Source organism: Puma concolor, chromosome B2 (assembly GCF_028749965.1).
Source record: "Puma concolor isolate L17-30 chromosome B2, mPumCon1.1.hap2, whole genome shotgun sequence".
In the NCBI taxonomy this organism is placed as follows: Eukaryota; Metazoa; Chordata; class Mammalia; order Carnivora; family Felidae; genus Puma; species Puma concolor.
This window is the reverse complement of record NC_141671.1, coordinates 89,623,096-89,695,184: the sequence shown is the minus strand read 5'-3', so window position 1 is coordinate 89,695,184 and position 72,089 is coordinate 89,623,096. Positions and strand designations below refer to the sequence as shown.

General features: G+C 34.9%; 1 non-coding gene and 2 pseudogenes across 1 annotated transcript; 1 reads left to right on the top strand and 2 right to left on the bottom strand.

Annotated features, from left to right (window-relative positions):
- The first annotated feature begins 30,956 nt into the window (after window positions 1-30,956).
- On the top strand, window positions 30,957-31,881 carry LOC112862434 (small ribosomal subunit protein uS5 pseudogene; annotated as a pseudogene).
- Window positions 31,882-40,875: 8,994 nt separating this feature from the next.
- LOC112863015 (small nucleolar RNA SNORA76) lies at window positions 40,876-41,002 on the bottom strand. The gene has a single exon (XR_003223855.1). It is a non-coding gene; the product is annotated as a small nucleolar RNA SNORA76 (small nucleolar RNA).
- A 22,561-nt stretch (window positions 41,003-63,563) lies between these two features.
- Window positions 63,564-64,386, bottom strand: LOC112862706 (small ribosomal subunit protein uS9 pseudogene; annotated as a pseudogene).
- Window positions 64,387-72,089: the final 7,703 nt, after the last annotated feature.

The following is a 72,089-nucleotide window of genomic DNA, read 5'->3' as shown; positions in this document are numbered from 1 at the left end:
GAAGGTAGGTTTTCCTTACTAAGGACAAATGTCATTTTTACTTTGGGAAAATTTCAGAAGGGCTTTCCCATCCAGTGACAGATCTAATTCTTATAGTTCAACTATCTACTAGAGCAAACCTACTTTCACTACATTTTTGTGCAGCTCTAATCTCTGTGGAGCATTTTTCCAATGTTATTTCTATAGTAATTCAGAATCTTAATGCATTTTATCATTCAAAAGGAAATTAAAATTAACAAATCTTTCAAAACCTATAACAGAACTTCAAATTCTATGGATGTGTGTAAATCTATGAAACTTAATGTACCTTCTATTTTTATAGAATATAAAGTCCAGAAGTGTTGTTCTACCTTTGTGATTCTCTAACCCATTTTCAGAAAGGGAGTGAATTACAATTTACGTTCTTGGTACTGTGAGAAAAACTTGGGTTACTTTACATTATAATACTTTGTTTGTGATGTCTCTTATAGACATCATATTCACCCGTATTTACAGTATCTGAAACTCTGAAATGTCCCAGGTGTAGGAAGGTAAGTTCTGAGGGCTTTTATATGCTTCATGTTGCTAAGGTAACCACATCCTTGATATCCATGTGTTTGACATGTCACCCTCATTTTGTGTCTGGCTCTCAGAGAGCCAGCACTGTGCATGGCATAAAAAAAAGAAAAAAAATAAATAAAAACAATACAAAAGACATAGGACACTGTTTCTTCTGGAAGGTTTCTTTCTTTTTTTTTTTAATTACATAATTTCTCAAGGTAATGCTGAAATTCTTATATTCCTAAATTGAATTCATGTAGAAATTTAATGAGATACTGAATTTTAATATGAGACTTCTATAGGTAAGATTATTAAACATTATCAGAAAATACAAAATAAAACCAAGTTTATGCATGATCAACTGGAGAATAACATTCATACATGTACCAAAAGAAAGGAATATTGAAAGTGTGTGAACTATTCAATAAACTCAATGAACTGTTATAAAAGGTTCTTTTAACTTTAAATATACCCACCATAAATGCTTAAATATCGAAGTCAGTTGAACCATAAACTTTGATCAACATAAAACATGTTTAAGAGAAAGGCAATTTATTTTTATGTGTTACATATGAACTGATCTATTTTACTTGATCACTATTTTTTTTTTACATTTATTTATTTTTGAGAGACAAAGCATAAGTGGGGAGGGGCAGAGAGAAATGAGACACAGAATCTGAAGCAGGCTCCAGGCTCCGAGCCGTCAGCACTGAGCCAGATGCAGGGCGCTCACTCACAAACTGCGAGATCATAACCTGGGCCGAAGTCGGATGCTTAACTGACTGGGCCACCCAGGCTTTGATCACTATTCAAAGCAAAAATTTTTCCACATTCTGGTTCCTTTAGAAATGAATTCTATTTAGGTTTAAGTCAATAAAAACAGCATATTTCAGCAATTTTAAAATCATCATTTATATATACTATGAAAAATTTAGAGATATTTTCATAAGCTTCCAATTAAAATCAAACAAATGAACACTCTTATATAAATCTGACGGCATAGCATACATTGCAAGAGATAAATCAGAAACTTGATTAGGCAACACTATTGGGTTTTTTCTTGAATGTTAGTCTAAGCCTGCCTATTATTCTTAATTTCAGCTTTCAGGTTTTAATAATAAAAAATAATTCTAAGGTTTGTATCTGTCCCTATGCAGAGGTCAAAAATACAGTAACTTCCTTTGATTTAGTATAATCTTCAGTACCCAGCATAAATACTGGCCAAGTTTCCATCCTTTCCTTCTTTTTTAAGTCTCTGTCTCCCCAACAACCCATCACCACCTGATAATTCCTTCTAGTCACTGCCTACACAGATTGAGCCAAAGCTTAAATTGCTGAATATGAAGTATAGCAAGGGCTTCAGTGTCACCCAGCAATGTTAATATATGGACAAATGGTCAAAAAGTGACTTGCATTACACAGGACACTTTCAATACAATATAAATATTGTATCATCATTTTAGCATCTTGACCAGCTACTGTTGAGTTTAACACTACAATTTTTTTTCTTAAAAAAATGATTATTGAAAAACTCATGATAGCAAAGTTCTAATTAACAGGTTTAGCATTACAAAAAAGTTATAAAAAAAAAGACCTAATTCTGATCAGTAGCTATTGAGCATAATACACAACAGAGAGAAGACTGTACATTATCTCAGACTGAGTAGAAAATACTGATATGATTTGGTTTTCATTATGCATAGACATCATCTATTTTTGTAGTCAGAGAACACTAACAGTTATTATTTGGGAACATGAAAATGAAGTTGATGAGTTGAGTTTTGATGAAAATTAAAGACATATGAGACTGATATTCATTACAGTTGTTCAGACTTACTATGTTAGATCGACTCAGTATAAGATTACTTTAAGCCAAAATAATATACTTTATTTATAAGCTTAAAAAAATAATAATATACTTGTATAGATAAGTGGTAGAGGAAAAAAAAAGAGAAATTGGAGGTCGATTAATTGCTTTTACGATTTTATGTTTTTTACCAGGTGGTCCAATTTCATACTAGGTAAATAAAAGCTTCAACAAAAATCAATGAGGACACATCTATGTTTGGCCAAAATTGAAGAAAATGGACTGGATTTACCCTCTTGACTGAAACAACCAAAATACTGAACAAAACATAAAGGTTTTGAAGACATTGGCCATTCAGACAATGAAGGACAGTGATCCCTAAAGGACAGAAAACAAATAAGGTGGGTGCTATGGTTACCTCAGTTTAAAGCCTTGAGAGGATTTCTAGGCAAGCAGGATAGTAAGGAAGAGCCCAGATGGAACCTGAAAGAATCTCTGATGTCAATCTCAAAGTTGAAATTCTGTAGAGAACAAGACTGAATATTCCAGAAATTATACAGAAGATGGGAGAGAGACATGCAGAGAAAATACAGATCTGTAGAGGGTGTTCCTGGAGGACTTAGCTGACTACTGATGATAACGAGTGTGAGGAAAATACCCAGGGGTGCAGAAAGAATCATGCTAAATGATTAGAAGAAAGAGTTCTTGTGCCCATTTAGGACCCATAATGTGCCCACTAGTCAGATTAGAAAAACTTTGTAATATATGAGCCATTTGGGCAGAGGACATATGAGGGTTTTTCTCAGCTAATTAATAACTGCTCTGTTCCCATCTAACCAAACTTAAAAGAAGGACCCAAAAGGATCAGAGTTTTTAGTATTTAACTAAATTCCATAACAAAGCACAGAAATGTTTATAGAAATGCAAAAATATTCAGCATCCAACAAGGCTAATCTCATGATTTATAATCAGGAAAACATGACACATAATGATGAAAACAATCAACCAATTGAAATTGATGAAAAACCATTGTTAGAAATAAAGTAATTAAAATTACTTTAAAATAATTATTAATTAAAATAATTACTATAACTTTCCTCTGTATGTTTAAAAGTTTGCGTACAGATTTAGATGACATATAAAAAACCCAAATCAAACTTCTAGATATAAAAGTACAATGTCTGAAACGAAAAAAAATCTCTGGATGAGAGTATTTCCAGTTTATATATTGCAAAAGAGAAAAGAAGAAAATATTAGTGGCCTTCAAAACACTGCAAAAGGAACTACGCAAAATGAAGCACATGGAAAAATAATTTTTTAAAAAGTGTATTTTTTTAGTAGCAAAGCTCAATGTTGTTAGTATATTTACAGAGATGCATACTAAAACATTGAATTGTATACTTTATTGAATTTTTTGGCATGTGAATTATATTTCAAAGAGCAATTTAAAAAATGTAAGCTGTGAGCAACTTCAAGGGACCTAATATATATAGAAAGAGAGTCCCAAAAGAGAGAAAGGAAAGGAAAACAGAAAAATTTGTAGAAATAAATGACTAAAAATTTTCCAAATTTTATGAAAAGTATAAACCCAGAGATCCAAAAAGCTCCACAATTTGCAAGTACAAGAAAAAAATGAAATTAAGACATATTATAAATCAAATTGCTCAAAATGAGAGATAAAGTGAAAACCTTAGAAGCAGTCCAAATTAAAAAGACATGTTAAGCAGAGATGCAGGAAAAAAAAAAAAAGAATGACAGCAGATATCTCATGAAAAATAATGTAATCAAGAAGGCAGTGGAGAAACACTTCTAAAGTATTGAAAAAAAATTTGTCTTAAAATCAAGTAGAATTAGCTCTTCAATTTTATTCCTCTGTTTCCAGTTGTTGTGGTTTATCTAAGATATTTGCATTTTCAGATGAATTTTAGAATTAGCTAATCAATTTCTAAAACAAAGCCTGTCAGGACTTTTATTTGGATTCTATAGAATCTATAGACTAGTTAGTAGAAATTGACACCTTACCAGTATTAAAAGTCCATGGATACTATATATCTCTATATTTACTTACATCTTCTATGAACCTTTTGTTGGTAATCATATGTCAATGTGGTTCATTGATTTTAACTGACGTACCACATTTGGTTGTTGGTGGTAGAAGCTATGGGGGGGGGGGTAGGGGAAGTGGAGGGATATGAGATAAACTCTGTATTTTTCATCTAGTTCTGGATGGAAACCAAAAATTTTACTAAAAAAAATAAAATGTACTAATACTTTCTAAAAAGAATTATCATCTCAGGTCATCTGGCTCAGTAAATCATCTGACTCATGGTTTTGGCTTTGGTCCTAATCTCACAGTTATGAGATCAAGACTTATATCAGATTCTGCACTCACAGCATGAAGCCTGCTTGAGATTCTCTCTCTCCCTCTCTCTCTGCCCCTCCTGTGTCTGCTCTCTCTCTCTCTCAAATAATAAATGTTTAAAAATTAAAAAAAAAACAATGATCCAAATCAATAACATAACTTTCCATATTAAGAAACTAGAAAAAAAAAATTCAGCCCAATGTATGCAGAAGGAAATAAATAAAAAACTGGGGTAAAAATATATTTAAAAAATATAAGCTAAACCAAAAGTTGGTTCTTTGAAAACACCTATAAAATTGGAAAACGTTTAGCTAGATTGCAAAAAAAAAAAAAAGGGGGGGGTGGCACCTGGGCGGCTCAGTCAGTTGGGCGTCCGACTTCGGCTCAGGTCATGATCTCACAGTTCATGAGTCTGAGCTCCACTCTGAGCTGTCAGCACAGAGCCTGGAGCCTGCTTCAGATTCTGTGTCTCCCTCTCTCTCTGCCCCTTCCCCGCTCAGACTCTGTCTCTCTCTATCTCTCAAAAATGAATAAACATTAAAAAAAATTAAAAAAAAAAAGTTGAGAGAGAGAAAGAATACTCAAATTATTAAATCAAAAACTAAAGAGAGGGTACCTGACTGGTTCAGTCAGTAGAGCATGCAATTCTTGATCCTGAGGTCATGAATTCAAACCCCACATTGGGCACAGATCTTACTTAAAAAAAAAAAAAAGAAGAAGAAGAAGAAGAAGAAGAAGAAGAAGAAGAAGAAAGAACATCACTACCAATCTTAGGAAATACAAAAGTTTGTAAGAGAATACTATAAACAACTATATGCCAGCAAATGAATATAACTTATGAAAGGGTAGGAAAAGAATCACTCCCCAACTTATTGAAAGACACTAAATTACTGAAACTCAGGAAAAATAGAAACATTGAATAGGCCTCTACGAAGCTAAGACTGAATTAGTGATTTAAAAACTTATCATAGGTTTTGGTTCAAGATAGCAATATAGGAAGATCCTGAACTCACTCTTTCCACAAACACACTAAATCTACAACTATATACAAAACAATTTCCTCTGAAAGAAACCTAAAAACTGGCAGAGTGACCTATTCACATTAGGCAAATCAAAGGAAAACCACATTGAAACAGGTAGGAAAGACTGAGACAATCTTGCCATAAACCCCACCCTTTGCATGGCAACTCACAATTGGGAGAGAACTCAAAACCTGGAGACCCTCCCTGAGGAGTGAAGGGTTCATTACCCAACTTTTAAGATCAGCACCTGAGAAATAAGCACCCAGAACATCTGGCTTTAAAATCAACAAATCTCACACCATTAAGGCCCATGTGGGTGTGGCCAACTGAGGAACAACTTAAAGGGCTCCTGTGTAGGCTCACCCATGGGACCCATATCATGTGCTTTCCCTTACATATTCCAGAGAACTTCTATCTCCTGGAGGGGAGGTTCTACACTTGTGTGGTGCCCCCATATTTATGTCTGGTGACCCAATTTTTGCCACCACCCAGGGGATGCCTGTTAGTCACCTGGCTCAGGAAGCCTGGGGTTTTCATTTTTTGGTACCATTGGATTGTAACAATTGGAGAGAAAATTCTTAGCAGACTACCACTCTCAAGACACTGCATAGTTAGAAGACTGAAACATACTCAGTCTTTCAGAGAAAGAAGTCTATTTGCTTGTCCAGGAGCTTTGGCTTAGGGAAGGCTTTTGATCTGGTACACTATAGGGTCCTACAAGGGGCTCTCAAGGAACAGAGGCTGGTGAAGGCAGTATTTGCACACTTCCTCTGCCTCACTCCAGATAACTGATATCTTATAAGAAAAAACACCCTTCACTGATGCCCAAATTTTTGTAGGAGCTGCCATGGCAACTTTTACATCACCTCACTGTAGTAGCCAGTACAGCTTATGACACAAGTTCTACAGTACTGTAACCAATGGAGAAAGAATTCTTAAATAGCTACCACCCTCAGGGCACAGCAAGAAGCAACATTCCCAGGAGCTCAATCTTTATGTAAAGAGGCCTATTAGCTTATCATCATAGCTGCAGCCCGAGGGGCAGGACTCTAATTAAACACAGATCTAAGAGTTGGCTGTAAACCTTCCCTAACACTTCAAAGAAATGGGCACTATATTTGGGCTCTCCTTCTGCTGTGCTTCAGAGTGCCAGTATTCTCTATGAGGGGAGTTCTTATATATGCCTGGTACCCCAATTTTTATATCTGGTGTCCTTACTTTTGTGGCTGCTGCCAAGGGGAAACTCTAGTGGCAACAGGGTTTGTGTTACTTGGTTCCCCAGGAATGTGACAATTACAGAGACAACTCTTGCCTGGCTACCACATCCAGGACACTGCACAGATAGCAGACTGACACACACCCCTAACGTTTCCATGAGAGATGCTTACTTGCCAGTCCTGGAGCTTTAGCCTTAGGGGAAGGTTTTAGGATTAGCCACATCTAGAGGCTATGGAGGTGCTCTCAGGGAATGTAGGCTGAAGGAGAGCATCTTTGCATTCTCTCTCTGCCTGGCTACAGCTTACTGGTATCTCTCAGAAAGCAACCCATGCACTTATCTGGAGTCCCAATTTTTGTGACTTCTTCCCAGTGGACAATTCCAGATTTCCTGGCTCTGAGGGGGTCACTGGGGCTTATACTTATGGTTGCAAAAGACTGCATATATTTGAAATCTTTAAAAGTTATCATTTGAGGGTCTAAACTTAATCAGCCTTGGGGCGCCTGGGTGGCGCAGTCGGTTAAGCGTCCGACTTCAGCCAGGTCACGATCTCGCGGTCCGTGAGTTCGAGCCCCGCGTCAGGCTCTGGGCTGATGGCTCGGAGCCTGGAGCCTGTTTCCGATTCTGTGTCTCCCTCTCTCTCTGCCCCTCCCCCGTTCATGCTCTGTCTCTCTCTGTCCCAAAAAAAATAAAAACGTTGAAAAAAAAATTTTTTTAAACTTAATCAGCCTGAATCTATATGTTGACTGAAATCCTTTTCTTTGGGATCCTTATTGGTCTTAGCACACTTTCAACTACGGGAAGCTATAAAAATAAAATAGTTTACCTTGGATAATCACAAAAGTTTGGGAGACTCACAACAGCTAGGACAGGGTTGAACAATAAGTTTCATCTCCTTAACAAGGCCAAACCTTCAAGACTGGGAGAAGTGGCTGTTTCTCTAATGCACAGAAATCAACACAAAGAGTTTCACACACACACACACACACACACACACACACACACACACGAAGAAAATCTCGAAAAAAAAAAAAAAACCCTAATGAAATGGAGATAAGTAATTTACTCAACAAAGAGTTCAAAGTATGATCAAAATTGGTCACTAAAGTTGAGGAAAGAATGCATGAACAAAATGAACTTGAACAAATAAATAGGAAATATAATAAAGTTACAAACAGAAGAAACAGAACTTAAAAATACAAAACCAACCAACCAAACAAACAACAGAACAACAACAAAAAACTAGAGATGTTCAAGTACCAACTAGATAAAGAAGAAGAAAGGGTCAGTGAACATGAAGACAGCTCAGAGGAACTCACCCAATCGGAGCTGAAAAGAAAAAGAATTTTTAAGAAACAAAGATAGCTTGAGCATTTATTGCATATCAAGTGGACTAACATTCACATTACAGAGCTCCCAGAAGATAAGAGAGAACAAAAGGGATAAAAACTTATTGGAAGAAATAATCACCGAAAACATTCCTAACCTGGGGAAAGAAACAGACATCCACATCCAGAAAGTCCAGAGAGTTCCAAATAAGATGATCCCAAAGAAACCCACACCAAGACATATTATAATTAAGATATCAAAAGTTAAAAACAAGGAAAGAATGTTAAAAACAACAAGAAAAAAGCAACTGTTAACATATAAGAGAACTCCCATATGACTATAAGTAGATGTTTCAGGAGAAACATTACAGGCAGGAATCAAGTAGCTTGATAGATTCAAAAGGTTATAAAATTTTTTTTTCAGCAAAGAATACTCTACCTGGAAGTTAGGGTTCAGAACCAAAAGGGGAATAGATTTTTAAATGCGAGCAAAAACTAAAGTAGTACATCAGCATTAAACCAGCCTTACAAGAAATGTTAAAGGGACATCTTTAAGCTGAAAAGAAAGCATACTAATAAGTAACAAGAAAACATTAAAAAGAATAAATCACACTCATAAAGGAAAATATATAATAAAGGCAGTGTATTTACTTACAATACTAAGATGAAGTTTAAAAGACAAAAGTAGTAAAAACAACTATAATACTTAGTTAAGGTATGCATAAGATAAACACACATAAACATGATGTCAAAAACAAAATATGAGGGTGGGGAGAGTAAAAATGTAGAGCTTTAGAATGTACTTAAACTTAAGTTGCCATGAACCTAAAATATATGTTATAAATAGAAGTTATAATATGTAAGCCTCATAGTAATCACCAAGCAAAAACATAGTAGATACAGGGAAGATAATGAAAAAGGTATCTAAACATAGCACTAAATAAAGTCATCTAACCACAAAGGAAGAGAGCAAGAGAAGGAGGACATAAACAGAAGGGGACTACAAAACAGGCAGGAAACAACAAAATGAGAATAAGTACATACCTATCAATAATTACTTTAAATGTAAATGGACTAAATTTCCCAATCAAAAGACAGAGTGGCTGAATGTATTAAAAAAAAAAAAAAAAGATCCATCTATGTTCTGCCTATAAGAGATTCACTTGAGAACTAAGGACAAGCACAGAAGGAGAATAAAGGAATGGACAAACACATTCCATGAAAATGAAAACCAAAAGAAAGCTGGGGTAGCTGTATTTATCTCACACAAAAATAGACTTTAGAAAAGAGACTGTAATAAGAGATAAAAGAGCATTACATATTGATAAAGGGATCAATCGAATTAAAAGATATAGCATATGTAAATATTTATGCTCCCAACATGATAGCACCTAAATATATAAAGCAAGTATCAACAAACCTAAGAGGAGAAACAGACAGCAACAGAATAAAGGGTAGAGGACTTTAACTCAACTTACATCAATGAATAGATTATCCATACAGAAAATCAATAAGGAAACACTTGATTTAAATGACACATTAGACCAGATAGACTTAACAGATATATATACAGAAGATTCTAGCCAAAAGCACCAGAATACACGTTTCTCAAGTACTCATGGAATATTCTCTGGAATAGATCAGACGTTAGACCACAAAACAAGTCTTAACAAATTTAAGATTGAATTGATATAAAGCACCTTTTCCAACCACAATGGTCTGAAACTAGAAATTATACATTTTTTTTAACGTTTATTTATTTTTGAGACAGAGAGAGACTGAGCATGAACAGGGGAGGGTCCGAGAGAGGGAGACACAGAATCTGAAACAGGCTCCAGGCTCTGAGCTGTCAGCACAGAGCCTGACGCAGGGCTCAAACTCATGGACCGTGAGATCATGATCCGAGCCAAAGTCGGCCGCTTAACCGACTGAGCCACCCAGGCACCCCGAAACTAGAAATTATAATGCAAAACTAGAAAATTCACAAATATGTGGAGACAAACAAGATGGTACTAAACAACCAGTGGATCAACAAAGAAATCAAAAACAAATAAAAATAATTTGAGACAAAAAAAAGGAAATACAACATACTAAAACTTCCAAGATGCAGCAAAAGAAATTCTAAGGAGGAAGTTCACAGGATAAATGCTTACCTCAAGGAAAAAAGAAAAAAGTTCAAACAAACACCCTGACTCTAAACTTTAAAGGAACTATAAAAAGAAGAATTTAGTACAAGGAAGGAAATTAATAGAAGGAAGGAAATAACAAAGACAGTAGCAGAAATAAATGAAAGAGAGACTAAATATTCAATAGAAAATATCAATAAAATTGGTTCTTTGATAAGATAAAGGAAATTGACAAATCTTTAACCAGACTCAGGAAGAAAAAAAGAGAGGGCTCAAATAAATAAAATCAGAAATGAAAGAGGAGACATTACAACTGATACTATAAATGTACAAAATATTATATAAAACTATTATGAAAAAACTACTATGAGGAAGATTTGCCAATAAGTTGACCAACAGAGAAAAAATGGCTAAATTCCTAAAAACACACCATCTTCAAAGATTGAATCATGAAGAAATAGAAACTTTAAACAGACTGATTACATACTACTAAGAAGATCAGAACAGTACTTTTAAAACTCCTTAGAAATAAAAATTCAGCACCATATGTTTTTACTAGTATATTCTGTCAAAATTTCAAAGAAGAATTAATACCAATCCTTCCCAAAGTCTTCCAAAATTAGAAGAGGAAGGAACAACCTTTTTTCCTGAGGAAAGCATTACCTTGATACTAAAATGAGATAGGGATACCAGAAGGAAAGGAAATTACAGTTAATATCCCTGATGAACAGGGCTGCCTGGGTGGCTCAGTCAGTTGAACATCTGACTTCAGCTCAGGTCATGATCTCACAGTTCGTGGGTTTGAACCCTGCAGTGGGCTCTGTGCTGACAGCTCAGAGCCTGGAGCCTGCTTTGGATTCTATGTCACCCTCTCTCTCCCTGCTCCTACCCCACTTGTGCTCTCTATCTCTCTCAAAAATAAACAAAAAAAAAATAAATAAATTTTAAAAACTATATCCCTGATGAAAAAATGTCCTCAACAACCATCCTCAACAAAATATTATCAAATCAAATTCAACAATTTATTAAAAGTATCATACATGATAATCAAGTGAGATGTATTCCAAGGATAAAAAGGATGGTTCAATACCTGTAAATCAATTACTAAGATATAACACATTATCCAAATGAAGGATAAAGATCATGTGATTATCTCAATAGATGCAGAAAAAACATTAAACAAAATTCAACATACAAATATGAGAAAAACTCTCAACAAAGTGAGTATAGAGGGAACATACCTCAATATAATAAAGACCATATATGAACAAGCCCATAGGTAACATTATACTCAAAGATGAAAAGCTGAAAGCTTTTACTTCAGGATCAGGAATAAGACAAGGATGCTCACTCTCACCACTTTTATTCAACATAGGATTTGAAGTCTTAGCCACAGCAATTAGGCAAGAAAAGGAAAAGTTATCAAAATCTGAAAGAAAGTAAAACTCTCACTATTTTCAGATAATAATACTATGTATGGAAAACCTTGAAGACCCCACCAAAAAGTGTTAAAACTAATAAATGAATTCAGTAAAGGGGATATGAAATCAATATTCAGGAATGTTCTTTTGCATTTTATATACTAATAACAAATGTCCAGAAAAATGTATAAAAATAATTCCATTTATAACTACATTTAAAAAAAAACAACTAAAATATCTAGGAATAAATTTAACCAAGGAGATGAAAGACATGTACTCTGAAAACTATTAAGATTCTGATAAAATAAATTTAAGACAACAAAGTAAATGGAAAGATATACTTTGTTCATATATAGGAAGAATTAATATTGTAAAAATGTCCATACTACTCAAAACATTATACAGATTTACTGTTATCCTTATCAAAACTCAATGCCATTTACCAAAAAAAAATAGAATGAACAATTCTAAAATTTGTATGGAACCACAAAAAGACCCTGAAGAGCCAAAGCAATCTTGAAAAGAACAAAGCTGAAGGCAACATATTCCCTGACTTCAAATTATATTACACAGCTTATTAATTAAATCAGGTGGTATTGACAAAAAGCAACACAATAATCAATGGAAGAGAACAGAAAGCCCAGAAATAAACCTATGTATATACATAGTCAATTAAATTATGACCATAAAAAGTCAAGAGTATACAGTGCGGAAAAGCCAGTCTCTTCAATAAGTTGTATTGGGAAACATGGACATCCACATACAAAAGAGTTAAACTAGACTACTCTCATAACATACTGAAGGCAACAAAAGCAAAAATAAACAAGTAAGACTACATCACACTAAAAAGCTTATGCACATGGGGCACCTGGGTGGCTCAGCCAGGTAAGCGTCTGACTTCAGCTCAGGTCATGATCTCCTGGTTTTTGAGTTTGAGCCCCTCATTGAGCTCTGTGCTGACAGCTCAGAGCCTGGAACCTGCTTGGGATTCTGTGTCTCCCTCTCTGCCCCTCTACTGCATGCACTCTGTCTCTGGCTCTCTCAAAAATAAACATTTAAAAAAAAATTTTAATAATTAAATTATTTAAAAAATATAAAAAACTTAAGCACAACAAAGGAAACCATCAACAAAATGAAAAGGCAAGCAAACGAATGGGAAAATAATTTGCAAATCATACACCTGATAAGAGGTTAATATCTAAAATACATAAAGAACTCACAACAGCAAAACAAAAACAAAAACAAAAAAAAAACAAAAATCTAAGTATAAAATGGGCAGAGTATCTGAAAAGGAATTTTTCCAAAGAAGACATATGAAGACATATGGACAGCCAACAGATACATGAAAAGATGCTCAATATTACTAACATCAGAAAATGCAAATTAAAACTACAATGAAACATCACCTTAAACCAGCCATTTGTTAGTATCAAAAAGACAAGAAATAACAAGAGTCACAAGGATGTAGAGAAAAGGAAACCCAGGGCAATGCTGGGGTGAATATGAATTGGTACACCACTATGGAAAACAATATGAAAATTTCTCAAAAGCATTAAGATAGAACTACCATACAATCCAGTAATAACATATATGGGCATTTAGCTAAGGAAAACAAAAATACTAACTTCATATATGCACCTTCATGTTCATTGAAGCATTATTTACAATAACTAAGATATAAAAACAACTTGAGTGTCCACTGACATATGAATCAATAAGAAAATTCAATACAGACACACACACACACACACACACACACACACACACACACACACACACACAGGAATATTATTCAATCATAAAAAAGAATGAAATCTTGCCATCTGTGACAACAGAGATGGACCTTGACAGCCTTATAGACAGAAGATATATATATGATCCCACTTACATGTAATTATATATATGTTATAACATATATATAAAATATAACATATAAAACATTCACATAATATACAAAATATATATTTATACAGGTAAAAATATATATAACATATATAAAATATAACATATATATATATACACACACAAATATATACATATCTCACTTACATGTAGAATCTAAAAAAACAAAAATAAAAATCCAAGCTCATACTCATATATACTGACAACAGACTGGGGGGGTGGCCAGAAGCAGGGGCTGGAGGGTGGGCAAAATGGGTAAAGGGAATAAAAAAGATATAAATTTCCAGTTATAAGATAAATAAATCATGAAGATGTAAAATGGCATGCAAGTATAATTTAATAAATTCTGCACATTTGAAAGTTGCTAAGTCAATAAATCCTACCAGTTTTGATTGTAAGAAAAAACAAATTCTATAACCATGTATGATGATGGATGTTGACTGACTGTAGTGATCATTTTACAATATACACAAGTATCAAATATTATGTGTACAATTGAAACTAATATAATGTATATTAATCATACATAAATAAATATTTTTTAACTTAAAACACATGAAGAAAATCACAAACCTAAATTACAGGTTAATTCTACCAAACATTAAAAAAAAAATTAATACCAAACCCTCACAAACTTTTCCAAAAAACTGAAGAGGAAGGAATACTTGAAACACATTCAATGAAGCCACTATTACCATGATATCAAAGTCAAAGATTTACAAGGGAAAAAAAAAACACTATCAATTGATATTAGTTTTGAATATAGATACGAAAATCCTTAACTAAATACTACCAAACCAAATTCAGCAACATATAAAAAGAATTATGAACCATAAACAAATGGTATTTGTGCCAAGAAAAAAAGGGTTACACAACATTCAAAAATCACTTAATGTAATACACAATATTAATAGAAAAAATATGATTATCTTAATAGACACAAAAAAAGCATTTGACAAAATCCAAAACCTTTTCATGACAAAATCCTCAAATTAGAAATAGGAAGAGACTTTCTCAACTTAATAAGCTGCATCTACAAAAACCACACAGCTAAACATCATGCTTAACAGTGAGAAACTGAACTTTCCACTAAAATCAGAAACAAACCAAGGATGTTTTATGCATAATTGTAAATTTCTACAAATTTATATAACTTTATATAACTCTTTCAATGCAATTATACTTAAAACATTGCAATAGTAAATATTTGTCAAATGCATAATTTTACTGGCCACATATTCTATTAATTGATGTATTATAATTATATAATCCCCATTATTGAAAAATATGGTCCTTTAAAATTTCCTTTTATAAATAATATTAGGTAAGCAGACATACTGGATCAAATAACAAGAGAACTTTCAAAGACTTGATTTCTTCGCCAAAATTCTTCCCAGTAAATTTGTACTAATCTATAATTCCACCAGAACTTTGAATAATAGTTTAAAATGTTAAAATTTCTACAGAACAAATATAGGGGGACCTCATTGTTGTCTTAATTTGCACTTTAATTGATATTGAACATATTTTCATGTTTATTGGCTATTTGTACTTTGTGTTTTAGATTGTTCAATTGTATATTTTTTGGAATATTAAATAATTTTATACTTTATGACAAGCTATCAATACATTCACATTTATTAGTAATAATATCTCACTATTTAGAGTTATAACATTTTTACTAAAGTAAACTTAAATTTTTAGGTATTCAAAATCATTATTTCCTTTATGTGTTCTTCTCAATATTTGTTAAGTATTCAATACTTTTTAAATTGTGTTTCATTTGTAACCCTTTAATCTATGAAATTTACTTGGATAAATGATATAAATTTTAGGTTATAATTTGTTTTCAAAACAGATGGCCGAGTTTTCTCACATATTTTTGTTAAATAAACCCTTCTTTGTGGTACAGAAATAGAGAACAAGTAGTATCTGCTATTAAGAAACATTATCCAAATCTTAGGAATAAAGTAAAATAAGTAACGTGTGTTCTTTCAATGTCATACTGATGGACTGAATAACAGGCCCACCCATGGAGTATTTAATTCACAAGGGTAATGTAACTTCCCTTTATCCATTATTTACTGTTAATCAAGGCTTAGGTTATGAAATTACATGCTAATTTATTAATTTTGGTGTATAGAGATGTAACTTTTTTATCCTACAAGATTCACATTTTTGTCATAAAAGTTGTGATTTTATTGCCATGTAGAACTTTAAAGAACTTTATATGTACTTTAATTAGCAATTTTATTCCAACACTTTTTCTTCAGACTATGGTAAATAGTCCTTTAAATGATCTTTGAGCCAGCTTTGTATCTCACCCATTCCTTCATTACTAATGTAAATAGGCAAGTACATCTTTGACATATGTTCCCTAGATTTGTATGACAGCCATGTTTAGGTAACAGTTATAACTTTTTTAAAAAATTAATTTGTACTTCTGTATCTATATAAAAAAATTTAAAACCCAAATATTCTAATTATTCTTTTTAGTCTTTATTCTTTCTGTGCTATTTAGTCTATTGATTTAGTTTGTGCTCCTCTTATAATTTTTTTAAGTTTCCCTTCCTATTTATATTGTTCTACTTATTTCATATGTGATTTGAATGATCATATCTGATTTTCAGTTGAATTTAGGTTATCTTATTTTTACAACATGTTTCAAACTTACATCTAATTTCAAACATCAAAGAATAAATATAAGCCTAGTATTTTATCATAAGTTTAAAACCCTCTTTCCTGCCAGTCATTCCACTCCCACCTCACCCCTACTCTGCCTCTTACAAGGCAGTTCGGAATTTTAGACCCAGACTATTGAGATTGCATTATTATTATTTTCACATTACATATGGTTTAATTCAAGAAGAAAGTCTCCATTATATTTGATCATCATAATTAAAACAATATTAATTAGTAATACTATGCTAGCAACAATGTAGAGCATTTAAAATATATTTGATCACTAAATTACCTTCTGAGATTGGTTCCATTGTTTTTTCCATTTAAGTCAAAATAGTCTGAGGCTAGAGAAACCTCAAGCCAAGGCCACAAATTTCTACGTGGTCCACCCATGAATTGAACCTAATTTTGTCTTCCCAGAATATATATTCCAAACCATTAAGTGATATTGCTTCTTAGTTTAGAGTCAACTACATTTTTACTTGATTTCAGTGCTTATGATCAGACATTGCCTACATGTTCCCAATATTTTAACTTTTAATTTTGTTCCCTTAGTTAGATATATTATTAAAATTTGTATTTCTAAAGAGTAAAAATTGGAAAATATTATCTAAGATGTTATATGTAAAAGTGTATGTTTCTATTGATCTCACAATTTAATGATAACTCACTGGTGAATAAAAATTGCACATCATAATCTTTTGCCTTTTCAGTCCAATAGATTTTGCTCCAATGTCACCTATAAAGTCATGTTGTATAAAGAAAATATAATACTGGCCTAATTTTTTTATCACTGATTTTTGTGTCCAAATGCTAATTACTCAGTTGAAAATATAGTATGAATTCATTACAATATTTTAAGATGCATCTAGAATGTGTCTCTTTTCATCATTTTCTTCTTCATCACTTGATTACTAGTTCTGTTCCATTTATGTTTCCTATAAATTGTTCCTTTTCCTTTCCACTCACTGAAATATTTCTTTCAACTTTAACTCTTTTGCCATTTTTTGAATACCAGAGATTATCTTAAGTGCATCTTACATTTTGTGGATAAATTATTTTTTCCATTAAACCAGCACTGTTTGTTTGCTTTTTTGTTTATATGCTTGTAGTTTCACTGTATTATTTCCAGCATAAAGAATGACCCATTCAACCACAATGATATGATATGAGAAACAAATCTAGAAAAAGCATACAACCCATAGAGGCTCAACAACTTGCTACTAAATAGTCAATGGGTCAGCAAAGAAATCAAAGAGGAAGTTAAAAAAATACATGGAGACAAATGCAATTTAAAACACAGCAGATCACAATCTTTGGGAGAGTGAATACAGTTGTTAGAGGAAAAACTATAGCAATATAGACTTACCTCAAGAAACAAGAAAATGCTCAACTATACAATCTAACCTTACATCTAAAGGAATAGAAAAAGACAAACAAAGCCCAAGATTAGTAGAAGGAAGAAAATAAAAAAAGAGCAGAAATAAATGAAGAAAATAATAAAGATCGGAGCATAAATAACTGCGAGACTAAAATAATAATAATAATAATAAAAATAATAATAACAAAAACAACAACAGAAAAGATCCATGAAATCAAGAGCTGATTCTTTGAAAAGATAAACAAAATTGCTAACGTTTTAACCAGACTCATCAAGAAAAAAAAAGGGAGAAAACACATCAGAAATAAAAGAACACCACAGAAATACAAAGATTTATAAGAGAATGCTATGAAAAATTATTTGTCAACAATTAAACAACCTAGAAGAAAGAGATAAATTTTGAGAAACACACAACTTCCAAAACTGAATCAGGAATAAATATAAAATACGAACAGACCAATTACTAGTCACAGATTTGAATTCGTAACCAGACTCCCAACAAATAGAAGTCCAGGACCACATGGATTCACAAGCAAATTCTACCAAATATTTAAGAGTTAATATCTATTTACCACAAAGTATTCAAAATAAAAAAAATAGAAGTGAAAGGAAAGCGTCTAAACACAATTTACAAGGCTCAACTTTACCTTGATACCAAAACTAGACCAAGACACTACAAAAAAATGAAAACTACAGGCCAATATCCCTAATGAACATAGATGCAAAAGCCCTCAACTAAATATTAGCAAACCACATTCAGCAATATGTTAAAAGGCTCATTTACCATGATCAAGTGAGATTTATTCCAAAGATGCAAGGATGGTTCAATATTTGCAAATCAATAAACATTATACACAACATCAACAAAATAAAGGATAAATATCATATGATTACCTCAGTAGATGAATTAAAAAACATTTCACAAAATTCAACACCTATACATGATAAAAACTATGAAAAAAGTATGTTTAGAAAGAACTTACCTTAATACAATAAAGACCAAATATGACAAATCTATAGATAACGTCACACTTAACTATGAAAAACTGAGAGCTTTTCCCCTAAGATTAGGAACAAGACAAGGATGTCCACTCTCACCACTTTTATTCAACATAGTACTGGAAGTCCTAGCCACAACAATCAGATGAGAAGAAATAAAAGGCATCCAAATCGGTAAGGAAGAAATTGAACTGTCACTATTTCCAGATGATATGATACTATACATAGAAAACCCTAAAGTTTCCACAAAAGAAAAAAATTGTTAGATGTAATAAATGAATTCAGTAAAGTTGCAGAATACAAAAATAATACACAGAAATTGGGGTGCATTTTGGTATGCTAATAACAGTCATAGAAAGAGAAATTAAGAAAACAATTTCATTTACAATTGTGTCAAAAAGAATGAAATACCTAGGAATAAACTCAACCAAGGAGGTGAAAGAACTCTGCTCTGAAAACTGTAAAACACTGATGAAAGAAATTGAAGATTACACAAACCAATGGAAAGATATTCCATGCTCATGGACTCGAAGAATTAATATTGTTAAAATGTCCACTTTTGCTTTGACCCCAAAGCAATCTATAGATTCAGTGCAATCCCTATCAAAATACAAACACCATTTTTCACGGAACTGGAACACATCTATCTAAGTCATAGTGAAAAATAATGGAGTTCTACCACTTTATTGCCCGACACAGGGGTTTTCCAACAGAACAAAAGAGCTTCTCAGTAGAAGTAACATTCAGAGGGGTAGAAGTAACATTCAGAGTGGCACCTGGGTGGCTCAGTTGGTTAAGCCTCTGACTCTTGTATTCAGCTCAGGTAATGATCTCATGGTTCGTGGGTTTGAGCCCTGCATTGGGCTCCTACACTGACAGTGCAGTCTGCTTGGGACTTTTTCTCTGTGTCTTCCCCTGCTTTTACACTCACTCACACACTCTCTCTCTCTCAAAATAAATAAATAAACTTTTAGAAAAAAAATTTTAAAAAGAGGCAACATTCAGAAACAAAGACTTCAAATTCTGTCATTTAATTTGAATTTTCAGCATATTAAGGGATAGTTTTCTTCACTTGCCACCTACATGCCACTGATTGATAACATCCTTTATTTTCATGCCCCTATATGTCCTTTTTTGTTTTAAAGCTTATAACATTTATTTATTTTTGAGTCAGAGACAGAGTGAGAGAGGGGGAGGGGCAGAGAGAGAGGGAGACACAGAATCCAAAGTAGGCTTCAGGCTCTGAGCTGTCAGCAGAGAGCCTGATGGGGAGCTTGAACTCATGAACTGTGAGATCATGACCTGAGCCAAAATCAAGAATCAGATGCTTAACCAACTGAGCTGCCCAGATGTCCCACCCTTATATGTTCCAAAGTGTTACTTTCACACCTAAACATGCTTTTATAAGCCCAAGGTATATTTTACTATCCAACTTCCGGGAAGAGTGGTTCCAAAATAAATGATACAAAATTTAATGGAATAATACTAACTACATATTGTACTTGAGGAAAATATCTTCAAATGATACATTTTCAAGAAAGGCTGGAACTAAAAAAAAAAGAAAGAAAAAAAAAGAAAGGCTGGAACTATGCTGATATGCTTCATAGAAGTGAGTTAAATACAATGTTTATAATTTGAACCACTTTGTAAATGTTGGGAAAAAAGTTTTAATATCCAATTTACTTTCTGTGTATGTCACAAAACAGTTAAAAATTATTATTTTTCTGAGATCTTTTAAGTCTTCTATATATTCTAATTTCTTGGTAGTTTTTCTTTCCCTAGCATGTATCATTTACAAGAAACCTGAAGTACTCATATAAAAAAAATAAATATTGCTTGTAGACATGCAGATGATTTCAAATATTTCTGCACTTCACGGTGAATTGCTCATTCACCTGAGTGTTTAACAGTGTCAATGTGCTCAACATTATCATATTTAATTGAATAGTTCAACAAGATAATATGCCAGGGCACACACCATCCTGTGAAATCATTCAATGCATTATGCTCACTATAAATAAAGCAACACTTAATATAATACAGGGGACTTAGAAGAAATTATACAAAAAAAGAGAGGAGAAAGGAAGGCAAGAAAAGGCATGTTGAGAGAAAAAAGGTAAGGTAGATAGATGTTTCAGAAGAGACTTCTGAAGGCTGATATAACCAATTCTTAAACCTCATTTTATTGAATGACACTAAGAGTAAATATTAAAAAAGAGAATATGTTTGAATACTATGAATATGGCAAATGAGCACTGTTTCTGGTGCTTTAACCTAGATCAGGGTTAGTAGATAAAGCTTCTGCAAAGGACCAGATAGTAACAATCACATGGCTTTGGGGGCCATATGAAAGCAGTCATAGATAATATATTAACACATGAGTGTCTCTGTTCCAGCAAAACCTGATATACAAAACAAATGTTCGGCCAGAGTTGGTTCACGGTCTTATATTACTGATTCCTGATCTAGAGAGTAAATTCAGCTCATCCTTGAGCTTGGATGGTCTAAAATATCATGGACAATAGAATCAGGCCTTTCAGTTTATTAGGGATTCAGTGACATCTTTGGAGGTCATTCTTTTTCCTTCATGGAATGACCCAAAGCACATATGACATCAGCTGTTTCTGGCCCTCTCCCACTGGTGTGCTCTTTCTCTATCTTTCTCTCTAAAATAAACATTAAAAAAAATTTAAATTTCAATTTATGCAAATTAAGTATTCTCCATTATTAAAATTACTAAGATAATATACTATAGAATGATGTCAGGATTATCTTTCTCAATTCTATTCATTCTTTGGAATTGATCAAGAACAGTATTTCTAATATTGTCACATTTCCTACTTTTACTGAACTAAATATCATAATAAGCCTATCTATTCATCTGGTTCCTAGTAGTAAGATAGGTGCTCCTATAGATGTTTCCCAAAGCTGTTAAAAGTTGGCAAAAAACTTAGGAATCTGAGGGACCAGGCCTGTATTCCAGCTTTTTCACTGACTCAATGTGTGATCTCAGATAGATTATTTAATATCTCTGAACTTCATTTTCCAGAGATGTAAAATGATGACAATAATATCTAACAAATGACTATTGTGAAAATAAGAAAAGTAAATATCTTCTCCTGCAGTTGGAGTCAAATATATGTTAATTCCCTTTCCTTCTTTCCCTATTCTAAATGGATGCTTCTTAGAGTGCAAAAATATCAGTAACCCTTTTTATCATAGGACTATTCATTCAGGAAGAAAAGCCACTGTGAATAAAATCATTTAAAAAGAGGGATCAAATTTCTATTGTAATTAATCAGGGGGGCAATGGCCTAATTGAGATTTTACATCAAGTAAAAAAATGATTAAAAATATGATTAAAAATTATGTACAAAACTTTCCCGTATTTAACAAAATAAAGTTAATCCTGTAAGTACAATCATGTGCTAATTCTTAGAATAAAAGAAAGGATTCAGAAAAGGAAGATGGCAACGTCAGAGAATGCTGGGCTCACCGCGTCCTGATCACTTAGATTCCACCCACACCTGCCTAAATAACCCAGAAAACTGCCAGAAGACTAGCAGAATGGATTCTCCTGAGCTAAGCGTAGACAAGAGGCCCAGGGAAGAGGGGACCCTCCCAAAGCGGATCACCGAAGGAAAAGCAAGCTGAGCCTGCCGCTCCAGCCCCTGTGCACCTTACCGATCCACCCCAGCTAATACGCCAGATCCCCAACACCACAAGCCTGGCAGTGAGCAAGTAGCCCAGATGGGCCACACCACCCCACAGTGAATCCCGCCCCTAGGAGAGGGGAAGAGAAGGCACACACCAGTCTGACTGTGGCCCCAGCGGGGGGCTGGGGGCAGACATCAGGTCTGACTGCGGCCCTGCCCACCAATGCAAGTTATTCAAGACAGCACAGGGGAAGTGCCCTGCAGTTCTGCACCACTCCAGGGACTATCCAAAATGATGAAACGGAAGAATTCCCCCAAAAGAAACTCCAGGACTTAGCAACAGCTAACGAACTGATAAAAAACAATTTAAACAATATAACAGAAAGTGAATTTAGAATAATAGTCATAAAATTAATCGCTGGGCTTGAAAACAGTATAGAGGACAACAGAGGATCTATTGCTACAGAGATCAAGGGACTAAAAACAGCCAGGAGAAGCTAAAAAATGCTATTAAGGAGCTGCAAAATAAAATGGAGATGACCATGGCTCGGACTGAGGAGGCAGAGGAGAGAATAGGTGAACTAGAAGATAAAATTATGGAAGAAGAAGAAGCTGAGAAAAAGAGAGATAAAAAAATCCTGAAGTATGAGGGGATAATTAGAGAACTAAGTGATGCACTAAGAGAAATAATCTACGCATAATTGGTATTCCAGAGGAGGAAGAGAGAGGGAAAGTTGCTGAAGGTGTACTTGAAGAAATCATAGCTGAGAACTTCCCTGATCTGGGGAAGGAAAAGGCATTGAAATCCAAGAGGCACAGAGAATTCCCTTCAGACGTAACTTGAATCGATCTTCTGCATGACATATCATAGTGAAACTGGCAAAATACAAGGATAAAGAGAAAATTCTGAAAGCAGCTAGGGATAAACGTGCTCTAACATATAAAAGGAGACCTATAAGACTCATGATGGATCTCTCTACTGAAACTTGGCAGGCCAGAAAGGAATGGCAGGAAATCTTCAATGTGACGAACAGAAAAAAAATATGCAGCTGAGAATCCTTTATCCTGCAAATCTGTCATTTAGAATAGAAGGAGAGATAAAGGTCTTCCCAAACAAACAAAAACTGAAGGAATTCGTCACCACTAAACCAGCCCTACAAGAGATCCTAAGGGGGATCCTGTGAGACAAAGTACCAGAGACATCGCTACAAACATGAAACCTACAGACATCACAATGACTCTAAACCCGTATCTTTCTATAACACTGAACGTAAATGGACTAAATGCGCCAACCAAAAGACATAGGGTATCAGAATGGATAAAAAAACAAGACCCATCTATTTGCTATTTACAAGAGACTCATATTAGACCTGAGGACACCTTCAGATTGAAAGTGAGGGGATGGAGAACTATTTATCATGCTACGGGAAGTCAAAAGAAAGCTGGAGTAGTCATACATATATCAAACAAACTAGACTTTAAATTAAAGGCTGTAACAAGAGATGAAGAAGGGCATTAGGGTCTATCGATCAGGAAGAGCTAACAATTATAAATGTCTATGCATCGAATATGGGAGACCCAAATATATAAAACAATTTCTCACAAACATAAGCAACCTTATTGATAAGAATGTGGTAATTGCAGAGGACTTTAATACTCCACTTACAACAATGGATAGATCATCTAGACACACCGTCAATAAAGAAACAAGGGCCCTGAATGATACATTGAATCAGATGGACTTGACAGATATATTTAGAACTCTGCATCCCAAAGCAACAGAATATACTTTCTTCTCCAGTGCACATGGAACAGTCTCCAAGATAGATCTCATACTGGGTCACAAAACAGCCCTTCAGAAGTATACAAGAATTGAGATCATACCATGCATACTTTCAGACCACAATGCTATGATGCTTGAAATCAACCACAGGAAAAAGTCTGGAAAACCTCCAAAAGCATGGAGGTTAAAGAACACCCTACTAAAGAATGAATGGGTCAACCAGGCAATAAGAGAAGACATTTAAAAATATATGGAAACAAACGAAAATGAAAATACAACAATACAAACGCTTTGGGATGCAGTGAAGGCAGTCTTGAGAGGAAAATACATTGCAATCTAGATTGCCTATCTCAAGAAACAAAAAAAATCCCAAATACAAAATCTAACAGCACAACTAAAAGATATAGAAGCAGAACAGCAAAGACAGCCTAAGCCCAGCAGAAGGAGAAAAATAATAAAGATCAGAGCAGAAATAATATACAATCTAAAAAAACTGGAGAGCAGATCAATGAAACCAAGAGTTGGTTTTTTGAAAAAAAAAAAAAAAAACCGAAAAAAACAAAATTGACAAACCTCTAGCCAGGCTTCTCAAAAAGAAAAGGGAGATGACCCAAATAGATAAAATCATGAATAAAAATGGAATTATTACAACCAATCCCTCAGAAATACAAGCAAATTATCAGGGAATACTATGAAAAATTATATTCCAACAAACTGGACAACCTGGAAGAAATGGACAAATTCCTAAACACCCACACACTTCCAAAACTGAATCAGGAGGAAATAGAAAGCTTGAACAGACCCATAATCAGCAAAGAAACTGCATCAATTCTCAAAAATCTCCCAACAAATAAGAGTCCAGGACCAAATGGCTTCCCAGGGGAGTTCTACCAGACATTTAAAGCAGAGATAATACCTCTTCTTCTCAAGCTATTCCAAAAAATAGAAAGGGAAGGAAAACTTCCAGACTCATTCTATGAAGCCAGTATTAGTTTGATTCCTAAACCAGACAGAGACCCTGTAAAAAAAGAGAACTACAGGCCAATATCCCTGATGAATACGGATGCAAAAATTCTCAATAAGATACTAGCAAATCAAATTCAACAGCATATAAAAAGAATTATTCACCATGATCAAGTGGGATTCATTCCTCAGATGCAGGGCTGGTTCAACATTCACAAATCAATCAATGTGATACATCACATTAATAAAAGAAAAGATAAGAACCATATGATCCTGTCAATCGATGCAGAAAAAGCATCTGACAAAATTCAGCATCCTTTCTTAATAAAAACCCTCGAGAAAGTCGGGATAGAAGGAACATACTTAAACATCATAAAAGCCATTTATGAAAAGCCCACAGCTAACATCATCCTCAATGGGGAAAAACTGAGAGCTTTTTCCCTGAGATCAGGAACACGACAGGGATGTCCACTCTGAACACTGTTGTTTAACATAATGTTGGAAGTTCTAGCATCAGCAATCAGACAACAAAAGGATATCAAAGGCATCAAAATTGGCAAAGATGAAATTAAGCTTTCACTTTTTGCAGATGACATGATATTATACATGGAAAATCTGACAGACTCCACCAAAAGTCTGCTAGAACTGATACATGAATTCAGCAAAGTTGCAGGATACAAAATCAATGTACAGAAATCAGTTGCATTCTTATACCCTAATAATGAAGCAACAGAAAGACAAATAAAGAAACTGATCCCATTCACAATTGCACCAAGAAGCATAAAATACCTAGAAATAAATCTAACCAAAGATGTAAAAGATCTGTATGCTGAAAACTATAGAAAGGTTATGAAGGAAATTGGAGAAGATATAAAGAAATGGAAAAACATACCGTTCTCATGGGTTGGAAGAATAAATATTGTCAAAATGTCAATACTACCCAAAGCTATGTACACATTCAATGCAATCCCAATCAAAATTTCCCCAGCATTCTTCTCAAAGCTAGAACAAGCAATCCTAAAATTCATATGGAACCACAAAAGGCCCCGAAAAGCCAAAGTAATTTTGAAGAAGAAGACCAAAGCAGGAGGCATCACAATCCCAGACTTTAACCTCTACTACAAAGCTGTAATCATCAAGACAGCATAGCATTGGCACAAAGACACACACATAGACCAATGGAATAGAATAGAAACCCCAGAACTAGACCCACAAAAGTATGGCCAACTAATCTTTGACAAAGCAGGAAAGAATATCCAATGGAAAAAAGACAGTCTCTTTAACAAATGGTGCTGGGAGAACTGGACAGCAACATGCAGAAGATTGAAACTAGACCACTTTCTCACACCATTCACAAAAATAAACTCAAAATGGATAAAGGACCTGAATGTGAGACAGGAAACCATCAAAACCCTAGAGGAGAAAGCAGGAAAAGACCTCTCTGACCTCAGCCGTAGCAATTTCTTACATGACACATCCCCAAAGGCAAGGGAATTAAAAGCAAAAATGGGGGCGCCTGGGTGGCGCAGTCGGTTAAGCGTCCGACTTCAGCCAGGTCACGATCTCGTGGTCCATGAGTTCGAGCCCCGCGTCGGGCTCTGGGCTGATGGCTCAGAGCCTGGAGCCTGTTTCCGATTCTGTGTCTCCCTCTCTCTCTGCCCATTCCCCGTTCATGCTCTGTCTCTCTCTGTCCCAAAAATAAATAAAAAAAACGTTGAAAAAAAATAAAAAATAAAAGCAAAAATGAACTACTGGGACCTTATGAAGATAAAAAGCTTCTGCACAGCAAAGGAAACAACCAACAAAACTAAAAGGCAACCAACAGAATGGGAAAAGATATTTGCAAATGACATATCAGACAAAGGGCTAGTATCCAAAATCTATAAAGAGCTCACCAAACTCCACACCTGAAAAACAAATAACCCAGTGAAGAAATGGGCAGAAAACATGAATAGACACTTCTCTAAAGAAGACATCCGGATGGCCAACAGGCACATGAAAAGATGCTCAACGTCGCTCCTTATCAGGGAAATACAAATCAAAACCACACTCAGATATCACCTCACGCCAGTCAGAGTGGCCAATATGAACACATCAGGAGACTATAGATGCTGGTGAGGATGTGGAGAAATGGGAACCCTCTTGCACTGTTGGTGAGAATGCAAATTGGTGCAGCCACTCTGGAAAACAGGGTGGAAGTTCCTCAAAAAATTAAAAATAGACCTACCCTATGACCCAGCAGTAACACTGCTAGGAATTTACCCAAGGGATACATGAGTACTGATGCATAGGGGCACTTGTACTCCAATGTTTATAGCAGCACTCTCAACAATAGCCAAATTAAGGAAAGAGCCTAAATGTCCATCAACTGATGAGTGGATAAAGAAATTGTGGTTTATATATACAATGGAATACTACGTGGCAATGAGAAAGAATGAAATATGGCCCTTTGTAACAATGTGGATGGAACTGGAGAGTGTTATGCCAAGTGAAGTAAGTCATACAGAGAAAGACAGATACCGTATATTTTCACTCTTATGTGGATCCTGAAAAACTTAACAGAAACCCATGGGGGAGGGAAAGGAAAAAAAAAAAAAGAGGTTAGAGTGGGAGAGAGCCAAAGCATAAGAGACTGTTGAGAACTGAGAGCAAACTGAGGGTTGATGGGGGGTGGGAGGGAGGGGAGGGTGGGTGATGGGTATTGAAGGGGGCATCTTTTGGGATGAGCACTGGGTGTTATATGGAAACCAATTTGACCCTAAACTTCATATATTAAAATAAATAAATAAATAAAAATTTTAAAAAGAATAAAAGAAAGGATTGTGTTAATGGAAAGTGAGATATAAGTGTTTTGAATAAAATATATCATAATGTGATATGATATATATATGAGATCATTCCAATTTTTTAGCCTAAAGTATTATTTTTGCAAAAGAAATCACAGAGGATTTAAAAAAAAAAAATCCTTCAAGAAATAGAGAAATAATGGATAAAGGTTAAGAAAACAAAGAACAACATGCTACTTAACACATTATAGCATGCACCTCTATTTCAGATATTCTACATACCCAATATTGGCTTATAACCAAATTTTCTTAATTGCAACAGTAAACTGTTAGACAAATTATGCATGTATTAAAAAATAAACCTTTGCAGGGGCGCCTGGGTGGCGCAGTCGGTTAAGCGTCCGACTTCAGCCAGGTCACGATCTCACGGTCCGTGAGTTCGAGCCCCGCGTTGGGCTCTGGGCTGATGGCTCAGAGCCTGGAGCCTGTTTCCGATTCTGTGTCTCCCTCTCTCTCTTCCCCTACCCCGTTCATGCTCTGTCTCTCTCTGTCCCAAAAATAAATAAACGTTGAAAAAAAAAAATAAAAAATAAAATAAATAAATAAACCTTTGCAAATGTTAGGTAGAAATAGTTTGATTGTTATTATGTGCAAAGTGTGGAAATAGTCATTTGAAGCAATTTTATTGCTGAATTGTATGTTTGGAAGATATTAAAAAAGTACTGGGAAATATATGAAACAATGTTTCCATAATTGTCCTTAGAAACTCACACTTGGCTGTAATGATATGAACCACGATTAACCTTATTAATATAATTAGCAAGTAACTTAAATATAATACACAGCTTTCTCAGAAGAATTAATTTACTTCAGTATTTTTTTAAAAAATTGGCTTTTTAAAGACCTAGTAGCAAACATATAATATTTCTTAATGGAATTTAAATATTGGCACAATTGTTGTAACATAGTAGGATAACTATAGAAGTTGAAAATATGAAGTTAAAAGTTACAGTATAGATATGAAGCATAGTAGTTATAGTTTTTTTTTAATGTTTATTTATGAGCCATCGCAAGTGGGGGAGGGGCAGAGAGAGGAGGACAGAGGATCAGAAGCAGGCTTTGCACTGGCAGCAGTGAGCCCAACATGAGGCTCTAACTCATGAACAGTGAGATCATGACCTGAACTGAAGTCAAAGGCTCAACTGAATGTGCCACCAAGGTGCCCCTTGTAGTTACAATTTTTGTTTAAGTCCTGGAATCCTAACATAACACATGGGATTAAAAATAACGCAATGTATGTTCCATTCCCCTTGGACATATTCTCTTACTGTGTTTCTTCTTAGTGCATGAAATAGCACATAAATTTTGACATATTCCAAACAGACCAAGAAACTACTTGTTGTCACAATGAGTAGTCTGCTACCCAAAGTTAAGAGTATTTTCTTAGATATTAAATCAGTCCTCCCTCAATGAATTGGAAATTTTATTATAGTGAAATGAACAGGTTTGGTAACCCTGGTTAATCTTGCAATTAAATGTACCTGGATCATAAAGAACTATAATCCTTCTAAAAAAGTGGGTAAATTGGGCAACATACTGCCCACTTATTTAACTAGTACGACATAAGCATTTTCATAAAATACATAAATGGGATGAAAGCTCTAGTTTAAAATATAAATGAAATCAGTGGAACCCTATGCTTTTCAATATTTATAAACCACATGATCATGAATAAAATTGAACAAGATCTTACAAATATAAATGTATAACTTGCAGGAGGTATCTAATATTATACAAGGATTCTTACTGAGGCATTAAAATAATACACCACATTATGCTATTTAAGAGGTCTCAAAATTTTAATATAATTTCAGACTGTAAAAAGGAGCAAAATTCTTAGCTAATCATTCTCAATGTCCAAACGTTAAATGTGGGGGCACCTGGGTGGCTCAGTCGGTTGAGCGTCCGACTTCAGCTCAGGAAATGATCTCACAGTTCGTGAGTTCAAGCCCCGCATAGGGCTCTGTGCTGACAGCTCAGAGCCTGGAGCCTGCTTCCAATTCTGTGTATTATATTTAAGTTCTTAAATATAAGTTACTTATATTAAGCTGTGTATTATATTTAAGTTACTTGCTAATTATATTAATAAGTTTAATCATGGTTCCTATCTTTACAGCCAAGTGTGAGTTTCTAAGGACAATTATAGAAACATAATTTCATATATTTCCCAGTACTTTTTAATATCTTCCAAACAGAAACAATTCCCTCTCTCTGTGTCCCTTTCCCCCTCCCACTCTGTCTCTTTCTCTCAAAAATAAATAAACGTTAATTTTTTTTTTTAATGTGTTGTCTGGTGAAAAGTCATACATACATACCACTGGGGTAAGTATAAAGAAATAGCATTATTTTTGGCACTTGGTAAAACTCAAAGATAACCTTGAATTAGGAGATTCATAAGTAAAAGTTCATAAATAAAAGTTGAGAAAAATGGATCAGGCAATATCCTCCTGTGTTGAGTATGGCCTAGATTGAAGATAAGCAAATTTCACTGCTATCTCAGAAATAGTTTTAGGGCATGTTAGGGAGGCTGTTTAAAATCAGATTATTGAAATAAAGCTTCCAGGAAAAATTTCTAAAAAGGAATTGTTCACCAGTATATACATGATTCAGGCCATCATACTGAAATCACATCCATCCAGAGCAAACCAATTAGTTAGTGGCCAACATCTAGAAGACTGATCAAACCCAGCATTCCTTTGCATACTTCAGTCCAGTGGATGCAGTCCTTAACCAATTGATTCCAATACAAAACCCCGTGTGCAAAAACAAACCTATCATTACAAGTTCAGTATTCTATTCCAAGAATCTAGATTTAATTCCCTACTGTTCTTATGAAACACAAAACTACATTACTGAACATTTTTAAATGCACTATAGTTTACAGATAAGACTTTTCTCTATTCTTCTCTGGGAAAACACCAAATGGTCGATGACACTGGTGCTGCCGGAGGGCCTGGAGGACCCACAGCCCTGGAATGGGAGGCTGTGGTGGTTTCTATGGAGGTTTCAGCAACGGCCTTCAGGTCTGGCCAAACGGGGGGGGGGGGGGGGTGGTCTCGGGCGGTAGGGGGTAGACCAAGGAGCTTGTAGAGGCAAGACCAAAGACAAGGAGTGGATTCCTGTCACCACGCTGGCCTGCCTGGTCAAGGACATAAGATCTATCTCCTCCCTGCCCATCAAAGAATCTGAGATCATGGACTTTTTCCTGGGGGCATCCCTCAAACATGAGGTTTTTAAGATTATGCCTGTGCAAAAGCAGACCCGGGCTGGCCAGTGGACCAGGTTCAAGGCGTTTGTTGACATTGGGGATTACAATGGACACCTTCGTTGGTCTGGGTGTTAAGTGCTCCAAGGAGGTAGCCACTGCAATCTGTAGGGCCATCATCCTGGCCAAGCTTTCCATTGTCCCTATGCGGTGAGGCTACTGGGGTAACAAGATATGCAAGCCCCACAGTGTCCCATGCAAGGTGATGAGCCACTGTGGCTCTGTGCTGAGATGCCTCATCCCAGCCTCCAGAGGCACTGACATTGTCTCAACCCCTGTGCCAAAGAAGTTGCTGATGATAACCGGTATTGAGGACTGCTACACCTCAGCCATGGGCTGTACTGCCATCCTGGGCAATTTCGCCAAGGCCACTTTTGGTGCCGTTTCCAAGATCTACATCTATCTCGCCCCTGACCTTTGGAAAGAGACTGTGTTCACCAAGTCTCCCTGTCAGGAATTCACTGACCATCTTGTAAAGACCCACACCAGAGTCTCAGTGCAAAGGACCCAGGCTCCAGCTGTGACCACCACATAGTTTTGTATAAGAAAAATAAAGTGAATTAAAGATTGTTAAAAAAAAAAAAAAAAAGAATGTTTTCTCTGTTGGGAATAAATCCTTAAGTGTCAGAACTTTATGGTCCATTGATTATAGAGGTCTATAATCCTCAATATTGCAGCCTCCACTATTCTATAATTGTTGCCATCGGGCAATTTTTTAACCCCTGCACCTGAGTCTCAAAAAGTACCAAGGAGAGAGAAATAGCTAAAAGTTCATGGGATATTCTGAAAAACAACATTGAAAAATAATAGGGCAATTTAATAGTACCCTATAATTGGAAACCATTCACACTGTAACCTGTTTTGAAATATAAGCTTTTTGAGGGTAGGACTATGTCCTTTAAATGATACCATATATTTGTATTTATATGAAACAAAAATAGTAATTTTAATATGTTGTTTTATTTATATATGAAATATAAGTATATAGTTTTATGTTTATATCTGCCTATTTATTATGAATGTTGGCTTTAGAACCAATACATTTCTGTGTCAAATAAGCACAGATGACACTTCGGTCTGTTTCACATCCCCATGGGCCTTGTGATGGCTTTCTGCATGGCACATAATGGTCTCTGTGACATTCAGGCTTGGATGTCATCCAACTTTTTAAAGCTAAATGTAGACAAGACTAAATTATTACTCATAGGGTCTCCTCAACATCAATCTTTATATTTCTTTTTAGTTCTTCCCTCTGACATCTAGTATATCCTCCTCAATGTCTCAGGGCTCATAACACTGAACTGATTTTAGATTCTGAGCTTTGTTTTTGATGTCCATATTAATCAGGTTGCAAAGTCATCTTATTATCATCCTAGAAGCCTTTCTAGGATATATCTCACTGAGTCTCCAAGGGACAGAAAAACCTTCAGATGTGCTTCCATTATTTCTTGCTAGGATTACCGTAATTCATTATATTCTGGCCTACCTGTCACCTCTACTCTTAGCTGCATAAAGCTAGTGCAGACTCTGGTAATGTGTAAAGGCATACAAAAACTGGAATAACTGATCACATTACTTCAGTAAAGAGGAAATTCTGCTTGCCTCTAGGAAAGCTGTGGATTGTTTAAGCCTTTATTCCACACAAACATGACGGGTTTCTGAACTATAGTCAAGTGACTTGTTATCACTAATTGCTATTTTTCTTTAGGAAAAGTGCCAAGCATTGAAAGTATTCATTTCCAAAAGCAAATTTACCTCATAGAAAACATAATAGTTATGATCCTGAAAGGAGGGATAATTAACATCTTATAAATTGATTCCCGTTTTTTGTGAACTTGGGAGAAGGGCTTATTATATAAAAGAATCTTATTAAAAATCACATATTATTTTGTAATGCAAATAATCACTCCTATGTTTATCTGTACTGTAAATTTAAATGTTAGTAGTAGGATGTTAGGTTTAACAGGCAAGGAACACCTGCAATGATGCTGTAGAAATAATCACCTCTGTTTCAGTTGATTCTAAGCCATGAAAAAGTGCTGAAGGAGATCTTGCAATGCAGGGACAGATTTATAAGATTGTCTCTCATCTAGCCACTCACAGACATCGATCAAAGTGAACAATAAAACATACCTACATTCTATTTCAGATGTGATTAATTTGGGTACAGTATTTACATTTCTTCATTCTGGGCTTATTTTACTTTATTATTTTCCTTCATCCATGTCATGTTGTTCCAGTGTCAAAAGTCATTAGAAATCTCCTCTTTTTGTGATTAAATTGCTTTACTTCCCTTTATCTTCTATGTCAAAGCTGACATTGGAGGATCTTGAATGTAACAATATGGGTCTTTCTCCGCATCAAATCCATGATAGATATACAAAATAAGAAGGCATAAGACATGCTACAAACTCCCCATGCCCATTCCTCTTACCTAATTCTTATGTTTATCAGTTCTACTGAAGGCACTTCCTATGGTAGACTTCCAATATTATATTAATATAGGCATGTTGTTATGCAACATTGCATTAGCCTATTAAAAACACTTCCCTGGGTAATAAATCTGAAAAATGACAATACTTCCCAGGATCATCACTTGCTTTAGGAACTGGAATATAAGGCAAAAAGCAAAGTACATTATCTTCACTAATGTTCAGGACAGATGGTAAGGGGCCAGGGATGATGTTGAGGATAAGAAGAATTTTGAAACTAAAATATTCCTTGAGACAAAAAAAAAAAAAAAAATTGAGCTTCTCTTAAAAATCAATATGATATATCATCTAAAAACACTACCTGTTATCCAATTTTTGAAATATTCTAAGTAGCAGGTAGATAGCAAATTTCGGAAAAGCAACCCTCTATAAAACTATTTTATCAAAATAAAGGTGAAAAGCTTCTGTGAGAGTAATAATCAGCATAGTGTCCTAAAGCAATGGAAATCTTATCCTTTGTAGCCTTAAATCCAGGTTCAATCTCTCCTCTTATTAATAGCACCCTTCAATTACTCCCTTACAGTCTCCAAAAAAGTAACAGTTTCAACAGTAAAAGCAGTGGCTACACCTTCCTTCACTATGAACTATGAACTCCTCCATCTTCTACACCATCCTTGATTAGCAGGAAAGTTGTTATGTTTCCAAATTTCAGTTGATCATAAACACTTTTCCCCTCTCTACATGAGTCCAAAACATACATCCTAACATGTTTTGAGAATTCCTCACACTGTAAAGGGTTCTGAGTATAAGGACCGAACAGTTTTCTTTTCCTAAGACATGAAAAACTAGAAATCTTTATGTTGCAAACACATTTATAATGTCCACTCATTCATTTCTTCATTTATTAATAAAGCACTATTTATTGATATTAGAATATCTACAAGATAACCAAGTACATCTTTAAAGTACCATCAAAGAGCATCAAAAATATGAGAAAATTTCTAATGTTTAACATCTTACTCAAAATAGTCACCATGAAAATTATCAAATTTGTATTATAGTGCAAACTTATTTTGTAGTTTCATATATCTTATTTTATTATTTTATTTTATTTTATTTTATTTTATTTTATTTTATTTTATTTATTTTTGAGAGAGTGAGACAAAGTGCAAGCCGGGAAGAGGCAGAGAGAGAGGGAGACACAGGATCTGAAGCAGGTTCCGGGCTCTGAACTGTCAGTACAGAGCCCGACACGGGGCTCGAACCCACGAACCGTGAGATCATGACCTGAGGCGAAGTTGATGCTCAACCGACTGAACCACCCAGGCGCCCCACCATATATTTTAAATAGTATTTGGTGAAGGAGAGCTCTACCCTCTTATCAATGTTTAGGGTTTCTAGAGTTTGTCTAGACCTGCAGAAGCCATGCCAGGAGGTGGCATAATACTATGAATTAGATAGATGAGGTCCCTGTTCTCAAGAATGTTGTAAAAAAAAAAAAAGTTAATAAATAAAGAGAATTACAGATTGTGATAAATGCCATCAGATAGTAATGGAAGATGAGGAACCTGACTTAGAGGCAGTGGTTATGAAGGCCTCTCTGAAAACAACATTTAAGCTGATAACTAATGGGTGATAATCAACATTTCTTTCAAAGAGACAGGACAATAGCATCCTAGCAGTTTTAGAAGCCACAGTAAAAGTCCAATGAAAAGAAGGGGCTTGAAATGATCAAGAAAAAATAAATCAGAACAGCATGGTCAGAGTATATTGACTGAGTGAAGAAAGCGTCAAGAGGAATTTGGAGAGGGAGGCAGAAGAACAAATGAGGACCCATGAACTAAATAGAGCTGTGATAAGTAGTTCCAATATTGTTCTAATTGAAATGGAAACTACTGAAACAATTTAGCAGAAAAATCAAAGTGACATGATCTATGATCTTAACAAATCATTCTGGCTACTGAGTGTAGATTTGAGAAATAATACAGATGAGAGTCCTCAAGTTCTAGTTTGAAAAATTGAGTGGATAATTGTTTCTTAAGAAACAATAAAACTTCTGAGATAAGGAGTCAGAAGGAAGAAGATAAATGAAATAAGGAACAAAATACAAAATTTTCTTTTGGACTAATTAAGTTTGAAAAGTTCATGAAAAGATATCAAGTAGGTAGTTTGAATATACAAGTCTGGAATTTAAAGATGTCAAAGCTTAAAATATAAATTTGGGAGTCTATAGCATTTACAGTATATTTAAAACTAAAAGTTTGGAGGATATCATCTAGGAAGTAGGGTACAGCTAAAGAAAAGAAAATATGACCCAATCTCAAGGTACTCCATTCAGTAGTAGTTAGGAAAGGAGACTGATTATGAAGATAGGAGAAGAGGCAAGAGAAATGAAGATAAGTGATGAGAGTATTTCAAGAAGAAAAGAGTGGTCAAATGTTGTATGCTTGAAGAAAATAAGAGGTGAGAATTGTCCATCAGGCTTGGCTAATGGACCATGGCTGTCATTGGAATCAGAGACAAGGCATGGTGGAGATAAAAATTGGAAGGAAGATATGGTGTTAGATAATGAATTGTGCATGAGAAAGTGGAGATTAACAGGTTAGGTTTATTCCGTACACTGTGGAAGTGTTATTTCAAAGCAAAATACATTTAAGTGGAACTAAGAAGTAAAGACAAATGTTACTGTAAAATATTAAATAATGGCACAAAGCAGAGAGTGCCTCTTTAACACAGCTAGGCTGCCCAGTTCTGTACAGTACTTTAGGTTGATTTTTTAAGGATTAAAAAGTACAATGGGGCACCTGGGTGGCTCAGTTGGTTAAACGTCTGACTTTGGCTCAGGTCACGATCTCAGGGTTTGTGAGTTTGAGACCTGCATCGGGCTCTCTGCTGTCAGTGCAGAGTCCGCTTCAGATCCTCTGTCCCCTACTTTCTCTGCCCCTCCCTCTCAAAAATAAATTTTAAAAAACATAAAAAAAGGAAATCTTTTAAAAAAAATACAAGAGTGAAAAGAGAACTTAAATTCATGTAATTTATTTTCCAGATAACAGCAGTTCTTCATTCAGCTGCTCATTTAAGGATGAATAAGTAAACAAAAAGCACCTATAAACTATTTTTGCAAAAAAAAAATGTTCTGCAACGGAAAGAAGAAAATAAATATAGTGTGACATATATAGATGAAGAATTTATTAAACAATAATATAAAATTTTAGATGATAAGCACTGGGCACTCTCAAAAAAATGAAAATATTTTAAAAAGACCAAAGAAAAGAGACTGAAAAGAAACTAAACCGAAGGATCTAAGAAAATACCTTGAAGAAAAAAAATCATGTCATCATAAAATTTAAATATTATTAGAAACAGTCAAATGAAGAATCGACAATGCTAAAAATTGAACCTATGATGTGGAGAACAACCTTGAGAAAAGCACAGGCAAATATAAATTGGAAACATCAATCAGAAAAGGAGAGTATACAATTAAATCCAACAAATATTGAATCTGTGTATCTGAAGAAGAGAATGAAATAGAAAAATATGCTCAACTGCATAACAAGTACAAGGCTGTTTGTAAGTATGGGTTTTCCAATTATACAACAATGCTTTCACCTAAGATTCTTTCCACAAATAAGTTTGTATCCATTTTAAGTAGGCTCCTCATGCAGCATGGAGTCCAAGGCAGGGTTTGAACTCATAACCCTGAGATCAAGACCTGAGCTGAGATCAAGGGTTGGACGCTTAACTGACTGAGCCACCTATCTACCTTGTGGCTGGCTATATTTAGGTAGCAAGAACTGACTGCAGTTTTATAGCTCAGAAAAAAAGGTATTTGTAAAGCAGGTGACCTCTCCCTCTTTTTCAGTTGTCTTAATGGAAAGACAGGATTAATCAAAATTTAAAATTCCAAATTAAAACATAATTGAGCTAGTAACTTCCCTGCCCTATCTTGTCTTTATTGCTGGGTTAATATTTACTGTTGTTTATATCTAAATCTAAGATGATATGGTCTAAAACTAGAAATGCTGACAGCCTTTAGTTATTAAGAATATTATGGAAGAAGTAATTAGTAGACTTATTTTGGTTGGATAGTAACTGAAGATGACAGTACAGCCAGAGCTTCAGAGAACGCTTGCAATTCTTTTTCACCACAAAATAGTGGCTGAGAGAAAAAAAAAGTACATGTATGTATTTATAATATATAACAACAAACACACATTTCTCCTATTTAGACAGGCAAAATGTGCTAATATATTTGCAAATCTGTTTAAAATGGATATAATTTAGAAACTATGAACCATCAAAACTGACTCAAGAAAAATTAAATACACCAATAACAATGGAAAAAACAAAGAAAGTTGTCAACCATATCTCAGAAATACATTGGCAAATATTATTATAATTATTCTAAATCTATGAAGGAAAGCTTTCTATTACTTATGATTTTATAGATCTAATGTCAAAGCCTTATAAAAATAACTAAACAAATTATATGTAAAGTTTATTTTTAACATTAGGGTCAAAGTTCTTAATAAAACAATAGCATATAAATTTAATTATATATTAAAATATGATTCAAAGTGATTTTTAAAATATTCCGGTATTTCAAAGACTATTTATACATCCTTTAATAGGTCAGAGAATAAAACTATAAGATCACCTCAAAAGAGGCCTAAAATTTATAGGCTAAAATTCAAGATCCATTGTAGAATTAAAAGAAAAAATTAAATGCTATTTAAAAAGCAATATAAATCATCATTATGCTGAATGCACCAAAACCAGGAATAAGAAAAAAATTATACTCTCATATTACTTTACAAAAAGCTATTAAAGTAACTCAAGATGAACATAAAAACAACATAATATATAAACATTGGAAATGAGAAGGACAAATTATCATCATTAGCAAATAACATTTTCATCTACCTAAAAAAAAAAAAAAAAAGAGAATCAAACCTTAAAAAATTAGAGTTCTTTATGATGATAGTAAAACTAACATTTGAAAAACAATTATTTTCTTATATACCAGTCAATGTCAAATATAAAATCTAATATGAAAATAATAATTCCCATTGGCCAAAAATATGTAAAGATATCAAATTTCTCAAAATAAATGTAATAAAAAATCTATAGAAATATGTAGAGAAATAACATTAAATTAACTTAGGAAGATAATACAATATAAATGAAAATATAAAGTTCTGTTTTTAAAAAGGCAGAACTATAAACTTGCCAAATGGTAATTCTAATCCAAATTTCAATAGAATCTTTTGGAGGAAACTTGCAAACAAATGTGTATAGTGTTTTATGAAAAATAAATTAGATAAGCAAAGACTGAAAAAAACTATATTTACCTTAACATGTATGAAAATCTAGAGAAATTTAACAATTCAATATAGTGATGTTTATAAAGAAATAAATAAAGCAATGGAATAGAAAACAAAATTCAAGAAAACTAGAATAATACCCTTAATATTTAGTATCATAGAAAATCAATACCTCAAATCAATATTAATACTTAAAATCTCAGGAAAATGATGCAGTTTTAGAAACTGGACTATAATTTGGGAAAACTGAAGTAAATTCATTTTGCTTTGTTTCACAATTTTAACATAGATTTTAATATAGTATTTTAGCCTTAACATTCCACTTTTTAGGAATTCAAGAATCAAAACACATTGTAAGTTCAAAATATATATCTTAGTGTTATTAGTAAAAAAAGGAAATAAAATATGTTGACTAAATGTATTACTGTACATAAATATTGACAACAGTTAATATGATTTTGTAGAACATTTATGCAGTTTCATTCCATTTACACTGAATGAAAAAGGCACGTTTAAAAAAAAGAAATTTTTTTTCTAGCTAGTGTGTTTGAATGATGGTTTTTATTTTTGTGATACACTGGATTTGATATAATTAGCATCTGAGAAAAATAAATAATTATATACTATTACTTGTTTTTAACATAAGCATTCCAACCCAGGATTCACCATTTATGACATACATATGTGATCTTGGGCAAATCAATTAACCTTGGGGAGTCTCAGTTCCTTCAACTAATAGTAAACAAACAAGCAAAAAAGGCTAAAATTCAAGTTCCATTCCAGAATTTAAAAAATTAAATGTTATTAATTTTTTATACATGCAATAATACATGTGTAATGTATACTGTGTCATGTGGATTTATTAATAGAAAACACCATTTTATATAATTCTATGGAGAAATATCTGATATGCAAAATGAGATAATTAAAATATGGGGGATATATATAACCTGAAAATGGTAATTTTTCTATATTAACTTGACTGTATTAAATTTGGAAAAGAAATCTGTAGTAGGGTACAGAAATGTGGGTGTTTTCAAAAAAGCTTTATGGACTTTTCTGAATTACATCAAGAAAAACTGCAAAGTTCTTTTAAGAAACCTCAAGTGAACTTAATACCATTTGACATCAATATTAAAATACACACAAGGCATACAATTAAATTTATGTGGATGGGGTTCTTAGGGAAATAAATATATCGCAGTAAGCTTAAAACCTCAAAAAGTTGGAAAAAAAAAACCCTACTACCAGAAAGTCAAGTAATGATAAATTCACATATTTATGTAACAAAAGTTTGGTCCTAATGTCTTGGTTTAATAAGGACACTACTTTATAAACCTTTACCCACAGACTGCACATTTGTAAGATATACATGTCTTTACCTCTGTCATAATATGTTAAGGAAGAAATTGTTTAGGGAAGTGGTTTTCGTTTTTAAAAAAAAAATTTTAATGTTTATTCATTTTTGAGACAGAGAGAGACAGAGCATGAATGGGGGAAGCTCATATAGAGAGGGAGACACAGAATCTCAAACAGGCCCCAGGCTCCGAGCTGTCAGCACAGAGCCCGACGCGGGGCTCGAACTCACGGACCGTGAGATCATGAGCTGAGCCGAAGTCAGACGCTTAACCAACTGAGCCACCCAGGTGCCCCATCATTTTTTAATTGCCTTTATGATGAACTGTGCTTCTTTGATGGAACCAAAATTTTTGAGGGTTGGCACAGACCAAGGATGAGAAGAAATAAATTAGTTGTCAATCTTACCCAAGTGCGCGTCATAGTTACTTTCCCAGTCGCCCGCAGCCACGGCCCGATGCAAGCCGACTTTCGAGGTTAAAACGGTCGCGGGCGGATGACCCGGCAGCCACATTTACGCGCAAGCGCGTGCTCTGGTGTTGCAGCCTGACCCCAGGCTCCACGCGCAGACGCAGTGGGGGCTCAAAGGCAGTGAGGCATCATGGTTACGTTTAAGAGGCATTGAATACCAATCATTTGCCCTGACATTGTATGCTTATAATTTCAATTCTTACAGAATTTTTTTCTAAATTATTTTATATCAGCTTTAAAAAATGTGTATATTGATAAGGTCAGTGAAGCTTAATGAATAAAAATAAGAGTTTTACATCAGAAGGACACTGGCTATTCCTCACTGAGATAGGTGATAATTTCTTTAAACACGAGGAGCCTCATTTGTGAATGGGTAACATATGGGTACTCACCACACATGGTTGTTGGACGAATTAAATACAACGGGCACAGAAGCGGCAGCAGTAAATGTTAAATATTTTTAGTAATATTGGTGATAATTATGTAGCATCCTTTGGTTGTGTAACTATTCCTGAAAAGGTATGGGGTAAATATTCTTCATGTGTAAATTTTGTCAATAACTTAAACGTGAACTCTACACGGAAAAGACTGCTGTATTGATTAGTAGTTAAACCACGTGTTTCAATTGCAGTTCTTCTTAGCTATATGATAATGGTAAAACTAGCTATCCATTTTCCTGCATTTACTAAGAGTGATATGCATATACAGACAGTCCCCAACTTAGGATGGCTCAACTTATGATATTTTGACTTTAACACTATGTGAAAGCAACATGCAATCAGTAGAAACTGTACTTTGAATTTTGAATTTTGATTTTTTCCCAAGATGGTTAGAATGACCATCATCAAGAAGGGAAGAGATGACAAATGCTGGCAAAAATGTGAAAAAAAGAGAACACTTGTGTGCTACCGGTGGCATTGTGAACTGGTATAGTTCCTATGAAAAACACTATTAAGTTTCTTCAAAAAATTCAAAATAGAACTGCCATATGATTCAGCAATCCCACTTTTGGGAATATATCTGAAGGAAATGAAAACACCATGTTGATGAGATATATGCACCTCATGTTTGTAGCAGCATTATCCACAGAAGGCAAGCCATGGAAACAACATAAATTTCCAGTAATGGATACATGGATAAAGAAATTGTAGCATAAATAAACAATGGAATATTATTCAGCCATAAAAAGAAGGAAATCCTGCCATTTGTGACAACACGGATAGACCCTTAGGGTATTATGGCTACGTGAAATAAGTTAGACAAAGAAACACCAATAATATATGATCTCACTTACGTGTGGAATCTAAAAAACAAAACTAAACTGAAAGCCAAGACAAAATAAAACAAACTGATAGACAAAGAGATGCAGTTTTGTTGTTTCTGGAGGCAGGGGATAAGGGATTGGGGAATTGGATGAAGGTGGTCAAAAGGTGCAAGCTTCTGGTTGTAAGATAAATAAGTACTGCAGATATAATGTACAACATGATGACGATAGTTAAAACTACTCTATGGTAGATTTATCTGTGCGTTAAGAGAGTAAATCCTAATAGTTGTTTTCACAAGGAAAAAGCTTTTTTTTTTTTTTTTTTGGTATATATATGAGATGATGGATGTTAACTAACTGTGCTAATCGTTTCACAATATACAAGTCATTATGCTATACACCTTAAACTTATACGGCGTTGCATGTCAATTATATCTCAATAAAACGGGAGAAAAATTAAAAGTATGAAAAATGATCAAATGCACAATAACCAAATAAATGTAAAAAATGAGATTTTGAAATTTCACTATTAAATTGGCAAAAATTAAAATGTACATGATCCACCAATAATTACATGTGAAGACATTATGGCACATTAACATGATGAATTGATATTTGTCCATTAAATTGAGCTAGCATTAAAACATTTGACTGGGAATGATTTCAACTTTCAAGGTGTACTCAGTGAGCAAAACAAGATGCTATCAAGGGTATAGCATACTAATTATTCGGTAAAAGAAAGAGACAAATATCTATAAACTAAATAAATAGATCTATATTGCTATATTTATGTATGGAGCGTGCATGAGGTGTATAAGTGTGCATTTGTGTGTATTTACAAGTATATATATTTATATATAAGTTTATACAAGTATAAATGTATGTATTGTGAAAGCATTTATACATAGAAACAGTGTGTATATATATATACTGGCTATATACTATATCTGTTCATGATGCAGGTATGGAAATATGGGAAAACTGAATGAAGAGAACAAAGGCTAGAAGAGTTAAAAATAACTGCTCTTTAAAAAATAATGACACATAGGCTATAATCATATTTATACAAAATTATAAATATAAGGGAGAACCATAAGAATTTCAAAATTATTTTTTTTTAAATCTGCTGACTTACAGGTTGGTGACAATATTTTCAAATGAAAGAAGTAATTTCCCAATTAATGTCATTAATATGGTTCTATTTGGTGGTGAAAAACAAAACAAAACAAAACACGCTTCTACATGTATACACTTGCATGAGTGAAAGAAAGCCACACTAGCCTACTGACATTGCTTATTACAGGGCAGGAGAGGAGGCAGATACAATTGGAAGAGACCCCATGACCAGGTGAATAACTACGTATCATCTTATGTATACTTAGTACAAAGACAATGTATTACATATGTTAAAACCTAGTTTAAAAATTCTCTGAAATTCCTCAACTGACCAATGTTGACATCTCTCTGCCCCTATTCAGCAGGAATAGTTACAGAAGAAAAGACCTTCCAGCCTCAACAACCTTAAAGATTTAAGGGTCCAAATGGTTCTGAGGGGAAAATGATGAGGAGAACAAAGCAAGAGAAATATAGATAAAATTAAATTTCCTTACAACTTACAGCCCATTGATAAATGCCTGAGGCGAGCAGAGTGTGACATTCCTCAAGGCTTCAAGGTTGCCTTAATGTTCATGTTTTGCTAGACTAAAAGGGACCTTAGCTTAACAATAGCCAGACCTCCAGGATCCTGTAAATCTTCTTTAACATTGGAAATCTCTGTAGAGACTTTCATTCTCTCTACCCATCCCCCACAACTTAAAAGTAAATTTTCAATCACTCCTCACAATCACAGTACACCTCTTTCAGCCTAAGGATCTTGTCCCTGTGCTTTAATAAAAACACCTATTCGCACCAAACAAAACAAAACAAAACAAAAAACAAAACACCTCTCAATTTCCTCAGATAAGATATAACAAGACCCTTAAAAATGCTCCTTTCTCATGCCACCTGGTGGCTCAGTTGGTTGGGCATCCAACTTCATCTCAGGTCATGATCTCACAGTTCATGGGTTCAAGCCCCATGTCAGGCTCTGAGCCTGGAGTCTGCTTCAGATTCTGTCTCCCTTTCTCTCTACCCCTCCCCTGCTCATGGTATGTCTCTCTCTCTCTCTCAAAAATGAAGAAACATTAAAAAAATATATTTTAAATGCTCCTTTCTCTTAATGTACTAAATTCTCTAGTAAGAATTTTTCTTAAGAATAGTTACATATGCTTTCCAGAATTTATTTACAATATATCTCCCGTAGGATTGTATTTATAGGAGTAAAAAATTTGGACTAACTTTCCTCCAGCAAGAAGTTAACTAAATATGTTACATAAAATTTGATTTACACATACATGTATGTATAAATATATATTTGTATGTATTTGTAAACTATATAATATGTATGCATATTTATATAAAGATATTAAAATCCATGTAGAAATGTTTTAAAGAGAATACGAAATTCTTTGTTCTTCATGTTGCAAATACTTTCTCGGTTTGTCATTGCTCTCCATTCTATTTGTGACGCATTTACTATACTTTCAACTATATGAAAAGATATTAGTATGAATTAACAACACCAATTATGAACAATGAGACAGTAAGATACACTTCATGTGATTTTAGCTTTAGATTGATATGTTTATATATTCTATATAATCCTTTATGATGAAAACATGTTAAATTCATAAAACTAAAACATTAAAAAATAAAATTTCCAGTTTTATTTTATTTAATATGTGGTATTTATCCAAATAGCTTACACAGAAAAATACTACATTAACTAGAACGACATATGTGAAGACATAAAACAGACTGTTCAGGAAGTCATGTTTCTCAGAATATTGTGACATGGGATAAAAGACTATATTTATTATTTTTTAGATAGAAAATGGAAATAAGAATTGTTAATAATCTGTACCCTGAACATATTTCTAAAAGTCACTAGTAAATATGTTCTTCTTTTGATGTATCACTACAACATATCACATACAAATGTTAGAATATATATATTTTTATAAATTTTCAGAAATTCTAGATTGTTAGAGACATTTGTTACTAAATATTTTTCAATATGCATTCTCTCCAACAAAATTAAACTTACTGTATAGATATCCTATATAATGATTTAATTTCTTTTGTTTTCATTTTTAGCTGTCTCAAATGCACAATTCTTATAAAATAACCTGAAATGAGAGGGGTTTGGTTTTGTTTTGTTTGGCTGCCCTTTATATGGCTAGTTTGAAAATATTTCTGAAATGAAACTTTCACTGCAGTCAAGTCACTCCTATTATCTTTCCGTGGTGCCAGCCATGAAGAAAAAAAAAAATCCACTGCTATTTTAACAATCATATTAAAGAGTAAAAAGACCTTTCCAAAAGGTGAGAGCTTGCCTTTGGTACTGTTAGTTAAATGTCATATTTTCCTCAAGAAATAGGAGGTACCTTTATTAATATAGTTGACTACAGTGGCATCTGCTACTCCCTTCTGAATTTAGAAAACCATGAAGTTTTTCCTATTTCTCATACAGATAATCTGGTTTACGTATTAACTATGGAAGCTGCCCCATTTATTTTTTCTTGGTTCAATTCATTTCAAGCTTAGTTTAACACTAGTTATATTAGTTAGAATTCTTGTGATCAGAAGTGATAGAAACCCAGCTCCAACCAGGTTAAGATAAAAACAGAATTTTATAAAGACATGAGACATCTCACTAAACCCAAAGATAACAATCGCAAGGATTTCAGGAAAAACTCGAATGAGCAGCTTTCTTCTCTATTGCCTTCTGTGGTTCTGCTTCATGTTCTCTCTCACTGTCATTGCTGTTTCACTCTGGCCCACATGCTAGGACGTGTGGTGATACAACTATTCCAAACAGTCCAAACCCCTGGTGAGAGCATGACATTCTTAACCCTACGTTCTAAGCCTCTTGAATAAGGACTCAGTATGACTAGCCAATTGTCCACCCCAGGCCAGTTGACAGAGGTCATATGGTTATAAGTTTGATGCAGCTGCTACACTATGGATGACAGCACTGGGAAAGGCCTAGATGTAGAAAAAGTGGAGGTTGATAGTACAACAAAGTAAGAGACATCCATTGCACTAGTGCCCTACCTCGACTATTGTCTATATTAGATTGTTTTTCACCTAAACTATAGAAATTCACTTAGGATCAGATGGAGGTAGAATGCTTTGATTCATGAATATCATGAGGAATCAGTTTTGATTTCTATTAAAAAAAAAAAAAATGTTGGTCCTAGCAACTTTATTCTTTCTGCAGTGCCAAGTATGTTGTTCCTAGTCAATCCCTCTTTCTTGCTGGTCCCCCCTGGCATGTGGTACAGTTGAAAATAAATCATTATGACAAGTGACATCATCTGAAACTCTTTGGTAAGCCCCAGAGAGAGCATCTTGGGTTCCTTCTCATCATCAAAACCTTTGGCCAAGCCATGTACCTGGTAGAGCTAAGCCAACAGAGTTCATCCCATATATCTTCTGAAGATATATGGGTAATTTATAGCATTACTCACCCATCTATCACATAAATGAAGGTAATTTTGCATCTTATATGTTCTCACACTCCTAACCCAGGAAATGACAACTGTACATTCCTCTAACTGGAAGGATATGATCAAGAAGGATATGATCAAGGATAGGAATCTACTACCACCTATCACCACATAGCCCAGGACATTTGTAGGCTATTCACAAGTTTATTTAGAGGCCCACAGTTACAGATTTCCATTCCAATTTTTCTATGTAATGCACTTTTGGCTAAGTAACTTAACCTTTCTGAAACTATCACCTTATCTATAAAAAGATGCTTGTTACAGCTAACTCAAATTGTTGTAGTAAGTATTAAATAGGATAATATGTACAATTCTACAAGCACAGTTTTGTCTTTTTAATAAACATCAGTACTCGTTGCTCTTAACCCAACAACTCTGGAGGACAGAGGCTCCGGGTGGCCTTGAGATGACAGACACAACCAGGCCAACTGGTGGGATTCAGAAAGTCAGCCTCCATGAAGTGCCAGTCTCATGCCTGGATGAGGGAGCACCATCTCTCCTGGCATGTAGAAGCTCCTGGTTGTCACAGCCTCCCTACACTTCACCCTACACTCCTCCTTGATGCATGTTGGCACCTCTGAGACTAGAAACAACTACAGACTTGAGGTTTGATTGATGTCTTTTAGCTGAGCAGCATACAAATCACCTACTACATAATTAAAAGTGATAAAAATTAGTACAAAAAAAAAAAAAAGATCCCAAGAAAGAAAGACAAAAAAGATTGACATGTTATAATGGCAAAAATAAAAATAATTTTTTTTAATTTTTCTGTTTTCAAAACTTACTTCACGTGGTTATATTATTTTCAGGAAGAAAAATAAATTTTATTTATATTTGAAACAAACAGGGAAGCAATAGCAGTTTCAAAGAGTGTTTATCACAAAAGTGTTTATTTTGGTTAAAAAAACATGAAAAAGCCTAAATGCCTATCTACAGAAAATGGATAAAGTACATTTGGGTATATTCACCAAATAAATTACTATGCACACATTGAAAACGACAATGTGGATTTATAGTCATTGAAATAAGATGAAATTCATGGGGCGCCTAAGTGGCTCAAGTTGGTTAAGCGTCCGACTTTGGCTCAGGTCATAGTCTCATGGTTCGTGGGTTTGAGCCCCACACCCGGCTCTGTGCTGACAGCTCCGAGCCTGGAGCCTGCTTCAGGTTCTGTGTCTCCCTCCCTTTCTGCCCCTCCCCTGCTCACGTTCTGTTTCTGTCTCTCTCAAAAATAAATAAACATTTAAAAAATTAAAAAAAGAAAAGAAAGATGAAATCCTTAAAAACAGGTGATGGATCAGTATGACCCAATAAATGAAAAAGTATGTGCTGTATATGGAAAGACTAAAAAATTGTTAACTTTCCTATAAATACATGGAATTCAGGATTTTACTTGTACTCTTGTCTTTATAGTTTTTATATCATCTAAGTATTTCAATATATGTTTGCAATATAATTAAAATCAAATAAAGCTATTAACAATTTGGAAAAAAAGTTAATGGTAAATTTTGACCTCGCTTCTGCCTTAATCCTCCCAGAGCTCTTCTTTTCAGTACCATCAAACACAGCCTGGCTGCTGCCTCTCCTTCCATCTCTCTCCATTCCTGACATTGTCTTAATGAGCCTACTCTTAGTTAATCCCCAATACAGCCCTTGGTCTCTGAACCCAGATGTTACAGCCAGACATTTCCTGCTTGAGTTTCTGCTTCTGTCTACCTGATGGGGTGCCACACTCACCAGCCTTCCTGAGCTGCCCCAGGGATGTTCTATTGCAAGGGTGCTGGCCAGAGCCTTCGCCCTGGCACACTCTGTCAGCCTACCTGGCAACGTGCATTCTGCTTTTATAAGTGTTACAATTACTGGGGCACCCGGGTGGCTCAGTCGGGTAAGCCTCTGACTCTTGGTTTCTGCTCAAGTCATGATCTCATGGTTTGTGGGATCAAGCCTCATGTCAGGCTCTGTCCTAACAGCACAGATTCTCTCTGCTTCAGATTCTCTCCTTTCTCTGCCCCTTCCCCATGCTCTCTCTCTCTCTCTCTCTCTCTCTCACACACACACACAATAAATAAGTAAACTTTCTTTAAAAAGGATTACTATTACTACTAATATCATTATTTTTTGGTTACATGGAACAATTCCTCAAATTTGTCAATAATTTAAATGACATATAATCCTTTTATAACATACCAAAATAGTTTTTGATTTTTTTTTTAATGTTTATGTATGATTTTGAGAGACAGAGACAGAGAGTGAGGAGGGGAGGGGCAGAGAGAGAGGGAGCACAGAATCCAAAGCAGGCTCCAGGCTCTGAGCTGTTAACACAGTGCCCAACACAGGGCTCAAACCCGTGGACTGCAAAATCATGGCCTGAACTGAAGTAGGAGGCTTATCCAACTGAGTCACCCAGGTGCCCCAAAATAGTTTTTTTTTTTTTTTAATTTTTTTTTTCAACGTTTATTTATTTTTGGGACAGAGAGAGACAGAGCATGAACGGGGGAGGAGCAGAGAGAGAGGGAGACACAGAATCGGAAACAGGCTCCAGGCTCTGAGCCATCAGCCCAGAGCCCGACGCGGGGCTCGAACTCACGGACCGCGAGATCGTGACCTGGCTGAAGTCGGACGCTTAACCGACTGCGCCACCCAGGCGCCCCCAAAATAGTTTTTTTAAAGTATCCTTTAATATGCCCTAAATTTCAAGAAATAATATTATAATTGAAACACTCCATTCCTTCCTTCCTTCCTTCCTTCCTATAAAAAGCAACTTTCTCTTGTATTTTTAGAAGGTACATTTATAATATTAAAACGACACTCAGTTTCTTTATTTATTTCAAGTTAAATGATACTCCTGAGAATGAATAACTCTTCATTAATAAGCACTACTGATAATAAAATACACATCATATGGACATACAGTAAAATATATATTTTATAACACGACAATGATTCTGGTTTCTTTCTCTATAGGGCACTCGGCTTTATTATCAGTGTCCCATAATAGACTCTGCAGCGACAGAGCTCAATCCTGGGCCTTGTTGCTGCTCTTGAGTCTGTTTGGGTAAGTCCACCAAAGATGTCCTAGAGGACTTGTGAGGGACTTGTGAGGATCATTGGTTTTGGGGTGCATCGAACCCCTCTCTGATGTACCTGCCTATAAGGGTAAAAGGCTTTAACTATGCACTCCCTGTCTGGTAAGGCAGCTACCCTTTTCTTCTCTATGAAGCTTTAGTCAATGTGAGACTGCATTAAAAATTGCTTGTGCCTTATCAAACATTCTTTTCTCTCAGTAAAGTTTCAGTTATCTGGAGGGAAAAAGAAAAATGTCTATCGCCAATTATGGAATTTGAAATTGACCTCTCTTTTGGCATACAAGGGCTAAAGTTGAAATTTCAAAAATTAGGAAACTTGATGTTAACTTACTGTGCCTTAGGGAAATGAGGAGCAAAATATGACAGGCACAGTTTTGGATGTTTTATATAATTTACTTTACTAAAGTTCCACAGCAAGTCTGTGGGGAAAGCATTACAATACCCATTTCACAGATAAGATCACATACAGGTAAGATGCAAAGATGGTATTTGAATACCAGGCTGTTTGTTCAAGAATTTATACCCTGTCTAAACACTGTTCTCACTATAGCTACATTAACAAATTTGCGGGGCGCCTGGGTGGCTCAGTCGGTTGAGCGTCCGATTTCAACTCAGGTCACGATCTCGAGGTCCGTGAGTTCGAGCCCCGCGTCGGGCTCTGGGCTGATGGCTCAGAGGCTGGAGCCTGCTTCCGATTCTGTGTCTCCCTCTCTCTCTGCCCCTCCCCCGTTCATGCTCTGTCTCTCTCTGTCTCAAAAATAAATAAAAGTTTAAAAAAATTAAAAAAAATTAAAAAATAAACAAATTTGCTTCTATACTTAATATTTTGAGTGTGTTTTATAATTGACTGAACTTTTATTTATTTGAATTTGACTTGTTAGTCACCAAATTTTAGGTACTCAGTGGGTGCTCTCATAGGCTAATTGAGGACCAAACTCCATTTGGTAAACACATTACCTGATAACCTCCACCACCATCACCATGATGAGAATGACCATTTTTGAGCACCTACTGTGTGCTAGGATTTTATTATGAAATTAGCACACACTGTTTTATTTAATTTTCACAGTTGTAAACCACAGATTACTACTTGTATCGATCAGGGTTCTCTAAAGAAACAGAACTAATGAGAGAGAAAAAGAAAGAGGGAGCCAGAGAGAGACAGAAAGAGAGAGAGAGAGAGAGTTTTATTTTAAGGCATTGGCTCCCAGGAATGTGGGAGCTAGCTAATCCATAGGACAGACAGACAGGCTGGAAACTCAGCATGATTTCTATGTTACATCCTGAGGCAGAATTCCTTCTCCAGGAAACTGCAGCGTTTTGCTCTTAAGGCTTTCAAATGGTTGGATGAGACCCACCATCCACATTACCAAGGGAAATGTCCTTTACTTAAAGTCAGCTGATTGTAAATGTTAATCACATATACAAAAGAACCTCCTGGAAACATCTAGACTAATGTTTGACCAAGCATTTGACACCATAGCATAACCAAATTGACACATATAATTAATCACCACACTACCCTTTCTATGAAGCCTCACTTTTCTTGATAGCATACTTTAAACAAGGCCACACTCACCAGTTTATTTCTCACATAGGCCAGTTGGCTTTAGCATCCTACTACCCTCACCCCACCTAATTTCCATCCCTTAAATTCTATCTTGCATCTACATGTTACCTCTAAACATGTCTTTATAAATCACTGCCTGCTTTTTGTCACAAGATCAACTGATTGCTGTGTTACTAACAACTTAGAATAGGCAAAGAGTTCATAGCTTTGACTTTGATTTGTATCCCAAAGCCAACACCGTAATCCAAGTCTAGGTCTCCTCTGAACCAGATAATCCAAGCAAAGCGAAATCTATTACCTCCACACAGTTTCCTTAAAGCCATTTGATGTGCCAACAGTGAACATTTGCCTTTAGAAAAAGCTTTCATCCACAGTGTTTCATTTAATCCACAAAATGTAGCAGGCATCATTATTTCTCATGTTTTGTAGATAAAGAAACAGAAACCAGTAGGCTAAGTAACTTGCTTGTGCTCAAAGAACTTGTGTATAAGATACGGAAGATCTAGAACGTAATCCATTCACTCAACATATATCACTGAATCTGTCATATTTTAGGCTCTGGGATCAAGCAGTGAACAAAACATACACACCACCTGCCCTTACAGAGTCTAAATGCTAAAACGTGTCGTTAGATACCAAGCCAAAAACTATGTATACATAGGGTGTCAGATGCTAATAAGTGTTAATAAAGAAAAATAAGTCAGGTAGCCATCAGGGTATATGAGCTGGGGGTGGGGGAATGTGAGTTGTGATACAAAATAAGGTGGTCAGGAAGTGCTCATTGAGAAGGTAGCATTTGTCCGAGGTCTGAAAGATATGACTGAGCAAGTCCTGTGGGAATCCTGAGAAAGAAGGTGTCATACAGAAGGGAAGTACTGGTGGAGAAGCTGCCTAATGTGTTTGAGAACCACAGTGGAAGAATTATAGCAGGGTGCTGTCTTAATTCATGCTAATCTGTCATTCCCATTTTCAGATGCCTTTGCTATCAAATTCTATTTGGCAAATCTACATGGAAAGTCAAATATGGTTTACAATATGAAAGCTACAAAATCTACAATCATAATTTTATCCTTCAACATATCTACTAAATTGATACTTCTTATGTGTCATAATAGGAATTTATAGTTCACTTATTAATGGTGCTACAAATTAACTGAAGTGACTGGAAACTAAGCATCGATTCTACTTCTTAGCCAATCCAAAGAGTGATTGTGGTTTTTAAAAATCCTTCTCGGGGCGCCTGGGTGGCTCAGTCAGTTAAGCATCCAACTTCGGCTCAGGTCATGATCTCACGGTCCATGAGTTCGAGCCCCGTGTCGGGCTCTAGCTGACCGCTCAGAGCCTGGAGCCTGTTTCAGATTCTGTGTCTCCCTCTCTCTCTGACCCTCCCCCATTCATGCTCTGTCTCTCTCTGTCTCAAAAATAAATAAACGTTAAAAAAAAAAAGAATTTTTAAAAATAAAAAATAAAAATCCTTCTCATTTTGGGGAATAATTTAGGCTTGGCAGTGCTTTGTTGAAAATGTATTAAGAATTTTAGAAAATTACTGTTTAAAAAGCCCTTAATAGAAGTTACTTTTATAATGCAAGGCAAATTTGAACAAAAATTTGCACCTTAAAGCTGTAATATTTGACCATAACTATATTACCAGAGTTTCTTGTTTTATAGGCAGGTTTTTCAAAACACACTAATAAATATTAGTGGTGTCTGTGAAAGATGCTTGTTCATATCATCTCATGAGCCTTCTTATATGTTGATCTTTTATCTAAAATCTGTATCCATATAATGCTATTTAAACAATATTAAAGTGGTGTTGATAGAAGAGACTAGTCTTATTGCTTACAGTTAAGTTGAATCTGGGTAATATGTTTTACCAATAAAATCTGTGGTCATTATATATAAGATATACCAATTACCCAGTAAATTCTGCACCTATCGTATCACGCTTACTGCCATTTAAGTCATATAAATATAGCAAATAAATGTTCAGGTTCACAGCAGTTTGTGGCACATTTCTCATACATTTCATTTTGCTACTATTTCCTTTCAATCCCTCCCCCCAAAGTGGTAAGGTGTAAGGTATCCATTTTCTATTTCCTCCTTTTCAATTCAGCCAGATGTCCAAGTACCACGTGTGGAGGAACAGGGATTGCAGTGACAAAAAGCCAACTAACTCCATATGCAGAAGTATTCAAAAAGGAACTTCTTAAATTGGGATTTAAGAAAAGCTGAACTTGTTAAAGTACACTTTAAGATTTTTCTGTATTTTCCAATAAATGCTGTGAAGGAGCTGCTTCAAGCATAGTAACAATCAATAGCAAAAAGAAACTTTTAAAAATCCCATTGGTCCTGCAGCCTCTTGCCAGAGTCCCACACAATAGCAAATACTTAGGAGGAGAATGGCTGCAGTGGAGCAACACTAATACATTTGACACAGCTTCCACCCCGTCATTATGCAGGGGGGTCTGCGTTTATCCCTTTGTACATTGGAGACTCTTTTAACCAGGAATCCCAGGATGAAACGGAACCATTTTCCTCACGGCAAAACAAATCCTTCTCTGGTGAATTTTGTTATTGTTTATCGTAACGCTGTTTTATCAGCACTAAACTGTATGAACGCTTCAATTAGTTCTTGATGAATGATCCCATAAAAGCATGTAGTTTCATTTCCCCTGCCACCAGATATTTCACTGAGCGTTATTAAATGAAATATAATTGGGATAAGATTCAGGAAACGTGGATAGCTGTAGTGCTCCTCAGTTCAGCCTAAAATGGTTAGTCATCGGTGTAGCTGAATCACATTTGATGCACTGTCCATAGAGATTCCCATCGCTTGATCCTGGGGAGAGCATACAGGCAGTAGATATAGTCTGATGCACAATCTCTGTCCTTTAGTAAGGATAAAGGCCTATGGTAAGGTGCTGAGTTCAGTGTTAGGTCAAAGAGTTGTTATGTCCACAGAGGAGCAAAAAGCATCTGCATCAATCAGACGATAGAATATACCCACATTATAGGTTACATAGCAACTATTACATTGTTCCAGCGATAGGTGGACACCATCAGTTTTCTTCTTTCTCCTTAGTATAGGAACCCCAGTTTTTAGGTAGGCGTATTGACACATAGAATAAAAGACTAACTTCTCTGCTTCCTTTGTATGTTACGGTGCTATGGCCAAAAGAAATGTAAATATGAGGTATGAGACTTCTGAGAAACCTTTTTAAAGGGAGCTGATTCAGCTGAGGTCAGACTTCTTAAAAACCTTTTCTATCTTTCTTCCATCTTCTGGCCTGCACTGCAGAAGCAAAAACTGAAGCTTCAGCAGCTACACTAGATCAAGACATGGCCTGTGGTAGGATATTAGTGCAGAAAAAATAGAAGCTTGAGTGCCTGAAGTCATTCTGAAGCTACCATCTAAGCCTTGACCTGCTATCCCAAGTTTTCATTTATATATGATACTTCACTCTTCTGATTGCAACATTATTATAGGCAAAAGAACCAGCTATAACTATAACTGAGACAATTATTGAACCTTAATATATGTATTTTTTCAACATATTTTTAAATAATGGAATATCACTACCTTGTGTTGGTCATTTTATGAAGCATTCTAATGCATTTTCACATTTCATCTTTAAAACAAACCTGTAAGCTAAGTACTTATATTATCTCTTTTAAAAATTAGAGAAGGAAATCACAAAACCATTTAGCACATACTCTGATTGGTGACGAGGGTATCTGGGAGAGGAGAGGGATCAAAATTCAGGATTTCAATGTTTCTTTCTTTAATGCAACAGGTAATACTTTTATATTTACATCATGTGCTACTGATCATTCTGAGTGCTTGGAACACATAAATGAACAATATAAGATCCCTGCCCTCATGGAACAAATATTCTAGGATAGTCTCAAGAGTTCTTAACTACAACCGTGAACAATATTTCACAATGTGGTCTGGACCCCTCGGCCACCCAAGATACTTTTAGTGGATACACACGATCAAACTTTGTCATAATAATACTAACGCATTACTTTATTTCTATCACTGTGTTCATAATTGCACCAATGGTACAAAAAGTAGAGGTGGATACAGCTGCTGGCAGTTTGCACCACACCACTAGAAGTCATGGTTATTTCTCACCACCACAGATTCACATTTAATAAATAAATAGTTCAACTAATTATTTAAATGAAGAGTTTCCCTTAAGAATATCTCAGTAAAGCAATAGAAATTTATGATTTTATTAAATCTTGACACTTGAGTACACCTCATTTTAATAACCGTGTGATGAGGTGGGAAGTATACAAAATGCACTTTTGCTATATGCTGCAGTACGATGGTTATCTGGAGGAGAAGCACTTGCAAAAATGAATCACAAGCTGAACTAACTAGTCTTTCATGGAATATCATTTTATTTGAAAGAATTAATGACAAACTATTGTTATTCAGGCATGGATATTTGGGAGATACTTTATTGAAAATGATTAAAATAAACTTGTCAGAGGAAGAAACCAAAGGTGTTTTCTGCCAGTGATAAACTTTGAGCTTCACATTACTTAAGATTTTTCTGATGAAATTGGTGATGATACTGATAACATATTTTCTATAACCCATCAGAGGCATCCATTTAGCAACTGAGTTTTAACATAGTGTCGTTTACTATTCAAGTATCTCCTTAAAATTAAGGTGATGTCAGTTTTTATATGTTCATATTTATATATTCGATATCAGGATAGTAAGATTTACTCTTTGGGGTTTTGTAAAATTTAAAAGAGATAACAAGTGTGGGGTGCCTGGATGGCTCAGTCGGTTGAGCTTGAGTGTCTGACTTTGGTTCACGTCATGATCTCACCTTTTATGGGTTCAGGCCCCTGTGGGGCTTTGTGCTGTCAGATCCTCTGTTTCAGATCTTCTGTGCCCTGCCCCCCCCACCTGCCTCTCTCTCTCTGCACTTCCCCTGCTCACGCTCTCTCTCTCTCACAAATAAATAATAAAACGTTTAAAAATAATAAAAAGTAAAAGAGTTAACAAGTGTTAAGACACTGAAAACACCTGGAACATTACAGGTACTTAAACATTTTGATTTTCTTTTGATATTTTCATTTTCTTGGCCCCAGGAGTTCCTAATAAACTAGCTCTCATCCACTATGGTGGCCATGAAAATAAGCCTCTCAGATCTTTCCCAACTGCAACAAAGGATAATTGACCTTGGGCCTTAGCTCATTCCTCTCAGACCCAGAGTTTGCACCAAAGCTGCGCTTCCCACAGGCTGCTCCTGTTCAAGGACTGACATGGCAAGGATGCTAAGGCAGCCCTGCTCCTAGGGAAGCAGTCAGAAAATTCTCAAAATTCTGGTCAGAAAAGCATTGGGAGTCCAGAAAATCAGTTTGCCCAAAGAGCTAAAGAGCTGAGAATGTATTAAGTGAATCTGTTACTAGGTGGAAAGCTGTCCTGGGATATGGAACTACAAAGATTTGTGAGGTGGCTTCAGTTGACTATGAATAAGACAAAGAGACTAATAGGCAGAAAAACGTAATATCAATTAACCCCAAACCTTTGTAACCACAAATTTCAATTCAGAAATTCAAATTCATTTAATTTTGCTCACGGTGAGTTCTGGCCATGTGTACATTTTAAATGGTCTATAAAACTGTATCATTTATTATACTGAGTTCTATTCTATCATATATTTGAGTCATACAGACAGACACAGAGACACAGACACACACAGACATACACACACGCTCCATGTTTTAGTCCTCTTTCAATTGTAGAATGAAATAACCACCTTGGGAAAACAAATAATTGAAGAGGAGAAAAGAGGATTAACCTAACCCATGACCTGCTCCTGATCCCCATAATCTTAAATTTAATATATTCTGAATCAGCCTTCCATATGTTTTTAGAAATAGAATACTATAAATAGGAATAAAATTATATTTTCTATTACAAACAATACTTAGACTACACTGATAATAAAATGTAAATATAGAAATAATAAGTAACAATGCAATAAATGGTAAAAAGTAAAAATTACTGCAAAAGTTTTCTGTTCTTTCCTCTAACATCTATGCATTTCAGTAACTTTTCTTAGACATTCAATTTACTTGTAATTATGATACCATTTTATGTCCAAAACTCTCACAACCCAAACAAATTTGAAATTTAGACCAAAAAAAAAAAAAAAAGGATTATCTGGCTACATGCAAATTTCTGGGATGGAAAATTGTGGCAATTGTGTAGTTGACAATGATGACCATGGTGATGATGGCTTAGCACTCATCACTTTTCACAGTTTTCCCTAAGATTAACTCAACCTCACAATGTGTCAGTCAAGTGGATGAAGCAGATAAACTTTTTTACCTAAAGAGAAAAGTACAGCAGTCCAGATGACTTACTTGTCATCACAGAACTTGTTCTCCTGACTTGTAGGCTCCTCCTCGAGATCACACATAACATGAAGTAAGGTAAAACTGTGTTACATGATTCAAAACCATAGGGTTTTGTTCATCATTTATATACTATTTTCCCCTGGATTCTTATATGAGAGTTAAAGGAATATAGAAATATAGCTTTTGACACTAATCTTATTTTCTTGATAAGTGTATCTTACCATATTTTACTTAACGGTTAAAATGGTTCAAATCAAATGGGAACATTTCAAAAGTAGATTGTATATAAACATATCAGTTCTTCACAACTTGATCTGCAGGTTCAGTACAGCCTCAATCAAAATCTCAGCAAGTTATTTTGTGGATATCAGCTAACTGATCCTAAATTTTATATGGAAAGGCAAAAGACTGAGAATATCCTACATAGTATTGAAGGAGAAGAACAAAGTTGGAGGATGACAATACCCGACTTCAAGATTTATAATTAAGCTACAGTAATCAAGACAATTTGGTACTGGCAAAATAATAGACAAGTAGATCAATGGAACAGAATAGAAAGCCCAAAAATAGATCTGCATAAATATAGTCAACTAAGCTTTGACAAAGAAACAAAGGTAATTGATGCAGCAAAGATAATTTTTTTCAATAAATGGTGCTGGAATAACTGGATATTCAGATGCAAAAAAAAAAAAAAAAAAAAGGAATCTAGACACAGACCTTATACTCTTTAAAAAAATTAACTCAAAATGGATCATGGACCTAAGTGTAAAATGTGAAACTATAAAATTTCTAGAAAACAACACAGAAACTCTAGATGACCTTGGGTATAGCAATGACTTTTTACATACAACACCAATGGCAAAATCCATTGAAGAATTGATAAACTGGAGTTTATTAAAATTAAAAATTTCTGCTCTACAGAAGAATGTCAAAACAATAATAAAAAAAGAAACAAACCACAATTTGGGAGTAAATATTTCCAAAAACAATATTTCTGAGAAAGTGTTGTTAAAAAAAAAATATATATATATATATATATATATATATATATATATATATATATATGTTCACACAAAGAACATTCAAACTCAACAATAAGACAACAAATAACCCAATTAAACATGGGTCAAAGTTCTGGATAGACACCACACAAATATTATATGGATGCAAATAATCATGTTAAAATATGCTCCACATCATATGTCTTCATGGAAATGCAAATTAAAACAAGATACTATTAGCTACCTATTAGAATGGTCAAATGTCAGAACACTGACAACACCAAATGCTGGCAAGGATGTGGAGCAACAGGAACTCTCATTTATCACTGGTAGATGTACAAAATGATAGAGCCACCGTGCAAGTTAGTTTGGCAGTTTCTTACAAAACTAAATGTACTTTCACCATACTATCCAGCCACAGCAGTGTTTGATATTTACCCAAAGAAATTGAAAACTTATGTCCTACCTACATAATTATAGTAGCATTATTCATAAGTGCCAAAACTTGTAAGCAATTAAGTTGCCCTTCAGTAGAAGAGTGGAAAAACTGCGGTAATTCAGATAATGAAATATTATTTGGTGCCAAAAAGAAATGAGCTATAAAGCCATGAAAAGACATGGAGGAAACTTATGTGCATATCACTGATTGAAAGCCAATTTGATTGTACACTTGAAACTAATATAACACTACATGTTAACTATATGGAATTAAAATTTTAAAAAAAGACTTTAAGAAGTACATGCTAGTCCTATTATTTAATGAGTTGACTTCAAGTCTCTTCTTATCCATATTATTTTGATTTTATAAACATTGAATATGGGTCAGCTTCATAAACATTTATTATTCTAAAAAATAGAAAGAAGCCAATTTGAAAAGGATATGTATTACATGATTCTAACTATACGATATTCTGGAAATGCAACACTATGGAGACAGTAAAAACATCAGTGGTTAGTAGGGGTTAAAGGGGAGGAGAGATGACTAGGCAGAGCACAGAGGAGTTTTAGGGGGTGAAACTACTTGGTATGATACGTAACATTGATACCTGTCCAAACCCATAGAATGCACAACACCAGGAATGAACCCTTATGTAAACTATGGACTTTGGGTGATAATGATGTGTCATTGTAGGTTCCTCAATTGCAACAAAAGTACCACGCTGGTGGGGGATAGTAATAGTTGGGGAAACTGTACATGTGAGGAGGCAGAGAGTATATGTAATCTCTCTTTTCTTTGTGCTCAATTTTGCTGTGAACCTGAAACTACTCTAAAAACTGAAGTCTATTTTTTTTTTAAAAGTAGATTGCGTATGATCTGCATAACATTTTTAAATTATAATCTGAGACTTGGGTACTGAAAGCAGTATTTTGTAGAGCTGTGGGAATTTTCTTTCAGAGCCTTCATAATGCTGTTGGGCTTCTACTTTAAAAGACTTCATTTTGCTAAGGGGTGGCATGTTTTCCACTTTGAAGATTCTGACATGTTTAAATGGTCCTGTCTTTGAAGAAATGAGAATCTGTGGGATTCCCTGGTGAGGAAGTTTTCTATTCAGGGAGAAAGAAAGTCCTCTGTTGAAATTATTTACCAGATTATGGTTTTAACCCTGGAGACAGTCTAATCCCTGACAGGGTTATCATCTTTTTGAAAATATTAATATGTTTGGAAAAGGTTCTACTTCTGAAGAAATTCTGATTGCTGGAAGGAGGCTATCTTTAAAATTTTAGCAAGTTGTTGTTTTCAAGAGTGTTCTGTAGTGTAAGATGACTTCTCTGGGAGAATATTAAAATAAGAGGTAATTTCTTCTGTTGACATTTCCTTATAGAATTCTATGAAAATCAGAATAGAATTAGTATGTCATGAAGTGTGCAAATCAATGTTCTCATTTAGTACATTAATTTAAAATGTTAAATGAAATTTGTTTAACTTAAAAGTATGTGTATGCTTTTATTGGTCATCTCTTATATGTTAGCAGTTTAAATATATAAAAGACATCCACAAAAACAATGATAAATATTAAGTCTGAGGTCTACTAATGAAGGAAAAAGCAATATCTTTATCAGTTGTCCTTTTTATTCCATTTTTAAGACACAAAACATTTCTGAAGATAACACAGATTCCTCAATTGGAGAATTCACATGAACAAAATGAAAGAAAATGAAAGGAATAAAGGGTTGTAATTATAAATATTTTAATGTTTTTCATAGAGACAAAAAAATGAAATGAAAGAAAGAAATGGGGTGGTAAAGAAATAAGTTAGGTAATTACACGAATATTATCTCACTTTCCCCCTGGTATGATGTGAAGCACAATGAGGAAAGGGCCACAAAATAGTGGGGGAAAAGAATAATGAACTTAACAATGAATCTAATTTCACTAAAAACAGAAAACTGAAACACAATGGTTGTTTCAGTAAAGTTTTATTTAATTTTTTCTTTATTTTTCTGATTTATGTGTTTTATATGAAGAAATATCTAGTTTGCAAATATTTTTTATGCAACTTGAAAATCTCAGGAAGAGATATGTAATTATGTAAAAACAGTGTGAAATTACAATAAACCCAGAGTGAAACTTGATATGATTCAATGGCTTGGCCTAGCAGTAAAAGCATTTAATCTAGAGCTTGGCCCCAGACTACTTTGTAATTGTATGTCCTCTGATCACTTTACACAGTCTTCAGCTAAACTGCAGCCCTCTTTTTCCTGAGCACACCTCCATATACTTTTGCTCATTTTGTCTCCCTCTTCTAGAATATCGAGTCAATGCCTATACTAATTTTAAGGATTATCTTAGTCCATTCAGGCTGCTATAGCCAAATACCAGAAACTGAGTGGATTATATAGAACAGAACTGTATAACTTATAGTTCTGGAGGCTGGGAAGTTTAAGATCAAGGTGCTGGCAGACTGGGAAATAAGAACCCACTTCCTGGTTCATAAACGGTCTTTTCTCTGTGCCTTCACTTTGAAAGGAAAACAAACAAACAAACAAACAAACAACTAGGGATCTCTCTTATAAGGGCATGAATCCCATTCACGAGGGCTCTACTCTCAAGACCAAAGCTCCTCCCAAAGGCCCTACTTCCAAATACCATTACACTGGGCATTAGGTTTCAATACATGAGCTTTAGGGGGACACAAACATTCAATCTATAGCAAGGATCAAGCCAAGTTTTGCTTCTTCCTTGGAGCCGTCACTGGCATCAGAGCCCATTGGACCTCTGTGTTTGTGGAACTGCAACTGTGTATGTTCTTGTATATCCCTGGGTCAAGGTCCATTGTTGAATAACTTGTAGGAAGAGATAGGCACAAGCCCAGTTCTATATAAGATATGACTTTGCATTTTTGAGTTTAATATTTTAAAGTGGAGAATCCCTATTCACCAAGATGTTGTACAAAGTGAGAATTATTAATGACTTCAATATTTTGCTGGTTCAAGAAAAACAGATCTCATATTTAACCATGAGTCTGCCTAATTTAATAAGGTATTATTTGATTATTTAAAGTTGCATTTTTCCTTGAATAAGATGTTTATATTACTATTAAACTCTATTTCAAATAGATATTCAATCTGTTATTGCTAGACATTAGAATGAGAAATAAAACATCATGGGGCACCGGAGTGGCTCAGTCGGTTAAGTGTCTGACTTCAGCTCAGGTCATGACATCACGGCTCGTGAGTTTGAGCCCCACATTGGGCCCTGCGCTGACAGCTCAGAGCTTGGAGACTACTTTGGATTCTGTGTCTCCCTCTTTCTCTGCCCCTTCCCTGCTTACTCTGTCTCTCTCTCAAAAATAATAAATAAACATTTAAAAAAAGAAATAAAATTTCATTGTATATTCATTATTTGCTGTTTTAAAAACTTGGTACCTATGCAGACGGATCTATTTATTGTTATGTGTTATTTAACCAAATGTGATTCTGTTAACACAGAATAGCCTTCTCTGATCTGGACGTTTACATACATATGTGGATGTAATTTCCCCCAACATTCCTTCATTTGAATCAATACACATTTTTTCATAGAGCAAATCATGACTTTATATGGGAATTTAAAAAAAGTGCAAACTACAAATGCAAATCTGGGTACTCAAATTTCACAGCATAATCTAAAATATGATTAATTACTACTTTAAGGTTATCATTTGAATGAAAACACAATATTAAGTGAAGTTCTGATAGAGAACTTCCGTCTGTAGTAGAAAACTATTTCATGTATAGTATATCTGCAATAAATAGTTGATGACTAATTGATCAATATTGATATGTGTACTACATTAAAATAAGATTATAATTGGATATAAAATAATTAGATTTATGAATCTGTCCTTTTAAGGATCTTAAAATAGAGTAATAAAGATAGAATTAAACTAGTGAAAAATATGAGACTAGTTAAATATGCATATGGAAATTATACTACAAGTCTACATTCTCAAATTATTTTAATTATTTGGAATTCTTTTTTCAAAAAGTTGTTAAGATAAACGGGGAAAAAATATGACTTCTTCTAAAAACTTTTCTTGATCAGCACCACTACTTCTCCATAGCAGGATCCCTTGCTCTTTCAGACTCCATTTTCTAACTTTACCCATTCCCATTCTGACCTCTGGAAACTTCCCTTCAAACAGCTCTTGCTAAGGTTAGCCATGTTCTTTAGTCACCAAATCTGATGAAAAATTTCAGTGTTAATTTTAATAGCATTTGATGCTATTTACATTCCTTCTTTTAAAATCTTTCTTCTGCTCCCCTTGTTGTTTTCCTGCACGTATTTTCTAGCATATTTCCTCTTCATTGGCCCTTGACTAAGATCGCCCCTCTGTCAATGTTGCAGCTCTTCACAACTTGGTCCTATACTTCTTTTTCATTATTCTATATTTTCTTCTGTCTCACACGTGCACATGCAGTCAATTAATATTTTACCTCCTTATCCCATTCTAGATCAAACATTCCATTATGTAAGTCAGAAGCCTCTGAGTCATTATAGAAACCTTCTAGCCTGTAATCCATATACCAAATTCATCATAAAATTCTACCATTTTATGTCCTAAATATCCCTTATTTTCCCCGTGACAATAGTTTATTATTAAGGTGAACCCTGATTCCCACCAGTTACTTATTATAAAGGTGAACCCTGATCCTCACAATAGGCCTATCCGTAGGATTTTTGATAGGGAGCACGGGCACCAGGACCGCCCAACTTTTTGGATTCGCAGCACCAGGGATCAGCAACCAGCAGAATCTGGTCATACTGGATGAGGATGTCTTTGATCTCTTTCTTGGAAGCCTCATCCACGTATTTGTGATAATAGGCCACCAGAGCTTTGGAGGTGGACTGGAAGATTGTAAATCTGGGCCACATGACCACCACCCTTTACTCAGTCTCAGATGTCCACCCTGGCAAACAACTCCTGGCCCAGAAACAAAACAGGTGCAGTAATTTGTATTGCTGCATGAGCAGCTCAATCTTCCAGGGCCTGCCCATTCACCCTGATGACGCTGTTGCCCCATTTGCAGTGCTCCACGGCTATGACCTTCTTCTTGCATCTGAGGACCTGCACTGGACTGCAGAAGACCCTTAGATGGCATGGTCGTGAACGTAGACAAGACCTCCTCACCAAGTGGTGCACAAATTCCTCTCTAATTCCTCCAGTTTATTTCACAAAATCCCACTGTCCCCTCTTTACCTCTATGCATACTGGCTTTGTTTTATGACCTCGGATTCATTTATCCATATCTTCTGAAGTCCATATCTTCACTAGTACCTTAGATTTCGTGGATAAAGATTTCAATCAAGTAGTTTTGTGGGGGGAAAATATGATTTCTGGAATTGGGAATGCCTAGATTTGAATCTCAGATTATTTGTTATTAGCATTGTGACCTCTGCTTATTATGAAAGCTTTCTCAACTTTAGTTTCCTCTTCTATGAAATATAGATAATAATACTTCCTAACAAATGTGCTGCGAGGATTAATGTCATGCTACTTACTTCCCTGAGTTGAAGTAGGATTACGTTGATTTAGTTTCTAGCTCCCAAGGTACTTAAACATATCAGGTGTTCAATAAGTATCTTATGAATAAAAGTAAAGGACAGAAAGAGGAGATAGATGAAAGGAAAGGAGAGGAGAGAGAGGAAAGAGGAGGGGAAGGGAGGGGAGGGGAGGAGGCTATAAATGGATACATTTACAAAAGGAAGGAAAGAGAAGGGAAGGGAAAAATGCAAAGAAACTGAGAATTTCTCCTTTCCAATTCTCTCCTTTCCAAACTCCAATTTCTCTGCAAACAACAGATTACATAGACTTGAATGAATCATTCATGAAGTGGACTAAGAAAAAAATATAGTTGATTGGGATGAAAGGGACAGGAAGAGGAGGGGAGAGTGTCACTCTTATGCAGTAAGGAGAAAGGAAACATTACAGATGTGTGAGAGATTATTCTAGCCTTTGCACCTCAAATAGATTGCAGCATGAGAATGATGAGGGAAGAAACCACATATGTAGTAATGGGTCTGCATCTGGGTTCAGGGTGGGTGTGAGACAAAAAATGGGGAGGGAAACATAGAAAAATTATAAGGAAAACTGCTAAATGTTATTTACAGACTGGCTGTGAGGGATCATGTTAACTGAACAGATCAAATAAATACTGAACATCATCCCACAAGCATACGTTCCCTTCTCCAACCTTCAGGTGTCCAGTCATGTTGCACAGGTTGGCCAGTTGGGAAAGTAGGATAAGGTTAATGAGCATGGTGGAATGGTTAACAGATGATTGTTTTGGGGTGGAAGACACATATTGTGACATAACACATCTGGCTGATTTCTAAAGACAGGTGATCTCAGTGCATCTGGGAAGATGTGAGTAGGTCAGGGATGGAGATAAGCTTTGGGAGCAAGCTACATGTACTTGATAGTTTGTATCACTTAAAGACCCTTGAGAAGTAATTTTGTCAGTAACCGGAAGGTCAAGGGGTAATTATCTCAGAGGAATGGAATGTAGCTATGAGGGAAAGCAGGAGAGAGGACATATGGATAAGGAAAAAAAAACCCTGAAAAATACTAGTGAAATTCTGGATAAGGGTGGGGTCTGAATAGTAAATGCCTCACTGCAGTAAGGTTAGAGGTATTTTACCACCTCTTTCCAGAATGGGGGACCAAATGGGGAAAACATGTGCCAGTCTGACATCTGGTAGTTCCTACTTCTCTAATCTGGGTGAATAAATTCTATGAATGGAAGAAAGAAGCAGTGGCCCAACTTCAAGGATTTTACATATTAAAATATGTAGGAAAGATGGGGTAAACTTATATGAAAAGAACTTGAAAATGGGTTACATACCTTATAAAACAGAGAGAGATGTAAATTGCCTTCTTTTTTTTAAAAGCTTATTTTTATTTATTCTGAGAAAGATACAGAGAGCAAGTGGGGGAGGGGCAGAGAGAAAAGGAGACAGGATCTCAAGCAGACTCCATCCACTCTGTCAGTGCAGAACCTGATGTGGGCTCAAACCCACCAACCTTGAGATCATGACCTGAGCCAAATCAAGACCTGGATGCTCAACCAACTGAGCCACCAGGCACCCCTGTAAGTTGCCTTCTTTAGAGCACGTGTGGCAGTTCTGCCTCAAAGAGCTTCTAAAGTATTACTTAAACTGAAGGTCTTCTATAACTTCATACACTTATGTAAATATGCTTCTTTTAGTTAATTCTATTACCTTATTTATTCTCCTTAGTTCAAATCTGACATAATTTGATACCTGCAGTTGTTATAAAAAACATGCTTTAAATTATTTTGAATTTGATTGGGTTAAATGGCAGAGAGTAGCTCAGCTTGGTACTAATAGTCATATATTTATTTATTAATCAAAATGCATACATTGCAGAATATTTAATGTTTCCCCAGTGAGAAAAGATGGAATGAAGGAATATATGTAATACAACGTATTTAACCATTTTTAATCAAAATGAAATCTCTGTCATCTTTTTGAGGGGATGATTCTCTAAGGACAGTAATGTAAAAAACAATATGAACGATCACTAAGGTTATTTTTGTTCTGTGTTTCAGACTTAAAATATACCAGGCAAATAGAGTAAGATGCTGAAAAAATATATACTCTACCCTGATTAATGGATGCTATACATATCTTTCTGCTCTGTCTGCTTGGTTAGCTTTGTTTCAAATGTGATACAGATCTTATGCTGCACAGCAGATCCAGAAATAGTCCATGTTCCTTTAAATTCAGGCAATGCATCATATTCTATTACACTGTGTCACATCAGTCTATGACAGTAAAGCATGAGTTATGTGGATATGGACCAGTAGGTGAACTAGTCCCAACACATGGACGATTTGAAGATCCAGCAAAATATTCTTGTGAAAAAATATTTTAAAAAATAGAATCATAAATAATATATAAGACACAAAGGACACTGTTTCTTATTTACTTACAAAATCAACATTCCACATAATCTTTCCAAAAAACTCTCAAAAATGCATCTTAACCACATGCATTTATATGATCTGGCTCTTAGATAAAAGTTTTTCTATGTCAAATTTCACTTTTGTTTTTTCCCAGATATTAGTTATGGGAAAGATAAATAATGCATCAGAGTCTGTCTTCATATCGTCTATGTCTAACAAAACAATAATGGGAGACATTAAAATGGAAACCAAAGAAAAGGCTTTCAAGGACAAGAAATTACGCTTGTTGTAAAAATCCACATTATTCCAGTGGGGTCTTAAGTCAGAATATGTGAGCAAATTAAATTGCTACTCATTACTATTACAATTATCATTAATTAATATTTATTGTTCCCTGATCTGCCAGGTATTGCAGAGAGTTTTAAGATGTATATAGTTTTAAAAAATACATAGTTCCAAACAAGAGAGCATACAAAATGAATTAAAAAACACACTTGAGAATAACATGAGGGAACAACTAAGAAAAGAAAGATGGAAATTTAGAATATCGCAAATCTAAAGTTCTCCCATACCGATATATGATTATTTAAAATTAAACATTTAGAATGTTTAACCAAATAGAGTATGAAAAGCATTCATTGAATAGGATTGAGAAGAAACTGAGGAAGATTCCAGTTAAAGAGTAGTAACAGAAATGAAAACAGAAAACAAAACAAAACAATGACAACAAAAAATACTGGCAATTTTGGTAAACTGTTATTATGAAAATTTCTTACCTAGTGGATTATTCATGAGTTCTTTACAACACCCTTCTTTGAGCATCTATATGTCCCTAATCATGCCCTTAAACCTGCCCTTGTGACTTTGAGTAAGAATGTCAGAGCAAGGCCATAAATTATGCAGCCAAAGGAAAAAAAAATGAGCTGGAAGGGACACCAAATATGTAACACATATTTGGAGTAGGAAATGACCACATTAATTCATTTAATCATTCTTTCATTCAATAAACATCAATTATCAGCTATGTATTACAGTGTTCAACAGTCATGTGCTGAATCATATTGGAGCATGAGGCAAAAGGAAAAATGTGTGCCCCTCTATACGACTCATCAAATATCTTCCCATAGTTTGAACCCAGTGGAAAAAGTCAATAAAAACCATGGTTTTTACAATCAAAAGCATGGTTACATATAAAAACCCCACACTGCTCAATGTGTTTGCATGCCGTGTTCAACCCTTATAAACCTAACCAGTGCTGGCCATAGCACTCACAGAGCTGGAAGACTGAGGATCAATTGGAAACTACTACACCAATCAGACTATAATGCAGGATCATAAAAAGAAAGAGAAATCTGTATTTAAAAAAAATTAAATATTTTGTTCATTGTGGATTTTTTCACATTTTTAAAAAATATTGCATTCAAATATTTATCTTGATTATTTAGTATTGGTGTTCCTTTCCACTTTGTATCTCATTGTCCACACCCTACAAAGTAAAATAGGGTGTCTGAATATACTAGGGAGTCTGCTCTCATAGAAGTAAAATTTTAATATAAACTTTTTTTCCAAATCAATATCCTCTAGCCTATAGTTTTTTTTTCCTCCTTCTCTGGTTCCACGTAAGCACACACACACACACACACACACACACACACACACAAAACACACACACACACAAAATTGTATCTTCATCTTTACTTATAGAATTCTACATTTCCTCTCGGTGTTTTTCAGAATTTTATTTCCTAAAGTATTAACCATTTTTTCAAATTTTTCAATTTTTCTACTGCTTCTTAAGTTTCACCAATAATTTAAATAAAATCTTGATTGCTCAGTGCTTTAGGCTTTAAGACATTATTTGACTTTTGCTCATAATGCCAGGTATCTTCCATTGATCTTTCCAAAGTCTCTCTACTCTGCTCTCTGCCATGAGAGGCTGACTCTAGATAGACTCCATCAACAAGCTTCCTTGCCTTCCATCTTAGAGTTGGATATAGTTAGTGAGGCGCACCAGCAACAGATTGGAAAGATGGAGAATGACCTCAAGATATTACTGCCCTGTCTTCTCCCCTGCCAGATCTCCTCAGTTGACTATGTTCTTCCACCACTACTTCCAAGGTAATCTCTCTCTCTCTCTCTGGATTTTGGTAACTGCTCCTTCTCCTCCCTTTGGGACCGAAGTGACAACAGCTGTTATTTATTTATTTATTTATTTATTTATTTATTTATTTATTTATTTTTACGAACTCCACCTTTTGGAATTCCCTTTTACCTCATCCACACCTTTGTAAATGGTCCCTTTAAGAATAGCAATTTTCAATTTACCTAAACAGATGTGCCATCTATTTCCGGATGGGACCATGATTGATACTCCCATTTATCTTAGTGTCTTGATTATTTTGTTTCTCAACATCACTATGTCACTAGTTACTAACTATTTTGATGTTCAGTTTTACCTCTTTGTTTTACTTTTCTATCTCCTTTTGTTAGATTTTTAAATATTTGCTAAAATATTAAGATCTTTTATTAAAGCCTTCAAATAATTTGAAACTTTGGTGCTTTAAACAAAGTATTTAGAGGAGAAGTCAACCTTATTTGATAAGAAAATCTCATTGTTTATAAACACAAAATAATCTAAAGTAATGCTTTTAAGAGTTTTAAAACATTGCACTGGCTCTTGTCGTAAGAAATCATAGATTCTTGTGCAGTCCTATTTCTCTACTTACTTTCGCAATTTGATTTCTCTTTCCTTACTGCCACTTTACTCAACACATATTTACAGGACATCAACAGAAGACACTGAGCTAAGCACAACCAATAATGCATAGGACTTTGTAGTGTCATCTGTATGACCCTGAAAGTCCGCTTTTTTCTTTCTTATTTGGTATTTTGAATCTACAGTTACCTTGGAAACATAACTAAGCATAATAACCAGTCCTGAGTGGGAGTCTGGGGACCACCTTAGAGAGCATGTATGGACTTTTAGTAAATTGACTTGGTGATTATTACAATTGTTTTATAGCTTTGTGAAGCCCACCCCTGAATTTACAATGATTTTTCAAAAGTTTAAAAATAAGAAGTCAGATATTAGAACCAGTGAAAATTCATAAGCATGGATCCTATTAATAGCTTATAAATATAATTGATCTTTTATGTCATTTATGTGTGTATGGAGAACCAAATTTTCAGACAGCGTCTAATAAACTTATATTCAAATTTTTTTCCATGAGGCATTTATTAATCATTGTAACCAAATATAATATCTTTCAGTCTGATAGCTCACGGGATTTATTATCTGCATTATATAGCCCAACAGTGATTTTATTTAAATTATCAATCGATAGTAATATTTTAAATCATTTTCTATTGGTTTTAAGTAAACTTACTCTTTCCATCTTTTTAAAATGTTTATGGGTGAAGAGCCTGAGACATCCAAATTCATTCTACATAACCACTGCAGACAGTGTGGTATTAGGGACATGGTAAATGTTGATGATTTATTGAACCAAATACTCACAATGTATTATGTTAAGCAAAAGGGTATAAACAGGCATACTTTGGTCTAATAACGTAATTACACCTTTAAATTTAAATGTATAGGTTTCTTTAATATCCAAATCATAAGAAGTGATCGCAGATATTTTGGTCAATAGATTGTACACCAGTGAAAGGAAGCAATGGGATGTCTATGCTTACTGAATGCAGTGTGCACCTGGCATAGAGGGCCACAGTGTAAGAGTTAAGAGCAAAGTCTTCTTGGCTTGATTACCAGCTCTGCCCCTTACTAGTAGATAAATTAATTAACTTCTATGTGCCGCTGTTTCTCCAATCATTGGGATTATTATAGTAACATATATCCCATAGGATTCTTGTGAAAATTAGATAAGTGAATACACATAAATAGTGTCTACCCAGGCAAGTGTCAAAAATCTTTACCTGCTGTTACTACATATATTAGAGCAATACATTGAAATTGGTGCTATGACCATTATTTTTTGGACAACAAAACCATAATACAAATATAGGCCACTTATCTTTTCCCAAGTCCCCCAAATTAAAGCCCACATCTGATCACTATAAAGAGTCACTGTGGTCAAATCATGGATATTTAAGTAATATCTCTATTGTATATTTGTGTTATTCAGAGTTCTAAATAGAGGGACTTGTAAAAATAAGTCAAACATGGTTTATCCATTAATTCTAACCATAGCCTAACACTAATCAAATTTGCATGTGAGGTGGGAAAAAATGAAAAGGAGATTTAAAGAAAATAATGAGAGCATATACAAGAGGTTTACCAAATAGGCTTGCCCTCACTCCAAAATGGTCAGACATGATTAAAGTAAAAAACTAGAAGGGGGAACAACATGGCTTTTTAAAAAATATTCCCTGGTTATCTCTCTAATCTCACTTCTGTCTTTTCTACTGTTTTGACTGTGATTCCTCATGTGATATTTGCTATGTCACTTTCCACCTCTATTTTCCAGTGTACTTTAATTTCTGGTCTCATGTGTTTTATTAGTTTGCATTATAGTCTTAATGACGTTGCAAAATGTGTGTGAAGGTTTCATGTGCAATGAAAAAAACAGTTAACCCCTTCAGAACTGCTTCTTTACTATGTTGATTAACACTCTTATCAGTAACAACTGCAAATCCATGCACATTGAGTGAGCGTCTGTCCCCTGTTTTGCTTTCTTGTCAAATTTACAGATCATTCTGCATAACTTTTCACCCTGAATCCATACTCTACATGACATAGGTAAAAAAGCACACAGCCAAGTGCAACACTCTTTCTTTTGCGAGTGAATGTGCAGCGCAAATTCATGCTGTGAAGATCCGCAAAGCTCCTTGAGCCTAGGAACAGGTGTGAAAAATGT